The sequence below is a fragment of the Vulpes lagopus genome, chromosome 6 (genome assembly GCF_018345385.1).
Source record: "Vulpes lagopus strain Blue_001 chromosome 6, ASM1834538v1, whole genome shotgun sequence".
In the NCBI taxonomy this organism is placed as follows: Eukaryota; Metazoa; Chordata; class Mammalia; order Carnivora; family Canidae; genus Vulpes; species Vulpes lagopus.
Genome location: NC_054829.1, coordinates 52,010,934 through 52,083,022, shown reverse-complemented (window position 1 = coordinate 52,083,022; position 72,089 = coordinate 52,010,934). Strand labels below are relative to the sequence as shown.

The 72,089-nt window shown below is 33.7% G+C and overlaps 1 non-coding gene across 1 annotated transcript; it reads right to left on the bottom strand.

Annotated features, from left to right (window-relative positions):
* Positions 1-29,206: 29,206 nt before the first annotated feature.
* LOC121494000 lies at positions 29,207-29,310 on the bottom strand. The gene has a single exon (XR_005988648.1). It is a non-coding gene; the product is annotated as a U6 spliceosomal RNA (small nuclear RNA).
* Between the last annotated feature and the right edge of the window lie 42,779 nt (positions 29,311-72,089).

Genomic DNA, 72,089 nt, shown 5'->3' with positions numbered 1-72,089 from the left:
CAATTTTAAAGGATACTTATTGTATTTTCTATGTGCATTATATATACCAAAGAGAACAGTTTCATTTATCCAGCAGCAGGGAAATTTCCTATGAAAGAATTTTCTAGAAATATACACCTTAAGAACAAAGATGTTAGTTTACAACTTTAGTGGAAAAATTTTAATACATTGATTATATTTTAACATCCCTATTAGCTGATGCATAATAAAATATATATTTGATGTTTTAAGTCACCAACATGACCATCAGTTTCTGTAGGAGGTGGTAACATAGTCATGTATTAAATGATACTGGGATGCCTGGGTGGCTCAGCGGTTGAGCACCTGCCTTTGGCTCAGGGCCTGATCCTGGAGACCCGATATCGAGTCCCATGCCAGGCTCCCTGCATGGAACCTGCTTCTGTCTCTGCCTGTGTCTCTGCCTCTCTCTCTCTGTATCTCTCATGAATAAATAAAATCTTTTAAAAAATGATACTGAAGGTCTATTTATGCTCCAGTGGAACTTGAATTATTCTTGTTTAGAGTAACTTTTTTTGAAACTTTAATTATTGGGTGGCTCTATCAGTTTCTTCTGATTGTGAGTGTGCCTATTTTTTTTATAAATTTATTTTTTATTGGTGTTCAATTTGCCAACATATAGAATAACACCCAGTGCTCATCCCATCAAGTGCCCCCCTCAGTGCCCATCACCCAGTCACCCCCACCCCCCACCCACCTCCCCTTCCACCACCCCTATTTCGTTTCCCAGAGTTAAGAGTCTCTCATGTTCTGTCTCCCTTTCTGATATTTCCCACTCATTTTTTCTCCTTTCCCCTTTATGAGTGTGCCTATTTGTTGGAATGTTTCAGTTTCGTATGTCCAACAGGTTACTTGGAATTTGCAGTATGCAGATATAAAATTTCTGCCTGGCATTTTAAAATTTCATTTGAAGTATAGCAGCTAGCTCTGTGGGATGGACCAAACATACCTTACACAAAATGTTTCTATTTCAAAGTACACTCTTCGGTGCAAGATCATTTTCATAGTCACTATTGGTACAGTTATTCAGTCACAAATATTTCATGAGCTATTACTATGTGCTAGATACAGTTCTAAGTGCTAAAGAATCAGTAGAGAATAAAACAAGTAATGATCTATAGATTAATAATACAGAAAAATTATAGATTTCTTTTAAATAGTAGGATCTTATACTTTAAAATATTCTTGCTAAAGTATTCACAATGAGGAGTCATACATTTACTCCAAGTATTCTTGAGCTTGTCTTTTGTTGTATTCTTTAGGTCTCTGTTACAAATCCAGCTCATACTAAGATATTTGTGGTATCTAACAGAATCCTAGGACAGTACTACCAGTGCTTTAACAGAGTCAGGACTCATCTGAGTCTCCTGTCTCAGAGTCTCACCATGTATGTCTACTGCATGTTTCCTTCTCCCTGAAGACCAACTTTCTCCACATGGCAGAAAGTATATTCACCAACAACTCTGCATCTTAACACCTTATGGTTTCTAAGATTCAGAGAAAACACAGTTTTCAGAAAAATAAGAGGGAAAGTGCCAGGAGAAAAAAAAATGTATGTTCAGTACAGTTTTCAAAGCCAATTTAACAGTCTCTTAAGAAAATGTGTTTTTCATTCTTTTCATTCATTGCCTCATATATATTGAATATGAAGCTATTGGTATTTCTCCTTCAAAACATGTAAAGATAAAAATAATAGCATTATAGATCATTTTTATTTTATACATTTTTTATAATTTCTTGCATTTCAGCCAAGATCTCATAGAGTTAAGACTGATATAACAATTTATCTGCAGTGTATTTGATCAGTACACAATAAAGGTTAGCATTGGTGACATTTAAAAGACATGATAGCAGCTAGAAAACTACTCAAAAAAAGATTTTTTAGTTTAAATCCAACACTCCATGTCACATTTTAGGATTACTTAGATAACTGAAGTTAAAAAAATGATGTTGAAGCTATGAAGCATGCTGAACTTACCAGAGTACAATGTAAATAAATATTCAACATTGCATGTGAAGATAGGTCTACAAAACATAAAAAAGATACATTTCTGTCATTTGTTTATTCAACAGGCATTTATTGAGTTGTCTCTTACTTTTAAAAAATAGCATTCTGGTTCTAAAGAAAGAAAAAATAAAAAAGAAAAGTTAGATTTGTGTAACTACAAACATTACAAAGAAATGAAGTATTTTGAGTTTATTAATTAGGAATCCAGCCAATGTATCTAATCAATATTTCCAGAATTATTTCCACCATTGCTACAACATAATATAATTCACATCATCTATTCCACTGAACAATGCAGAAAACAGATACAGCTTTGATTCTTCTCTTGCTACACAGACCATCCTCCACACAAAACTCAGAGACATTCTTATAAAATAGGAAAGAGTTAAAGCCACTCTGTGTCAACACTTTGATGGTATCTTATTCCATAAAATCTTTGGTCTTTTGCTTGTCTTCAAGGACCAGATAAATAAGTGCATATGGATAATGTTTAAGATAAAATAGAGTTAAATTGTCAATAAGCTTTCCTTTTTATTATCAATGGCAGAATAAACTTAATAGAATTTACTTTCTGTGGACTTTGCCTTTGAGGAAGAAAGGTAAAAGATATGAGAGCGTGGTATCAGTGTATATCTAAAGATCAATGCATAGTCATTCAAATTTCTCACACATTTTCACAGAGTTCTCTGCAATAACTTATGTTCTAGTGATGGCTCTTTACACTATTTTGAAGCTCCTTTGACATATTACTGTATTATTCTATATGGATCAAATCACAATAGTTTCTTTTGAAACTAAGAAAAAATGTTCTTTTATTTTGCAATGAAAATAAGTAACACTTTAAATATTTATTCATATGGTCTTGCACTGAGCTGACAGTAATATTGGGAGAATTGATTTTGCTGAGGACCTATTTTCCTAGCACTCAGCTAAATGTTAAAATGGAACCCTATAAATACCATTAATATACTACGAAAAGATAGTAAAAACAGCATCCAAGTCATTAGTCAAATTAGTAAAAGTTTTGCCGGTATTGCTGATGGGAAAATACCTTCAACACTTAAAATTGTTTAAGTTTGGTAACATAGCTTAAGACCCAGTATCTATAGTATGCAGATTACCTGATAGTTTTATTGGTATTGGATTTGGATTTATTTCAAACGAATTTAATTAAGATGTGGACAAGAATCTTACAAAAGTTGACACAATCAAGGGAATGATTAATATTACAGGATAGAAGGAGATATTTACTATTCCTCCTATAATTGTTAGACATCTACCAAGAAGGCTGAAAAGGTTTTGTTACTTAATATGCACTTATTTAAGTAGAAACTAGTACTACTAAATATAAAAGTTACCTTTTTATTTTGTTATTTTACTATGTACCAATTAATAAAACAAACTAAGCATGCCTCTGTACTTGCCTTAATTATTTTAGCAACAGTGTTTATTTTTTAAAATTTTATTTATTTATTCATGAGACACAGAGAGAGAGAGAGAGAGAGAGAGAGAAAGAGAGAGAGAGAGGCAGAGACACAGGCAGAGGGAGAAGCAGGCTCCATGCAGGGAGCCTGAGGTGGGACTCGATCCCAGGTCTCCAGGATCACGCCCTGGGCTGAAGGCGATGCTAAACCACTGAGCCACCTGGGCTGCCAGCAACAGTGTTTAATACCTACATTAAAATTGTGGAAACTGAGGCTCATGGTATTTATTTTGTTTATGTGGTAATATGATTTGTAGTCAAGTTATCTGGCTCTGAGGCTCATAATTTTTATCACTTAATTACACTATCAAAATAGGGATCCCTGGGTGGCGCAGCGGTTTAGCGCCTGCCTTTGGCCCAGGGCGCGAAAATAGAATAGAATTTAAATGAATTTCCTTTATTTTCTTAATGAAAAATATTTTAAATAAAAACATTTATTCTAAACATTGTTTTACCTACCACTACTGGAACATAATTTACATCATAAGGAATTGTTATTTGCGAACTAACGAATATTTCTTTTTTGTAATTAAAGATCGGAGCCTTTTCATAAGAAGTTCAAGTAAAGTTGGACAGTATGGCAGGAACAAGTTGACAACTATGAAGGTATTATAAATTCAAGTGGCTTTGATAGAACCAGAACAATGAAATGCTCCATGGTAGATCTGTCCATTGTTAATTATTAAACTGTACAATTGAATAGTCAACAGAAGTGTATGACAAACCAGACAACTAATCTGAAAGTACAAAAATGGAATTAGCTGATATCATGAAACTCATCGGCATAACCGAAGCAGTTACACTTGTTGAAGTGCATAACAGCAAGTTATACACTGGGAAAAAGTGTGCTGAACTTGAAGTTGGAAATAAAAATAACCTTTTCTGAAGATTGTTTTGAAGGTAAAACTATCAAAGTGGACACACAAACTTTATGCTGTCTGTAGCATAAATTTCATAGGTTATATAAAAGAAGCCAAGAGGCGGTAGAAAAATACATATTACTGGATAATAAATTTCCCTTTCATTATTTTTGAATAACTTTTTTGTTGGTTATTATTTCACACAGTTAAGATTTTCAAATATCTGGACTTCTGAGAAGATGGTAAAGTAGAGGATCCTGACCTCAATTCATCTCATGGACAAACTGAGATAACAACCACATCAGTGAAACTAACTCTGAAAATGACCTGACAACTGGCAGAACAGACTTTCCACAGTTAATTGTATAGAGAAGACTGAATCCAAATCGGTAGGAGATATGGTTTAGAACCAAACCCTCCATGACAGTAACCACAAATGGGAGGGACACTAGAAGCAAAAGCACAGAGAAGTGAGAAGATCACTGTACTAGGTACCCTGCAGAGGGAACTGCACTAAGAAGGCAAGTCTCCATAACATTCTGGCTTTGAAAATCTGGCTTTGGTTTAACTTCATGAATCTTTACTAACAGCAGGGTTAGCTCCAGGAGAGCCTGAGGGCAATAGGAAACAGTCTCTGTCCTTAATGAGTCAGCATAACAAACAATCCAGCAGAGATACAACATAGAAGCAGCAGTCTGAAAAACACAGAAGGTATCAGAGATTTATTTACTAATCTCAGAATGTGTAAGGGAGGAGCAGGGATTTTTAGGAGACTTCTCCAAGAACAGAAGTGCTGGTGGGTGCCATTCACCCAACCCCTACCCCAACCTAAATAGATGGATACAGGCAAGAACCAGTGAGAACACTTTCCACAGATCTTGCTAGTACAATGTGCTCTTTCCCTCTGTTCTCTTACAGATCTGCCCCCATTCATCCCACTCCACACTGCTGGAATCCCTCCAAAGCAGCTCTTACCCCATCACACTCTGCAGGTGACCCCAGTGGGGACTGGCACCATTATAAAGTGACTCCTGCCCTGGGAAGAGGGGAAAATAACCACATACACACCAGCACACTCACAGTCTCAGTAGCTGAATCTAATAGCTGGCAGCACAGAGAGTGCCCTGCCAATCAGTGCAACTGTAGCTCTGGCAGGTTGGACTGGGGACAAGCATCTAGTCTGACTGCCAGCCCACCCCCCAATAAAGGCTCTCGAGGAGCAACATAGGGAGAGCACCTTGTACTTTGATGTGACTGCTAGCCCACAAAACAGGCTAAGGGCAGGCATCTGGTCTGACTGCTGATAATACCCACTAAAAGCTCTCTGCAGCCCCAGACTAGCCCCAACCCCTGCCAAGGGCACCCAGAGCAGGCAAAATGCACCATTGTAGGGAACTGGACTGAAGGCAAACCTGGTGTAACCACAACAGTAGGACATATAAAACACACATAGGAGATACCCCCTGAAGCTCCAGGTTCTGGTAAATAGGGAACATTGCATTATAGGGTACTACAGAACCTCTTCTTCAGAAAACCACTATTTTCAAGGCCAGGTGACATAGATGACTTTCCTAACACTTAGAAACAGACACAGAAAGTTAGACAAAATAAGGAAAGAAAGGAATATGCTCAAAATGAAAGAACAGGAAAAAATCACAACAGAGTTAACAAAACAGATAAAGAATTCAAAGTAATGGTCATAAAGACAATAGGGACTTGAGAAAAGAGTGGAGGATGTCAGTGAGATCTTCAACAAAAGTTGGAAAATTATAAAAAAAGAACCCATCCGAGACGAAGAACTCAGTAACTGAAATAAAAATACACTAGAGGGAATAAATAGTAGAATAGAGGAAGCAGAAGAGTGGGTAAGTGAGCTGAAAGAGTAATGGAAAGCAACCAAATTAATAGGAAAAAGAAAAAAAAGAATCATAAAAAATGAGATTAGGTGAAGGGAACTCCGCAACGCCATTAGGCACAATAACTTTTGCATTATAGGCATTCCAGAAGGAGAAGAGAAGGAAAAGAGGGCAGAAGTTGTATTTCCAGAGATAACAGCTGAAAACATCCCTCATCTGGGGAGGGAAACAGAAGTCTAGATCCAGGATGCAGAGAACTCCCAACAAAATCAATCGAAGGATGCCAAACTAAGACACATAATAATTAAAATTGCAAAAAGTAGTAATAAAAGAAGAATTTTAAAAGCAGCAAGAGAAAACAGTTGCATACAAGGAAAACTGCATAAAGATATGAGCTGATTTTCAGCGGAAACTTTACAGGCCTAAAAGGAGTAGCTTGATATATTCAAAGTGCTGGAAGGAAAAAAAAAAAACCTTGCAACCAAGAATACTATTCTGACAGGCTGAGGTTCCAATACTGTCTCTTACAGTTATATAGCCTTTGACACAATATTTATCTTAAGTTCTGTGTCCTTAGCATCTGTGTAATGTAGAGCTAATAGTATATACCTTTGAGATGTAGTTCAAGTGATATACTGTCTAAAATGTCCAGCTTTTTATAGTGTTAAAGATAAGAATCATCTTGCTTGTCCAGACCACAATGACAAATCATCTCCAAATTAGTACTCCTGTAATGGAGATGCAGATTTAACAAAACACCATTTCAAATTTTATTTAGTTGCTCCAATTTTCCTTAAAGTTGCAAAAGCAAGAGGACTTAAAATTTTCAATTATATGGTATCTCTTAATAAAAAGAATTTTAATTATCTTCTTGAAAAGGCAGTGAGTCTATAGCAAAATATCATAAATTATACCAAAGGATGATAAAAATCTAACATATTTCCTATATCTAATATATTCCATATAAATAATACTTAGTTTTCAATAAAATATGAAGTGGAAACTCTTTAGTATAGCAGAGATAATTTATCAAGTCAACCACATATTTTCCAAGTAAAAAATAATTTTAAATGAAATCAGAAACTATAGAGGGGTGTCTACTGCCACCATTAATCTTCAGTATTTCTTGGAGTCTCTAGAAAATTCTGTAAGATCAGAACATCAAAATCTGGCAGAAAAAAAATTAACAGAACTAAAGTTAGCTCCTATTGTTGATGACTGCATACAGACACTCAAAGAGATTCTAATAAAAAAATAGAAATTGGTAAAGGAATTGTTAAAATGGCCAGGTATAAGTTTCACCTATTCAAGAAAAATGTAAAATAGTAATTGGAAAAAATATTTTACTTAAAAATAATTATAAAACAAAATTCTTATGCATATATATTAAGATATAATTGATAAATAACTTATTTATATATAATTCTACTAGTTTTGACAAATGCATGTCTACCCTCTAAAATTTCCCCAGTGCCCCTCCACTCAACAATTTCACCAAACTAACCCCCTTACAAACTCTAATCTGATTCTTACCCTCTGATTTTGCGTTTTCTAGAATCCCATATAGATGCACAGAATATGTAGCCTTTGAGTCTGACTTTTACTAAGCATAATGCATTTGAGATTCATTGAATTGTTGTATGTATCAGTAGTTAATATTTTTATGGCTGAGTAGTATTTCTTTATAGATATGTAACACAGAATATGCATTCCTCATATAAGGGCATTTTAAAATGAGACACATTTTCTAAAGATATTAGTTATGATCATAATGAGTAAAGAAACTATAGGTACTGTGAACCATATAACCCAATGGCATTTAATCTGAAACATGAAGAATAAGTAAGAATCAGCTGAATATTGGGATAAAAGGAAGTCAGAAAGACATAACATTTTCCACCAACTTAGGCAAACCCAATAGAATGAAATTTTACTATCAAAAAAAATTAAATCCAGAAATAGACCCACATAAATAATTAATCTTTGACAAGGGAACAAAGACAATATAATGAAAACAAAGTCTTTTCAATAAATGACACTAGAACTGGATATTCAGAAAAGAAAAAGAAAAAGAATCTAGACACAGAGAAGGGGGCAGAGACATAAGCAGAGGGAGAAGCAGGTTCCATGCAGGGAGCCCAATGTGGAACTCGATCCATCATCCCAGCATCACACCCTGGGCCAAAGGCAGAAACCTAATGGCTGAGCCACCCAGGTGTCCCAATTCCTTAACTTTTTATCTGGCATTCTTGAGATGTTAATACGCTGTATCATTTCTTCTGTTTCACCTAAAATAACCAAATTTATAATCTGTGAGCATTTATTTCAGATTTGTTCCCATTTGTGTTTTGACATTTCATATTGAAAGCCAAAGGTGGGATGTTCCCGCATTCATAGTCCCCTAAGGATCTTTTGTTCTTGACTGTGCTTTGACAAAGTAACACTATGCTATTCAATCTAATTTCTTTTCTCCAAAAGTTTTTCTAAGTAGCTATAATATTAATTTAAAGTTTCTTCAACAGATTTTGTCCTAAATAAATCACCGAAAACTGCACGAGTTTTTACTACCAGCTGACCTCCTCCTGAGAAAAAGAAAAGTACCAGGACTCTATTCTCCATTTTTATTGCAACAGGCTGAGAAAGATTCATGTTTAAAATTCAAAGACTGTGATTGAATTAAAAATACATGTGTTTTAAAAAATTCCAGTGGTTGATGTATTAGTTCGATTTCTTTAGAGGCTTTTGTGTTTGTGTTTTTCACCATATACTTCTGCTTGGGGAAAAAGTCATTAAAAAATAATCTTCAAGAAACATTTTTCATCAAGGGTTACTTCAGTTACTGAAATATTAGGAACTCCAACAAATATCAACAAATGGCTATGCAAAAATGGGGCAAGAAATAAAATTCTTCCATATGCCTACAATTTTAATAACATTTTGGGGAAAAGGTAGGATGAGGAGTTGAGAAAGTTAGGATTTAATGATTTAAATCTAAGATTACTGGCCATTAATGACAATAAATAAAGGAATACATAATGAGATGAATGAATGAATGAATGAATGAATGAACATAAGATCTTTAAGACTATTACCCTTCTTGGCCAATCATTTCTTTATATTCCTCACAAATTCTTCAACTCATATAAATTCTTTATATTTCTTATAAATATTTTTATAACATGATTTACCATTCAAAGAAACACAGTAGAAAGAAAATATGAAAACCTATTTGTGTTTGAGTTTCTGTTTTATTACGTTTATGCCATTGAAAGTAAACTATACACTCTCTGATGAATATTAATAGCCCCTTTAACTTATCAATCTAAACATCCTTTCTCTACTTTCTCCCATGATGCTTCATAATCAAAGATGGGAAAAATGTAACTCAAAATGCCAACAACTGGTATAGAAAGGCAGTATGGATCATTTTAAAATGCAAAAGTAAAAACACAGCAAATAAAAAGTTTAACTTCCTGCTTTTATCTCCTCCATGACTAATACTGAGCTAATACAATACAGGAAAAAAGAACTCTCTTGGTGTCTTAATTAATTGAGCACTGACTAGCAGTTCTTTTCATAAGGCTTGTGAAAAATGTTCCCTCTGGTAAACATTAAATCCATTTTTATAATTAGCATTTAGTTGTGTTCTTGAAATGAAACCAGCTTCTTTTTGTCTGCCAACACCAATTTTCAACTCAGCAACTAAAAAACAAGTCCTGTGCATTAAAACCAGCAGGTCTGATGACAAGTTGTTATAACTTATGGAAATTCTGTCATCATTTTACTCATGGAAAATTAAATTAATTTCTTCTAGATCTGATATCTATTACGTATTCAAAATTCTATTTGTATTAACTTTTGACAAAATGTAGACCCATGCTAAATATTATTAATTGGAAACAATTATTTGAAATATAAAGGCTATCCTTTCTAAATCACTTTTCTAATATAGTTCTGAATACTTATTTACAAATTTCCTTCAAAAATCATAGGATATATAGTCATTAAAATTTATGTTATGTTCCTAGGCAAGATCTCCATCTTCAAAGGTTCAAATACATTCACCTTATTTTATTGCCATAATACTGTATTAATTGTGATTATCACGATAAGATAAAAAATAAGTATTTATCTTATAGGTATTGAGTCAAATTTTTAAAACTTACTGAATTAAGAGTATTTATCTTTAAAACTTGAGCTGTTTATCAAGTCATTCACCTTAAAATGTTATACTCAAGAGTACAAAAGTAATTGTATAATTTTCCAGGTAAATTTTCCATTTTTTAAGAACTTTCAAGATACCTAATCAATCAAATCATTAGGGTTCTGTTTTTGTACTCACCCTTCTGCTAGGTGATAGAGCTGCATAAAACAAACAAGATGAAACTGCTCTCAGAATCTATCATTTAGTTGACAAAATGAGAAAGATATTAAAAAATATGTAATTAAGATTATATAAATTAGAGGCAAAACGGAGTTTTAAAAAAGATATTAAATGGCTACAGAATTATCATGTTTCATTGATTGTTGGGCTAGAATCTTAGTCTGCCTAGGCTGTCATGACTGCTGGCATGCCCAACAGAAACAAAGTGCTGACCAAGTTTGTTTTATTCTGAGGCCTTTGCCTCTTGACTTTTCCCTCTTGGCTTCCCACAGCTCCATAGTATTGTGTGCTCATATAACCTCTTTTTTGTGGGAATGTGGAGGAAAAGAGAACACTCCCTGGTATCTGTTTCATTTCTCTAAGATTAGGGCCTTACCTTTATGACTTCAATTAACCTTAACCTTAACCATTTAACCTTTTAAGGGGCCCTAACTGTAAATACAGTGACATGAAGTTAGGACTTCAACATATAAATTTTGAAGGAACACATTTCAGTCCATAACAGTATCTAAATTTTAATTAGTGGGTAAAATCTACATAAGAGAAAGAAAAGAAGTATCACCACTAACGATTAAAAATTACAAAAAGGGCTATTTAATGATAAAAATATATTTTCTGGAATCAGATATACAGCCATATCTAGGATGCCTGGGTGGCTCAGTGGTTAAGTGTCTGCCTTTGGCTCAGGTTGTGATCCCAGGGTTCCGGGATCGAGTCCCACATCGGGCTCCCTGCGAGAAGCCGGATTCTTCCTCTGCCTGTGTCTCTACCTCTCTCTCTCTGTCTCTCATGAATAAATAAAATCTAAAAAAAAAAACCAAAAAAACAAATAAACAAAAAAACCCAGCCATACCTAAGGTAAAGGGTTGTTAACAATAGCAGAAAAATACTGCTTACTCAGAAGACAAGACCACATATTAAAGAATTACAAAACTTCAAAGCATATTTTAGAATCTCTCTCCCTCTTCCTCTCACATGTACCATTTTTCATAAGCTGTGTTATGTGTTAATATTCATAAAAAGTATAGGTTTTATATAATAATCTTCTGAGGAAACTACAGATATGAATGACTAAGTATTAGTAACTGTTAAATATAGCTGACAATGATAGAAAGGTAGAACTCTTGCTTCTACACAGGTTATTTTAATGTGTCATCTAATTATTTGCTGCTATAACAGTAGTTCACAAAGAATATAATTGGACATAAGAATCTTAGGTCTTACATAAAAGAGCATCTTGAGAAATGGAGCCATTTAGATACTATCAGATATTAAAATTAGCACCTAACCTGTTTATATCTATCCTATTCTCCTTTTAAGGACAAACGCTAAAGTTTTGGATATTCTTTCACTCCTAAAGATTGAAAACACAGCAAAGCAATAAAGCACTGTATGTTAACTAACTGGAATTAAAACATTTAGGCAAGTATTGGAAACAAATTTTCTTATTAATTTTTCAATCATGGCTCTTTTTTACATAATCTATTAGTCTGCTAGGGCTACCATTTAAAAAATTAACACTGAGTTACTTAAACAGACAATTTGTTTTTCTACAGTTCTGGAGTTTGGGAACTATAAATTCAAAGTGGTCTTTTTGGTGACAACCCTTTCCCTGACATGAAGACAGCCACCTTCTCATTGTGTCCTCAAATGGCCTTTTTAGGAGGAGGTCTGGTTTCTGTTTCTCTTCTTATAAGGACATCCATTTTATCACATTAGGGACCTAATGTATGACCACATTTAACCTTAATTACCTAAGGATCTGATCTCCAAATATAGTCACACTGGGGGTTAGGGCTTCAGCATATGAATTCTGGGGTCACGATTCAGTCTATACTTAATTTCAAAGAGAAAGTATTTAATTTTTTATACTTAGAACTATGTATGCCCCCAAAACAAGGCAGAGAAACCAACATGGAAATATAGAACCTATCTCTAATGAAATTAGAAAATCTCATAACTCCTACACAGAAAAATAAGGAAAAAACCGCCAAATGTAATAAAGATTAGTGAACCACAGGGATCCCATCAAGAGTGGACACTTTCAGTGGTCTGTCTCAGACAAAGCCTAGAGAGTATGCAGTACTCTCAAAGTAGAATATATGCCAAGAGACGAATAGGATGTCCTGACTGGTGAACAACCATATGTGAGTCAAATGCCTTACTTAAAAAAAAAAAAAAAAAAAGCAAGGAGAAATTTGTCAAAGACAACCAACATATTCTTCCAGAATTAAATAAACTCTCTACAAAAGCATTTGCAGGGGAATTCTAAAACAAAACAAAACAAAACAAACACAAACAAACAAAAACTTCCTTTAAGAATCTGACACATTTTTTAAAAAAAGAATCTTACACATTTAATGCTATATAAATGGTTTCAAAGTATTGAGGAATGAAAAGGGAAACTTTCATTAAAATTTAACATATCCTCACCCAAGAAATAATAATGGGGGGAAACAGAAAAAATATTCAAAAATTCTACAAATATTAGCCTACAGTATCCAGCAACCAAATAATAAGTACAATCAAAATTAGACTTTTCTCAGAAGTTTCGGTATGGCTCACTCTTTGAAATATTTTGACATATTATACTATGTTCCTAAGACAAAAAAATATATTTTAACATAGATATGTAATAAAAAAAATATTTTAAAATTTTAACAGTTAAAAGTGGGAAAGCAGTAAATGTCTATCAGAATGCAGAATGTCTATCAGGAATACATTAAACTTCTCCAATGGAGCTATTATAGCTAAATTATGGCACATTCATATCGTAAAGTACCGATTAGCTAATACAATAAAAAATTCATTTCTGTATGTACTTATGAAAGGCATATTTTTGAATAAAAAAGAAAGAACAGAATAGTATATGTGTATACACACATGCATAATATATTTATATAAAAAGAAAAAATTGAGTGTATATACTGGAAATGTATATTTGTAAAATAATAGAAAACTCACAGCAATTAAAAACAATAAATGAGAAAAATACACTTTTCAAAAATATAATTTTCATGTTATATTCCTTCTTAGCTTTTAATTTGTCTAGCCACTGCATGCACTACCTATTCAAAACTAAATCAAGTGATTTTTCAAAAATACACAAGCTTTCTTAGAGTGGCAAGAAATAAAAGGGTAAGGCAAGATGATTCACAGGCAAAATGAATGGTAAAAAGAAAAAAATGAATAAAGGGACCAGTAAGCATGAATGAGTATAATGAGATTGCCCACTCTTTAAGATACAGCGTGCAAACATGATTGCTTCTAAGGACTCTGACTTGGGCACTCTAAATTGAAATAATTTATAACCCATAACACTTTCTTTACTTTTCCTACACTTTATACCCTGTATTATAGTAATTAATTTGCATACTTTAATCTCTCATACTTTAGTACCTTTCCCATGGTTAACATTTCTTGAATAGGTAAGACAATATCTATCTTTTAGAAAGTTGTGGCTCATGCATTACTTCTTTTTGAAAGCCTTATTAGTCTAAGGGTGTAGTTTTCCAAGAACTCTCTCTTCATTCTTCTATGAATCCCAGCACATACTACATCCAAAATTACTTTTTGCAAGAACTTTTTCCTTTCTGGGCCATTAATTTTTGTGGAGTATGTTATGCATTTCACATCATTCACTCATGACCCCAACCCTATGAAGTAGAGACTACCCACATTCTGCTGATGAGAAACCTGAGGTCTCAGGTGATTAAGTAACTTGTCTAAGTCAAAAATAATCAAGACTGGATTTGACTCACACCCATTGGATTGTATGGCTGTACACTTAACCTCTATGCTGTGCCATTGCCCACAAGTTAATACTTTTATTAACTTCTGGGGGTTTTAGTCTAAAAAACTATTACTTCTACTATGAGGAAGGAATCCTTGGACCTGTCCTTGGGAGGAAAAGAGATGACACTACTTATCTAAGTCTAATCCATCATACCAGCTCACTTTGGGGAAAGAGGATTAGTATTTTTTTAATCTTACTCTAATTTTTGAGCACCTAAAAAGTTGCTTTGAACTAGTACAATTAGCCTCAAATTATTTTAGAGAATTGCCAGAAACAAAGTGATAAAAGGCAACAGCATTTCCAAAATTTTCTGCTCTAATAAATAAAAGGATAAGACTATAATACAATACAGTATGATGACTCAGTGTCTTAATTATGTCAATTAAAACAGTCTAATGTCTTGGTCTTACCTATTTTAATAATATTAATGTTAAGTTTATACTGAAATTAACTCAAAAGATATCCCATAATCTTCATTTTATGTCACTCATTACCAGAAGTTCAATAAACTTATCATTTAAAAATATCCCCAAATTATCCCTGATGCTTTTATCTATAATCTTAAAAAGTCATTGCTGAGAACAATTATTCTGTGTGTCCAAGAGAATGAAAAATTGTTATTTGTTTCTATTTACCTGAAAAAAATAAGGCACATTTTAAAATAATAAATTAAAAAATACATTTTAAAAATCAATCCTAGCTTGTTAAATTATTCCTACTTGAAGTCAAGAATCAGATTTAGGAACTATAATCCAAGAACCCAATTTAGATACTTAACTTATCAACTGGAGGAGTTAAGTCATTTCTAAAGGAAAAGCTCTTATTCTCATTTATCCAGATACATTTAGTTTATTAAGAAAAGTTCCAAAGAGTTTTATTTCTAGATGTGATTTCAGAAGGTGATGGAAAGCTTCAAAATGACGAGCATTTTGCCTACCTTGCTTCAATTAAATCAAGAGTAAAAGTTAAGTGGCTTATCAAGATTCATTAATTTGGGGCCATTCTTACCACTAAAATATATAAGCCACCAAATTTTAGTGTGTGACTAGTTTTATTTAAATCTATAATTTATATTAAGGATCTATTCTGGCTACAAAATAATTTTTAATGTATCAAGCACCAGTAGCAGTTCACCATTTATTGGTGTGCCACTAGGGCAACCCTCCAAAGGGAACTTTCAATCTGTTCTCACAGCACTCAACATGTGCAAGTAACTAATCTCAAGGCAAGAATGTTGTATGGATGTATGTTTCTAAAAGAGCAGCTGGTGTGCAATCTTAAAATGCAGTTCAGAATCAAAGGAATAAGATTAAAGTGAGCCTCAGTGGGGCTGCTAGCTTCTGTTGATTACCAGCTGTCATGGGACCAAACTCCAAGATTGTATACTGCTTCCCGTCTTTAAAAAGATTCACTAGTTTGGGAGAACATATGTTTTGTTTTGTTTTATTTTTATTTTGCTACAAAGAGCTTATTCTAACTGGTTTCTCCATTTACTAGTAATATTTTGAGTCCTTGGGAAACTAAAATTCTGAAATACAGTAAAAGGATTTTATATTATGACTACTTTAAGGTACCCTTTCCTGGGGCTGCTTATTTGGGTGATCTGTGTGCTATCCTCTTGGAAATTTAAATCAGACCTGCTTAATATTTTAAATTCCTTATAATCTTAGTTAGGAGTCTAAAATCATGCACTACAAAAATTGAAAAGGAAATGTGTCCTTTAAATAATTTATTTTCAATATATTTACCTTAATAATCAACTATTTTGAATATCATATTTTACATGGTTAGTGTAGAATATAAACAATTTAAGTAAAGTGTTAAACAAAACTGCATTCTAGTTTGATATTTTCTGTAGAAGTACACTTGGCCTTCTTGATGTTTCTAATAGCTTAATCTTTATTAACTTCACAGGTTAGTGTACACCAATATATAAAACAAAATGTAACCTAAAGTCATGCACTACATATTTCTAAATATGAAAAATACTTATCAATTATATCTTAGAAGTCATTTCAAAGTAAAATATCTCATACCTCCTATGATAATCTTCAGAATTTTTTAATGTCTAGTTATTACCTACATATTAGTGTAATAGTTGCCTCTTTTATAAAAGCATTTAAATTAATTTCACACTTCCAAGACTGCAATATTACAATAGTATGCCTAAGATCAGACAGAAAGACCTAATACCATATATTTGTGGGAGATTCACTGATCACATTAGCCCCATAATGTGTCTCAGGTTACTTCCTTCCTCTTCTGAGTTGTCTTTCATTTGGTTAACATCTAATGCTCTATAAAGATGCTCTCTTACAGCTACTGAATGACTATCTTTCTCAGTTAGGAAATTCAAGTTGGCTTGTCTCAAAACACACAGCAAACAAAGCTCAAGGTTGTATCCTTTTAGACCAGTATTTTTGTTTATGTTTGCTATGTCATTCACACGTTTCTATAAAAGCTCCTACAAAAGTACCTGGGGATTTCAAGTACTTCATTTACCAAAGAAGCATGATAGATTTTGCTTCATGTTGTGTTTCTTCTAATTTATAAAGGAAAACACACTAGAACTAGACAACCACAAACAATAAGTTTAAATTACAAAAAGTTAGGTCTTATTTTACATATACACACATATATATAAAGATATGTATAGTAATTTTATGGAATATGTAATTAATGTAATCATATGTGTTATTACTATTGGGAACATTAGATCCACATAGAAATTTCTCATCTATTAAGAAGCTTTTGCACAGCAAAGGATATAGTCAACAAAACTGAAAGACAACCTACAGAATGGGAGAAGATATTTGCAAATGGCGTATCAGATAAAGGGCTAGTTTCCAAGATCTATAAAGAATTTCTTAAACCAAACACCAAAGAAACAAACAATCCAATCATGAAATGGGCAAAAGACATGAACAGAAATCTCACAGAGGAAGACATAGACATGGCCAACAAGCACATGAGAAAATGCTCCGCATCACTTGCCATCAGGAAAATACAAATCAAAACCACAATGAGATACCACCTCACACCAGTGAGAATGGGGAAAATTAACAAGGCAGGAAACCACAAATGTTGGAGAGGATGTGGAGAAAGGGGAACCCTCTTGCACTGTTGGTGGGAATGTGAACTGGTGCAGCCACTCTGGAAAACTGTGTGGAGGTTCCTCAAAGAGTTCAAAATAGACCTGCCCTACGACCCAGCAATTGCACTGCTAGGGATTTACCCCAAAGATACAGATGCAGTGAAACACCAGGACACCTGCACCCCGATGTTTATAGCAGCAATGTCCACAATAGCCAAACTGTGGAAGGAGCCTCGGTGTCCACTGAAAGATGAATGGATAAAGAAGATGTGGTTTATGTATACAATGGAATATTACTCAGCCATCAGAAAGGACGAATACCCACCATTTGCTTCGACATAGATGGAACTGGAGGGTATTATGCTGAGTGAAGTAAGTCAGTCAGAGAAGGACAAACATGATATGGCCTCATTCATTTGGGGAATATAAAAAATAGTGAAAGGGAATAAAGGGGAAAGGAGAAAAAAATAAGTGGGAAATATCAGAAAGGGAGACAGAACATAAAGACTCCTAACTCTGGGAAACGAACTAGGGGTGTTGGAAGGGGAGGTGGGCGGGGGGTGGGGGTGACTGGGTGGCGGGCACTGAGGTGGGCACTTGACGGGATGAGCACTGGGTGTTATTCTATATGTTGGCAAATTGAACACCCATAAAAAATAAATTCATAAAAATAAAATAAAGTAACTTTGTAGATGTAAAAAAAATTCTCATCTTTGTTTATTAAAAAAATCTCATGTCTAAAAGCAGATTTTCATTGGTTTCATATTTCTAAAACCTGAAGTATGAAAATAGATCAAAATGTCACAGTAGACATCAGCTTTAAGAATAATTCTTTGGGGATCCCTGAGTGGCTCAGTCAGTTAAGCATCTGCCTTCACTTCAAGTCTTGATCTCAGGGTTCTGGGATGGAGCTCCGCATCAGGCTCCCTGCTAGCCAGGGGTCTGCTTGTCCTTCTCTCTCTGCCCTTCCCCTCCACTCATGCTTTCTCTCTAATAAATAAAATATTTTACGAAAAGTAATTATTTTAATAATAACAAAGATATGTTCTCTAGCCTTATCACTTACAGGATATCTTTTTTTAAAAAAAAATTATTTATTTATTCATTCATTCAGAGAGAGGAAGAGAGAGGCAGAGACACAGGCAGAGGGTGAAGCAGGCTCCATACAGGAAGCCCAATGTGGGACTCGATACCGGGACGCCAGGATCACACCCCAGACTGCAGGCAGCGCCAAACCGCTGCACCACCAGGGCTGCCCACTTACAGGATATCTTGATCCTTATCTTATGACTTCTACCTAGGCTACAACGTAACTCCTATATAACCAGCTTACCATTATAAAATTCAGTAAACTATGCAACACAAATAAACCAACTTTATGAATTTAGTATACTTTTTCTGTATCCCTTATGTAGCCTATCTTTAAGATTAATAAAAAGCTAAAAAAATTTTATGTTCTAATTCTAAACTTACTATTCATTGCTATAATTTGAAGGAGATAACATACATGAATATTAATTAATGCTATACATTTATAAGGCACTTTGGATTTTTTCCTGAATTCAAGACAGTCATCTTTATTCATTAATCTTGAAGAAGCTTTCATTATTCCTTCATAAAACCAATCATGTAAGAATCCCACTACATCTCACACTTATATAGACCACTATAATTAAACTATACCCTCTTCTGTAATTGCCAGTTTGCAAATAAATTGCATATACCAAACCAGAACAATAAATTTTATGTATACCAGAGAATAAAATGTTCTCATATCACTACAGCCAATTTAAATCTTAGAGCCCCAAAAAAGGATTTTGTTTAGGCTTTATTTTAACAGATCATCTCTCAACTTTCCCTTGCCATGTACTTCAAACACTCCATTCATGTTAGTTATTAAACCACTTTCTAAAATGCCTTAAAATAGGTCTCTAGGTCATGTTTAAAAAGATAGGTAAATAATGGAGCTTTGGAGGGATTTTTTTTTATTTTCTAGATTAAATGGTACTGATATATAAACTGCTTTTAAAAAATATTTTTTAGGGATCCCTGGGTGGCGCAGCGGTTTGGCGCCTGCCTTTGGCCCAGGGTGCGATCCTGGAGACCCGGGATCGAATCCCACGTCGGGCTCCCGGTGCATGGAGCCTGCTTCTCCCTCTGCCTGTGTCTCTGCCTCTCTCTCTCTCTCTGTGACTATCATAAATAAATAAAAAAATTAAAAAAAAATTATTAAAATAAAATAAAAAATATTTTTTAAACTCTTGCCTCAGTTCACACCATATGTATTTTACTAAATTTCTCTTCCAATAAGCCTAGCTGAGAATGGTCATAAACTCAACCTAAGTGAAATACACAAATGCATATATAATATATATAATACTTTAATAACTTCCAGTATACAGTTTAACAAATGGAATCAGCTGACTTTTATAGAATGATAAACTAGCAATCCTAGCAACAATTCAAAATCATCAAAGTAGATAGCCTGTTTGCAACTTTGTCATGGATGTCAAGTTTTGTAATTGAATTTCCACTCTGGATATAATTATCAGTATTTTATATAGTAATATCAGAAATAATAACTCCTTGTTCATGCTTAGTATTATACTGAAAATAAGGTCCAAAGTAATTAATTTTAAGCCCATAGAGTTTAATATTTTAAAGCTTTTTACTAGTTATATAAAAATTAATCATTAAATGCTTCGTAGATTATCAAAAACCTAAAGAGTTGGGTGGTTATAGTGGAAAATAATTAATGGTTTATTCTTAATTATGAAACAGAAGTACATACTTCGAAAAATTTATAATACAACAAAAATAGACAAGCGTAATGCAAATTAATAGAAGACACATTTATAATTCTACTTAATTTATGCATAGATTTAGTTAGGAAATACGCTTACACTTTCCAGAGATATGATAAACTGACAAGATCTTTAATATATCTTATAAATGTTAATTTTCCCCACAGGGGAACTAATGCTTCTGATTAGCTAAAGTAAACAGCAAGTGATATGCAATTAAAAGTGGTTCCTACGGACAGCACTTTCTCTTTTCAAACATAATAAAAATTTAAAACAAACATATTGCTCTATACACTCAGGAGAAACAATGAAATAGGATTCCAGAATTCAGGTTGTGTATTAACTTTGATATTAATTAGCCTTGTGCTATATAACTTAACTCTGATTCTATATTATATTTAAATGCATTATAATATCTGTCTTAGATATTTTAAAAGATATTTTAGAATTTCCAAAAAGGTAACTGTTGAAATAAAGTTTTTGTACCTAACACCTATTAATATAAGGACTGTTTATCTTGGAAATTCATCAAATATAATTTTTCAGCATTATAATTATATATCTTAATAATTCCAGGGATGAGAGGAAGAAACTAGATAGAGCCCAGTGAAAGAAAGAAGAAATCAACTAGTTGGCATTTTTGTTATACCTATACAGCCCAAGAGTATTTTACCAAAAAGAGAGAGAGAGATTATACATTAATTTCTCAAGGCTACTATCTAATTTCATGGTTATAACATCCCATAAGCAATATAGGTATATTCAAAATTATTTTTGTCTCCTAGATCAAGAAATTAGATTTCATTTCTTGTGCAAATATCACTCACACAATGTCAACAATTGTATCAGAATGAAAATTTCCTGATTCCCAGTTTATTCCTAATCTTTCTACTCAGCGATAACTAGCACATGGTTTCAATCAAAACTCTGCCACAGGGTAGCTCTATTTTTAACTTTTTGAGGAAACTCCATACTGTTTTCCAAAATGGCTTCACCAATTTGCATTCCTACTAACAATATAAGAGGGTTTCCCTCTCTCCACATCTGCAATCCAGCAATTGTATTACTAAGTATTGACCCAAAGGATACAAAAATACTAATTCAAAGAGATACATGCATCTCAGATATTTGTAGCAGTATTAAAGATAGCCAATTTACCGGAAGGCCCAAATGGCCATCCACTGATGAGTGGAAAAAGAAGATGTAGCATATACATACCACATGGAATATAGAATTTTTACTAGGCCATAAAAAAGAATGAAATCTTGCTATTTGTAACAATGTGGATAAAGAGTATTTTGCTAAGTGAAATAAGTCATTCAGAGAAAGATAAATACCATATGATTTCACTCATCTGTGGAATTTAAGAAACAAAATAGATGAACGTTAGGGGAAAAAGGGAGAGGGGGCAAACCAGAAAACACTCTCAACTATAAAGAACCAACTGAAGGGTACTGGAGGGAAGTGGGTGGAGGGATGGATTAAATGGCTAATGGATGTTAAAGAAGACACTTGTGATGAGCACTGGGTAGTGTATGTAAATGACAGATCACTAAACCCTATGCCTGAAACTAATATTACATAGTATGTTAACTGGAATTTGAATAAATCTTTAAAAAAGGAAAAAGAAAACTCTGCCACAAACATTTACTGCAGCAAAACAATATTTGCACCAGAGGATCAAAGTGAGGAGTTCAGTTCAACTTGTTTTAGACACAGAATCTGTTTCCTCCCCATTCTTTGCCTTATCAAGTTCCATTTTCTTCTTGTAATGCCTATCATAAGGTCTCATAAATGGAAAAGATTACTCCTTCTGAACCGTAGAATCTATTGAGCATGATACCAAGCTTGTACTTATTATATGGGGCTTTCTAACTTTCATATGTTTCTCATTTCACTAAATATAAAAAATGTGAAGGTTCAATGATTATGAGATCAGTCTCTGCAAACCATCTGCCTCTCTTCTTTGCTAAATAGCTTTCATAGAATTTCCCATAAGGGTTATTTCTGAATATGTCTGCCTCCTATAGACTGAGCTCCCAGAAGATTGGGATATCCAGTTGAAAATCACTATGACACCTACAGGGTCACAACTGCTATTTAGCACTCAACAAATAATTAATGACGACATAAATGTTCAACTAATGCTTTCTCTATATTTTATAATGGAATTAGCCAAGCATTTATTTAAGATTTTTAGAAAGAAAAAATGATTTTTCCAAGTGATATTAAAAAATAAGATTAAAATTAGGAATATAGGTGAAAAATACATTTTGTCCTTTAATTTTGGACGATTCTGTTGAAGTTTTGCTGGAAGGGGATGAATCAATGAGTATAACTTATTCAAAAAAAATAATAAAGTTAAACTACCCAGCTAAATAAAAATATTACATTAATGATGGTTGTAGATAATTGACAATCAACAAAGAATTTGTTCAAATGTGTTTTGGAGTTGGAGATTAAGGATTTTGTGATGAGTCATGGCCATTCTTTTTTTTTAAAGATTTATTTAAATATTTATTTGAGAGAGAAAGAGAGAGATATAGCACATTAATGTGGGGCGGGGGGGGGGGGTAGCGGACAGAGGCAAAGGGAGATGCAGGCTCCCTGCTGAGCAGAGAGACCAGACATTGGTCTCAGTCCCAGAACACTGAGATCATGACCTGAGCCAAAGACAGATATTTAACCAACTGAGCCAACCAGCCACCCTTCATGGGCACTCTTCTAAGATCATAGAGCATAGTTTCTTTATTGGAAGAGAAAGAAAAATCAAATTCAAGAAGAAATGACTATTTGGGTAGCATAATACCATGGTAAGTATTCCGTGAAGTTAGGAAGGGAGAAAGGAAGGCGGGAATGTGGAAGACTGGAAAGCTGGGGTAGGTGGGGCAGAAGGAAGCTTATCAGAAATTTTATTTGGTCAGAGCAAGTGAAAGGATTTGTTTGTATTTCCTTGTCCTTTGCCTTCATACACAGAAGATAGAACAAGACCATTTTCTAGAGGGGAGAAAAGAGTTCATTATCTAGACTAGGCACTATGTCACTGTTAACTAGATTTTAACAGTCATTTTATAAGTAAACGTGTGTTAATCAATCCAAAATAAAAAAAAGAGATTACTATTATTATGTATCTAAAGCTTTCATTTTAAAATCCATAAAATATTTGCAAATCTGCTAGCTACTTATTGTAGCCCTTAAATTTCACTTTGTCTCTTTCGTACCCTACATCTCAAATGTAGGTATAAATATTAACAATATTTATATCCTCTATTACTCTCTAGCAGTAATTTTCTAACAGATGTAACTATTTGAATTTTTCTAAGGCAGTCCAGAGAAGTGAAGGTTTTTTTTTCCTCATTTGAAAAACATCAGAATAGGTTTTATTTAACATTTATTTTTAAAATACATATATTAAGTTTATTATCTAAGAATATTAAAGGGCAGCAATCCTGCCTATTTGTGATAAAGTCACTTCATGTAAGATAATACTAGACACATATAGAAGCGCCTGGGTGGTGCATTTGGTTAAGCATCTAACTCTTGATTTTGGCTCAGGTCATGATCTCAGAGTCATGGGATCAAGCTCCACATCAGGCTCCATGAAGGGCATGGAGCCTGTTTAAGATTCTCTCTCTCTCTCTCTCTCTCTTTCTCTTCCCCTCTCTCCTTTTCTCCCTCTCTCCCTCTCTCTCTTTCTTTCTCCCCGTCCCTTGCTCTCTCTAAAATAAATAATAATTAAATAGTTGTTTTTAAAAAGCTATATGGCAGATAATAGTAGCAGCTTGTATTTAATGAGCATTTGCTAAGTTCCTTAAGGATCTTAAAACCCCTGCCTTAACTAACCTTTAAAAAATGTGACAGTAGTTTGATGCTGTCATTTTAAAATATTGATCCTAGGCTCATGTTTGGTCTTTTTTGGCAATGAACTTTTCCTTTGCCCTTTTGCAAACTCACTCTAATACACCTCCATTTACTGCTTTATATAATTTCCCTTGGTCTTTCCATACTATTTTATGTGATAACCTATACATTTTTATGCCTTCAAAGTATGCATTTGCATTTTCTTCAGCACTGTTCTTTGAATCTCCATTTTTCATCTATATCTTAGATGAGTAGCACTTAGTTTAAAAGAATAAAATAAATGCAAGAGAGAAAAAAGAGGGTGGAAACAACTAAATTGAACTTGCATTTAAAAAGCTGCTAAACTGAAGCCCACTACTGAACAAACTGCACAGATTAATTAATCTTTTGATTGGATTCAAGTTATTCCCAGTGAAGTGAAATTTCCAGTCCATGCACTCACAGTTACGGGAATCCAGCATGGCAAGAGTGACCAAAATGATCAGGCTGTTATTTATTTATATCCATCTATAAAACAAATATTAAATGTAACCACTTTCTTAGATAATGATTAGTGATATCATCACCATAACCTAATGCAGAGTTTCTTCCTATATAGTATGATTTCCACATACCCATGTGTCTAGATGCCTTGTATATATAAAAGCACAGGAGGTAGATGGGAGAATGGATGAAAACAGGTGAAGGAGATTAAGAACACACTTATCATGATGGGCCTTGAGTAATTCGTAGAATTCTCAAATTGCTGTATTGTGTGCCTGAAACTTACATGACACCCTAGGTTGATTATACCGGAATTAAAGGGGGGGAAAAGGTACAGTCAAGAAATATGCTCTAGTCTTAGATATTAAATCACTTCTCTCAAGGTAATTATAGACATCAACTATTGTTACATGTTTGCTGTGATTCATAGATATATTGCCTTTGAGGTTTACTAGCTTACTTCTAAAATTTTTACTAAAATCTAACTTAATATACAGAGGACATTAACAATATCCTTCCTTTGCCTCTCTGTGACAAGGCATATTCACTTGTAGAATAAAATGTAAACTATTTATACACTATTAACAATCCTACTTTTACTCAAAGGATAATTTTTTATATTTTGACTTTTGTAATGCTATGAGGATTTGACATTTTAAGGTTATATTAATTTTTTCTGCATGAATCTTTCTCCTATATTTTATATTTTTTTCTGTTAGCATATTACATACAAATTCCACTTATCTCTTACAGAGGAACCAGTTACCCATATTATCCAGTTATGGCAGTAAAAATAAATACCATATAATAGATATTTAGAAATACTAAATTGTTCCATAAAATATGTTACTTACTGCCTGATTCTGGTGGAAAGCAGCTGATAAGGAGCAGCTTAAAAAAATAACATTCTGGTGAGTTTTCAGAACTACTGTGTTCTAATAACAAGAAACAAGCCAGGGTTGATAAACATTTCAGTATCTACTTTGAGGCCAGGCATAGCACATTATAGGAACAATTACTTCATATATACACATCCACATATTATTTTGGTGACAGCCTGGAGAATTTATCACACGAAAATTCAGCTAATACAAAAGCACTATATTTAGATAGGAGATATCTAAAATATATCATTTACCTTATTAAAACATAGGTTTAGTGCACAGATACCTTTGCACTAAAATTAAAACAGCACAGCCTTTACCTAAGCATCTAGGAAATGTGATTAGCCCTGCAACAAAGATAAGGGCTTTACAATGCTGTTTCTCTTGCTAATGGAATGAAGACAGACATACTAACTGGAAATCATTTTTCTATTTTCTCTCACCATCTATTTTGCCTCCTTCTCTTTCTCTCTTTCAACTTATGTTCCTTTCTCTCTTTCTTTCTCTCCCAACACTCTTCTTCCAAAAATGCCTCACATATCCCAAGGCTTTAAATGGCTCACTTTTTTCTAGAAAAGTTATTAGAGATCACCATACTTGGGCAAGAAAAACTCAAGAGTAGGAGTAGGGTGGACTCTTACATAAGACTATAAGATGTGTGATATGAAAGAACAAAATAACAAAACAACTCAAAGAGATCTGGATAAACTCCTTAAGGATGCAGTAAAATGTAACATAAAGTTGAAAAATTATTGTTATCTACGAACATTATATAGAGAATAATACACTGTTTTTCAGGACAGTGTGGTCTTGATTTAGCAGAAATAATATGCAACCTTCAGGGCAAATAACCAAGCTAAAAATGACAATGGAATGCCCGGAAACAAAGTAAATCAAAACCAAGAAATCCAAAGCTTGCAAAATTATCTAGTGCAATGTGTCTGTCCTAAGGACACTGAAACCTAGCTTTGAATAATGTCATGATTTCTACATCTCTCTTTTGAACTTACACATACTAAGCTACTCCTCCAGTCATTATTTTTAAAATCACTTATTTTATGCTCACTGATAAAAAAAAAATTGAAAGAAAAGTGTAAAAAAATGTTGTTCTGAAAAACATCTAAAACAACTATTACTGTTAGTATTTTGGCATATTTTACATTTTCTTTTTAGTTTTACTGATTTTTGAGGAAGTTCTTGCTGCATTTATAACTTGAGTCTTCTATTTTATCCATGTATAATTTACTTTTATATTAAATGGTTTCATTTCACCGTATTACTGTATTGTTTAAACCATACTTATTAAATAAGCATCTTTAAATATTAGTTGGCTTGATAAATGGTCATTACCTTTTCATGACAACTAGAAGAGTATATTAAAGTCCTGAACATCACCAGGTTATATTGGGTTATTGATCAGTAGTAAATGCTAGGGTGTGCTGCTTATTTTCCATAACTTCAGATTAAAGCCCTCGTTTCCTCAGCTGCTACAAGTGTCACTTGCTGCCAGTTTGCAGTTGAATCTCTCCCCTAGAACTCCCACCAGCCCAAGGGAGCTTTTTCATACTGGCTTGAAAGCCTTTCCCAGTTCCCGATCTATATATGGACACTAAGCCCCAGCCCTTCTGTCTCAATTCCCAACTTCCAGGGCCTCCCACCTGCAGCACTCCCCATGGCATTGCAGTATGTGTACTGGATCCTGTTTCCTTCATTCCCTCCCTCACAGGATGTTTTATTCCATTTGGGCTATTATAACAAAATACCATAGATTGCGGTACTTATGAACAACAGGCTTATTTCCTACAGTTCTGAAGGCTGGGAAGTCCAAGATCAAGGCACTGGCAGATGTGGTGTCAGATAAGGACCCTCTTCTTTCCATAATCTCACTTGGCAGAAGGAGTGAGGGAACTCTCTGGAATTTCTTTTATAAGCATACTAATATCCCAAGCATGCATGTTCCACCCTCATAAACTAATCACCTCCAAAAATCCCACTTCCTAATATTATCACCGTCAGGGATAGTATTTCAGTGTATGATTTTGGGGGTCTCCACATTCACCCTGCAGTACAGATTTTGATATTGAGAGACCCCCCCACACACACACAATAAACTTACTGTTAACAAATCTCCATTTCAGAGTCTATGCCAAGGGAACTGGGTTAAAAACAGTTTATTGCAATTTTTACAAAGACCAAACAATATGTTGGAAATGGTATCTATATTGTTATTCAGTTGGAATCTGTAAATCATTCATTCATTTATGCCCTGTGATTCAATTAATGATTGCCTATCTTATATGATAATTTCCCTGAATTGCGACATACATTTATTATTATTTAGGAACATTAGACAGCACATATTCCTTTTATGTGTATTCATGATGGTGTTCATAACCTGAATCTTGGTTTTTACCTATTTAATATTTTTTGTTGTTTGACAATATGACACATACTATTTCCTATCTGTTATACAATCACTTTACAATCATGATAAAAAGCACTGTATATCTTCTCTATTCTATAAAGTTTTGTAATTGTATCTTAATTTATAATACTTAAAAGATTCAAAAGTGGATAAATCCTCTTTTAAAACAAATATATTGCAAAATATTAAAAAAAAATCTTAAGGATGTTAAGATGCAGAAGATCTGATCTGTTCTTTCTCTTTGAGAGAATGTGTCTAAAGAAATTAGCAGAACAAGCAGGATGTGCCTGGCAACATCAGTAACCTAATCATGCAGACAATCATAACCTGATATGACCCAGGGGGATAACACAAGAGTTACAATACTATGTATCTTCATTATAATTTTGACACATGAGGTGAAATGAAAGAATTAAAAAGAAACCCAGTTGTTTGAGAAGCATAACTTTGTTCTGACCATGAAAGAAATATAATCCACAGAGGAAATTCATATTGAATTAACATGTTGAGTAAGTCAAATCTGATACCTTATGCCATTATGACAAAGGGCAGTAAATGGTCACTAGAAAAGCGTTAAAACACAGTATTTTCTTATCTGATGCTTCTGATCCTCAGAAGTAATGATTATGTGAAAACGCATTTGATAGCAAATATTCATAATTAACATTGTAGTGTAATTAGGCACCCCTAGACTTTAAATTCCATTATCCCAATGATCAACAGATTTTTGTGTGATTTCTTGCTTAAAAGTAGGTCAAAAAATGTCTTAGAGGCCACCCTTTAGGCCAACATCTATAATAAATGTTTCTAACTGCATTCTTAAATCTTGCCAGTCACCTAAGAAAATGTATTATACTGCTTGCAAGTAGGGCTGGCCAAGTGAGTAAAAATAGCTTAAGCACTTAGCAGTCAAAACGTACACTCAAAATCCACATCTTACAGAATCTGTGCCACAAATGATGTTCTTAGAAAAAGCTCAGCCCAGGACATCAGACCTCAGTTGTAACAATATTCACTATCCCAAATCAATAGCATAGGAAAACAAAGAAAGAAAAAAAAAAAAGTAGAGATAAATGTTGCATTGGTCTCTAAAACAGGGCTCTTTGAGTATTATTCAATGGATACACAGAAAAAAATAAATATCCCTTAGGAGTTGATCATAAATCAGTTATTATCTGAATTGATTTTTCTCATGGCATAATGATTTTGAAACATTGAGATGCAGAAAATATTTCTTTTTTAAAATTCTTTTTAACATGGAACACTTCACAAATTTGTATGTCATCCTTGCATAGGAGCCATGCTAATCTCTGTATCATTCCAATTTTAGTATTTGTACTGCCAAAGTGAGCATAAGATTCTCTTTGTAATACAAATCTTGTTTTTTCTATATACTGTTGCAGAAATATTAAACACTTGTAGAAAATTTTTGACATACATTTAATGCTCCTAAGTAATTTTTATTTTGATCATGTTAGTAGAAGAAAAACTTGACCACCAAATGAGTAGAGCTTTAAATATCAGACTAGACATTTATTCCCTAAGTAAAATCTTTATGGTAACTTTCAGTTTGATATATTATTTTAAAGACTGAAGACTGGTATATAGAAGTATAAGACATATACACTTGATATACAGTAAGCTAAGAGATGTTAGCAGAAAGACTAATACAAGTCACTAATACACATATTAGTTATTAGATAGTTTATGAGTAGACAACATCATCTATTTTATGAGTACGTTTAAAAGTATACTCATTAGGTTTTCAAAAATATGGTTAGTAGGAATTGTACAGGATGTTTACTGAACAGAGCACATATAAAAATTCAAGTTATATTACTAAAAATTCAAGTTATATTACTGTATTAATGTTAAGCATCTTGAAATTAAGATGTTGCCCAATATTCTGAAATAGTAAAACATAAGAAAGTAAAAGTTATTATTCAACTGATAATAGTGATAAATTTTAGAATATAAAATTTATTAATGCTTTGGTGTCCTCATAAATAAAATGTATATTTGATACACTTTGTTCTACAAATATTTCCTAATGGACACAGAGATACCAAGCCTTTACTTCGCAAGAATTCTTCACAATAATTTCTAAAATGAGACATCCCAACTCATTTTTGAGCCAGTGAATGACAGGTTATATTTGGCTTAAAAAAAAAAAGTGTATGGAAGTGGGAGAAGCTGATATCAAAAAAGACAGCTTACTTGGAGCACTTGTATTATTTTAAATACTATTTAGTATGAGTAAACAATTCCTGTTTCCTAATACTATACATATTTTCCACAAGCCAAAAAATAACGTCTGTATCATAATTGATAAAATATACGTGGTTTTCTCATATATCTAATTCAATCCCCCACAAAAACCTCTTAATTGTACCAATAAATCTTCTCCTAAGTCAGTTCATTTCTCCAATTGTACCACCACAAATATATATCAAGTGGCCTAATTCAAGTCTCATCTGTACTACTGAATGACTTCATAAATGACCTCTACAGATTTACTTTTTCCTATTCAACTCTATCAAAAAAATTAAAATCTATTTTAAAAAATCAGCACTCTTAGAGTAAAAACGACTATTCTTTATATCATCTATAAGATCTACATTCTGTCCTGTTCATTTTTTTGTCACAGGAACATTTTACATGCCATTTTGGTGTAGGATTTCATCTGTTGTTTCATTACTCATTTCCAGGAGCTTGAAAGAGTATCAAGCATATGCCAAAACTCAATAAATGTTTTCGGAAAGAACAAAGATTAGGTGAACTTAGAACACAAATCAATGAAATTGAACATAGGAAATCAATAGAGACAAATAAATAAAACCAAAAGCTAATTATTTGAAAAGATCAGTAAAATCTGTAAGCCTCTAGCCAGGGTAACTCAGAAAAAAAACAGATAGTATACAAATTACTAATAACAGTAATGAAATAAGAGACCTCACTACAGATCCCATAGACATTAAAAGTCTAATAAAGAAATACTATGAACAACTCTATACCCATAAATTTAATAACTTAGATGAAATAGACCAATTTCTTGAAAGATACAATTAGCCAAAATTCACACAAGAAGAAACAGACAATCTGAATAGCCCTGAACAAATCTCTTTTACAAGCTCTTTTTAAACTATTAAATGAACTGAATAAATAGTAAGTAATTGTCTAAAGTAGAAAGTACCAGGCCCAGATGAGTTCACTGGTGAATCTGACCAGACATTTAAGTAAGAAATTATACCAATTCTCTACAATTTCTTCCAGAAATATAGAAGGAAAAGGAATATTGCCTAACTCATTTCTTGAGGCTGGAATTACTGAGACACCAAAACTAGACAAAGATATTACAAGAAAACTACAGATCAGTATCTCTCATATACCAAGAAACAAGTTTCTCAACAAAATATTATCAAATTAAATCCAACAATGTGTAAAGAATTCTATACAATGACTAAGTGGGATTTAAGTGAATCTAGACACAGATGTTGTATCTTCACAAAAACTAACTCAGAGTGGATCACAGACCTAAATATAACATGTGTAAGTATAAAGCTGTTGGAGGATAACACAGGAGAAAATCTAGATGACTTCAGGTATGGTATGCCTTTTTAGACAAAACACAAAAGGTATGAGCCAGAAAAATAACTGATACACTGGACTTCATTAAAATTAAAAAAATCTTCTGTAAAAAACAATAGAAAATGAAAAATCACAGACTAGAATATTTGAAAAAGATATCTGATAAAGCACTGTAATCCAAAATATACAAAGAACTCTTAAAACGTATCCAAGAGAAAACAACCCAATCATGTTCACTGTAGCATTATTCACAATAGCCAGGACATAAAAAAATTTAAGTCTACTGATGGATGAATAATAGATAAAGAAACCATAATTATACACACACATATACAAGCACTGAGATATTATTCAGCCTTAAAAATGAAAATTATCTTGTCATTGACAATAACATGGATGAACCTGGAGAATATTTTTCTAAGTGAAATAAGGCATATACATTAAGAAAAATACCACATGAAGCACTGGGTAAATGCTATATGTTGGCAAATTGAGCTCCAATAAAAAAGAAAAAAATAAATAGATAAATAAATAAATAAATAATAAAAATTTTTTAAAAAGAAAAATACTACATGAATTAAACTATATCCAGAATCTAACAAACTCAAAATCATAGAAACATAAAGTAAAACACTGGTTAGCAGGATAAGGAGGTGAAGTAACAGAGACACATTGGCCAAAAGGTACAAAGTTGCTCATGTACAATAAATAAGGTCTAGAGATCTAGTACACAGCAGGATAACTATAGTTAATAATACTGTATTGTATATTGGAAATTTGCTAGAAGTAGATTTCAGATGCTCTTACCACCAAAAAAGTAACTATGTGAGGAAAAGAATATGTTAATATAGTACTCATTTCACTATGTTTATAAAAACATTATATGCCTTAAGTTCTTTTTCAGTTACTTTTTAAAAATTCTTATTTATTTATTCATGAGACACACACACACACACACACACACACACGGGGAGAGAGAGAGAGAGAGAGAGAGAGAGAGGCAGAGACACAGGCAGAGGGAGAAGCAGGCTCTATGCAGGGAACCTGATGTGGGATCAGATCCCCAGTCTCCAGGATTGGCCCTTGGCTTCTGAGCCACCTGGGCTGCCCTTAAGTTCTTTGAAAAAAAAAAAAAAAGGAAATTACACATTTAGAAAATTACCCAAGGACCTTTACAGACACCTCATCAAAGAAAATATATAGATAGCAAATAAGTGCAAAAAATGACACTCTTGTCACCCTGGTAATACAAATTAAAACAAAGTTACCACCATGCTCATTACAATGACCAAAATCCAGAACACCAACAACCCAAATGCTGGTGATTATGTGTGGAGTAGCAGGAATTCTCTTATATTGCCGGTAGGAATGAAAAAAATGGTGAAGACAATTTGGCTGTTTCTTGTAAATTTATTTTTATCCTAAAATCCAACATTCGGTTTCTTAGTATTTACCAAAAGAGTCATCAACATAGGTCCCCACAAAAAACTGCACACAGATGTTTATAGTAGCCTTATTCATAATTCCCAAAGCACAGAAGCGACTAAAATGCCCTTTTGTATGTGTACGTAAGTTTATTTATTCTAAACTTTCATAACTTGAACAATGGAGTAGTATTTGGCCCTAAAAAATGAGCTATCAATTCATTGAAAGACATGGAGAAAGCTTAAAACACATATTATTAATTGAAAGAAGCCAATTATAAAATACTACATACTGTATTATTCTAATTATATGATATTCTGAAAAAAGACAAAACTATGTAGACTATAAAAGATGAGTAGTTTCCAGAGATTAAGAAATAGGAAGGCATCAATTAGTCAAGTAGAGGATTATTTAGGGCATTGACACTACTCTGTGTGATATTATAATGTGAATAGGTATTAATACATTTGTCCAAACTCATGGTATGTACAACAGGAACCCTAATATAAATTACAGATTGTGTGATAAAGATGTGTCAATGCATCAATTATAACAAATGTATCACTCAGATAGGGAATGTTAATAATGGGGGAGACTATGCATATGTGGGAGGCAGACGGCTTATGGAAAATCTCTGTACCTTCCATTCAATTTTGCTTTGAACTAAAACTGTTCTAAAAAATAGTCTATTAAAAAACGAACTTTAAGATCCTTCCTCATTCTAATATTAGATAACCATTGGAAAATGACATTGTTCTTTATTTTCTAGATTGAAGTAAAGAAAAAAAACTATATGAACAATGCTGCATTGGTAGCAACACCACACAGCAGTCAGTTTGTTAACAAGTGACAGGCAAAGGGAGGAGGACATGAGGAGTGGGACGGGACAACAGGTTCAGAAATAGAAAAAAGAGAAATTAAGTTAAAGCAATTTATAAACCTAAATACATGGCTTGACCAATTCAGGAATAGGCATTATTCTTAAATTCCTCTCCAAGAAAAGAAACACTAATGTTCAACTTCAATTTGAAAACTTCTGGTAATGAGCAACTAGCAACTGCTACAACACACGATAGAATTTTTATTTTTTAATGGAACTAATTCTTACAATTAGCTTCCCTCTCACCTCCATTCACCAGGCTTAATTCCACATTTTGAAGCTAAACAAAAATCAATCTAATTATACTCCTACATAGCAGTAGCTTCTCCTAATGATAACTATTACATCTCTACTAGGTCTTCTTTCTTTCTATATACTTAGAATTTTTCCTGGTGTTCCCAACAGGATTTGGTTTCTACTAATGTCTCCTTCCCATTTTCTATTTCCACTCTTTTGCCATTTGTCCATGAGCTCAAGTCCCATAATTTAATGATTTCCTTTCTTCGTAAAAAAATGTGTTTTTATTTGTTATTCTTGTGTGTGTGTGTGTGTGTGTGTGTGTGTGTGTGTGTTTAAATATGACGTGATTACCTTAGTTGGTTTGGCAGCTTTACCACACAACTAAATAGTATTGAGTTTATGATCTACTCAATTTCTTATATCTTTTCTATGTAAGCTTCTGATAAATATGAACCCTCCATACCCTATATATTGAGTTTTTTTTAATCAAGCCAGTTTTATTTGTGCCATTTAAAAGTACACCTTATTAAAAAGAAGAGAGAGAAAAAATAAAAATAAAAAAAATTAAATAAAGAAGAGAGAGAAGACTCAAATTAATAAAATCATGAATGAGAAAGGAAAGATCACTACCAACACCAAGGAAATACAAGCGATTTTAAAAACATATTATGAACAGCTATATGCCAATAAAATAGGCAATCTAGAAGAAATGCACACATTCCTGGAAAGCCACAAACTACCAAAACTGGAACAGGAAGAAATAGAAAACCTGAACAGGCCAATAACCAGGGAGGAAATTGAAGCAGTCATCAAAAACCTCCCAAGACACAAGAGTCCAGGGCCAGATGGCTTCCCAGGGGAATTCTATCAAACGTTTAAAGAAGAAATCATACATATTCTACTAAAGCTGTTTGGAAAGATAGAAAGAGATGGAGTACTTCCAAATTCGTTCTATGAGGCCAGCATCACCTTAATTCCGAAACCAGACAAAGACCCCACCAAAAAGGAGAATTACAGACCAATATCCCTGATGAACATGGATGCAAAAATTCTCAACAAGATACTAGCCAATCGGATCCAATAGTACATTAAGAAAATTATTCACCATGACCAAGTAGGATTTATCCCCGGGACACAAGCCTGGTTCAACACTCGTAAAACAATCAATGTGATTCATCATATCAGCAAGAGAAAAACCAAGAACCATATGATCCTCTCATTAGATGCAGAGAAAGCATTTGACAAAATACAGCATCCATTCCTGATCAAAACTCTTCAGAGTGTAGGGACAGAGGGAACATTCCTCAACATCTTAAAAGCCACCTATGAAAAGCCCACAGCAAATATCATTCTCAATGGGGAAGCATTGGGAGCCTTTCCCCTAAGATCAGGAACAAGACAGGGATGTCCACTCTCACCACTGCTATTCAACATAGTACTGGAAGTCCTAGCCTCAGTAATCAGACAACAAAAAGACATTAAAGGCATTCAAAATGGCAAAGAAGAAGTCAAACTCTCCCTCTTCACCGATGACATGATACTCTACATAGAAAACCCAAAAGCCTCCACCCCAAGATTGCTAGAACTCATACAGCAATTTGGTAGCATGGCAAGATACAAAACCAATGCCCAGAAATCAGTGGCATTTCTATACACTAACAATGAGACTGAAGAGAGAGAAATTAAGGAGTCAATCCCAGTTAGAATTGCACCCAAAAGCATAAGATCCCTAGGAATAAACCTAACCAAAGAGGTAAAGGATCTATACCCTAAAAACTATAGAACACTTCTGAAAGAAATTGAGGAAGACACAAAGAGATGGAAAAATATTCCATGCTCATGGATTGGCAGAATTAATATTGTGAAAATGTCAATGTTACCCAGGGCAATTTACATGTTTAATGCAATCCCTATCAAAATACATGGGCTTTCTTCAGAGAGTTAGAACAAATTATTTTAAGATTTGTGTGGAATCAGAAAAGACCCCGAATAGCCAGGGGAATTTTGAAAAAGAAAACCATATCTGGGGGCATCACAATGCCAGTTTTCAGGTTGTACTACAAAGCTGTGGTCATCAAGACAGTGTGGTACTGGCACAAAAACAGACACATAGATCAATGGAACAGAATAGAGAACCCAGAAGTGGACCCTGAACTTTATGGTCAACTAATATTCGATAAAGGAGGAAAGACTCTCCACTGGAAGAAAGACAGTCTCTTCAATAAATGATGCTGGGAAAATTGGACATCTGTAGTATTTACAATCACTTACAGAAGTTATTTGTTTGCTTGTTAGATTTCCTCAATAATTACAAATTTCATAAAGTCAAGACTTATGTCTATTTTGTTCACTATTTTATCCCAGCACCAGTACAGTGTCATGTATCTATTAGATACTAGGAAAACTAATCAAAATTTGGAAATAAGGCAGTAGGAGGAGAATATGACTTCCAGAATGATGTTTAACAAACTGGCCTGAGAATTACTCAAGTCTAGAAGACAATTTACCTCATTGATTGGCTTAGCTATTTATTGTACACCTGGAGCCCTGACACTGTGGAATTACATGTTAATTTAGATTTTTGTCATGTAAGAACGACAACTTCAAAGTTTGATATATGATTAACTTGTAAAACATTACCCAGATCTATATTTATCAATTTTACCTCAATATTTTAATGTCTATAATTACTTTTTCTCATTGTGTTTGAACCAGATTTACCATTTCACTATTTCCTCATTAATAAAGTTAACATAGCAGGACACCTGTGTGGCTTGGTGATTGAGTGCCTGCCTTTGTCAGGGCATGATTCTGGGTTCTGGCATCAAACCCCACTAGAGGGTCCCCTTAGGGAGCCTGCTTCTCCTTTGGCCTGTGTCTCTGCCCCTCTCTCTCTCACTCTCTCTCTCTCTCTCTGTCATGAATAAATAAATAAAATATTTTTAAAAATGGTTTCCTATATTTTTGTTTTTTTTCTTTCTGGTCTTTCAAATTTTCTATATGACTTCATAGAAATGGAGAAAATATGTCTGGACTCTTAGAAAGATTACTCTTTGAGATCCGAATTATGAATTTTTCCTACTTCTTTTGTCTTGACCCACTGCAGAGACTGAAGAACTAGAAAAGGATTTACCTAGTGTAAAATATTTTCCTATCTTTGAAAGATATGAACAAATAAGATTTAAAAGTCTCTTAAACAGCTCAGCTCTATTCTGGTTGGTTTGGAGAGATTAACACGTTAATAAATAAATAAATAAATAAATAAATAAATAAATAAATAATCCTCCTCAATAGTTACCAAGAACTCTTTTAAATTGAACTTCTAATAATATAAAAGTGATAGCCTTTTAAAAATTACTCTTACAGAACCTGCTACATTAGCAACATTTTTATATAAAAAGGCAAATCCAGTCAACCAAGATGAATACTTAGACCAACGAGATGGTCTAAAATTTTTAGAAACAAACCAACCAAATAGGCTTTTTCTGACCTTATCCATTTAAGATATAATATAATATCTAATGTTTTGGGTTTTGCTTTTCATAAAAGAACTAGGTATTCTGAAATTCCTAAACTTCTTACACTGATTACTAGCAGATGAACTAATGTAACTCTTACATCATGTTTAGGATTGAAAAAAATGCATAATTATAGCTTCTGCTAAATGAAGCCATATTTCTAAAAATACTTTTAATAATTTTGCTCAGTAGTATGTTAACTTCAAAATAATTCAAGATCCTTAATTTTAAAGCCTTGAATAATATCGAGTTCATTATTAAGTAATCTCTGCATATCTAATATTACCTGAGATAGACTACTGAAACACTGGTCACAAAGTACAGTTTGAGAACATAGAAAGCTATGTTTCTTAGTTTTATATGTTAGAGGGCTTAAATCTGGTGAAAAAGTGATGTGAGTGTGTAAAGTGGTCATTAGGTAGGAACATGAGCTTTGCTACTTTGCTAAAATGCTTGTATAACAAGAATTTTTAATTGCCAATATTCAGTATTTCAACTCCCAATGTTCTCTACGAGATAATAGTTAATCTGGTTCAGTTATAATTTATATGAGTGACTGAATGTACACTGGATATAATTGCAAAGAAATACAACTGTGTATACAAAATAATGGGATATCTTTTTGTTTTTCAAGAAAAAGAGTACTTTTGTTCAAAAGATAAGTGATTTTGGTAAAAATTCCTTTTATTCTGTCTCCTTACTTTTCATAATATTGTTATTCAACTTAAGTACAAGTCTTAACCTTTGTCTATACAAGAATATACTTGGTCAAATTGATTTCGCAACAATCAAGAGCACACCTGGAGTGTTATGTTTGGTAATAAGTCAATAACAATTCCACCATTAATGAAAAGGGACTGCACTTTATATGTAGGATCAACACCTTTAAATCTCTTCAAGGAAACAGGCTTTTCACTCAGTTTCCAGGGTCCCAGCTTCCCAGGTGGTAAGGAAGGTGACTCCCTGGAAAGCTAGGAAGATTAAAAAAAATCTGGTGGTCTCCAGATAACTGCTGGAGAAATCTGGTAAAGAAAGGCTCTTACACTTGGTTTTTCAAGCCTCAGGACAGAAGAAATTGTAGAGACCTTTAGTGACTTTTACATGAAAATTTCTTGAAAGAATTACCAGGTCTCCATAGTTATTTGACACTATATGAATAAAGAGACTTATATAGTCAATTAGCAACTCTTGTTAAACCTATGTTAGCAAGCAGAACTACACATAAAAAGAACCTTTTTGTCACCAATACTGTTTAGAAATTTATTATCAAAATGAGAGAGACTGTTAGTAAAAGTTATTTAAATATCATTTAAGTATCTAAGGCAAGGATAGGCAAATTTTTTCTTAGAGTATTTTAAGTTTTGCAGACCATACGGTCTATATATCACAACTACTCAACCCAGAAAAAAACAGGGCATAAATTAATGGATGTGGCTGTGCTCCATTAAAACCTTATTAAAACAGGAGATTGGGCAGCAGGCATAATTTGTTGGCCTTGATCAAGGGAAATACACTTGTGTTTATCTTTGTTGTTTTCTATAAAGCAAAGTTCTGTGAGTTTACGTGTTAATTTGCACATTTCTGTTCAGCATCAAGGATAATATCCAAAAGCTATTGTTCTATTGCCTTGTAGGATATTAACCATTATCTAGCCTAGCAATCTCAGTCTATACAAGAATATACTTGGTCAAATTGATTTTACAACAATCAAGAGCATACCTGGAGTGTTATGTTTGGTAATAAGTCAATAACAATTCCACCATTAATGAAAAGGGACTGCACTTCATATGTAATTTAAAGCCTTTTTGGGAAGACTCTTTAATCCTTATTTTGCTAATTCTCATTTGGGCTTGATTTACTGTTTTACTAGTTCTTTCAATAATGAGTTGACTAATTCTGACATTTTATTCTATGTCTCTAAGAGAATGTTTTGAATTTTTGAAAACTATGCATGGGCGATAAAAAAAAATATATGGATGCTTTTTGAATCCTCATTATACTATCTTAGATACTTTAGATTCTAAGTACCAACTTTCTCTTAGATTTGGGTCATCTTTAGTGGTAGAATCTGGGATTTCCAAATAGCACCGCCTCTCATCTTTGGAGGAAATTAAATGTGATTATTTAAGTGTATCAAGACCAAAATGTTTAAGACACAGTCAGTGACCAATTATATTGTTTCACAGTACCTACACCCTCTTAAATATACAGCTAAATATGTATATTTTACTTACATTTAGTCTTCTACCTTGAGGTTTTGTTTTTGTTTTTGTTTTTTCAACTCTATGAATAATACTAAATCTTAAATTGCAGTTGTTTCTCAGGTCACTTAGGGCAGTAAACAGACATCAGGCTTGTGCTTAGAGAAGAGACTTTGTAGGCTGGAAGGCAATGGTTACAAAGAGAAAGAAACTTCTTTAACTATTTTCCCTCAAGACAGAGAATCTGAGCCTTTGATCCATCCAATAAAATTTCTCTTAAGTCATTAAGGACACAGAGGCAAGATTCACTCACAGTTAAATTGCTGCAGAGCACAAGACTTCTGAGTAATAAGCATGCCTCTTGGTCTTTACCAGGCAAAGTTCTTTACGGTTCAGAAATCTATAGTTAGACCATAAATGCAAAGCTTCATGGACTAATAACCAAAACTAGAGGTTTAGTCCAGTGACAATTCTAGAATCAAGACATTAATTGGAAATTCTTTCTTTTATACAAGAGGCTTTGGTGCTCTGTCACCTCCTTAGAAATAGGTATGATGGCTTCCATCTTGGCCATTCTTCTGCAACAACAGAACTAATATAGTTTTTTCTTTAAGGTTGTTTTCCAATAGATGGTACTCTGCAATGGGAGCAATTTTTATACTTGTCAGACAGAAATTGAAAACTTACCTACATGAGGAAGGACAGTGTTTCCTCCAGGGTTTTTGTTGTTGTTGTTGTTGTTGTTGTTTTTGCTTTTTTTTTTAAGATTTTATTTATTCATGAGAGACACAGAGAGGCAGAGACACAGGCAGAGGGAGAAGCAGGCTCCATGCAGGGAGCCCGATGCAGGACTCAATCCCAGAAATCCAGGATCATGCCCTGGATTAGTTCCTGGAAGGCAGGAACTAAACCACTGAGCCACCCAGGGATCCCTCCTCCAGGGTTTTAACACTATCTCTTTTTTGCTTCTTACTTCCTTTGCTGTGTTTTCCACCATGAACTCTAGCTTGGGGCATGGTATTAAGATTTACAGTCCTGTCAAACTGAGGAATATCAGATTCTCAGCCACCAGATGTCAATAGTTGCAGGCACAAAGAACTTTTCTTCCGTAGGTTCTTCTGTTTTCAGAGAGGCTGTTGAGGAGAAGTTAATATCTTTCTTGGAGGAACTTACTGAAAGTCACCAAAAAACTAGTTGACACATTCTAAAATACTGCCATTTCTCTACAGAATTTCCAAAAGCCTAGCCTCAAAAAACTAAAAATCTGAGAACCAAGTGAATTTGCATGAACATGGCAATATAAGTAATTTTTCCACTTTATAATAATCATCACTAATTTTTCAACTAAAGTTTGGGAGAATTCTCATTCTGTGTTATTTAACAAATAAACTTAACCCACAAGTTAAGTATTCTAATTGTAATACTCCACTTCGCGGGACCAATTTCAGAATTAAAACTCTTTTAGTTCCAACTAACTCAAAGTGGCATAAGCAAAAACAATATTTCATTTACCTGAATATTCCAAATAATCAATCTTGTTGCTAGAATTCTGTCTCACTCAGTCTAGAAATTCTCTTTTGTTGGGGACATTCTCAGTTAAGTTTCAATCACGACACAAAATGGCCACTAGAAAAACACAAACTCACATTCCTCTAGTTTAGTGCCTGAGGAAGGGGCTTTTCTTTTTGCAGATGGTTGCAGAAACATCCCAGGTGTCTGTTCGTTGTCTAGCTTATTCAATCAGCTTGTCTAAGAGATGGAATTATCTGACAAAACCTAAACCATGCCTGACCAACACCAAGAACCTAAAGGAGACTGGGGATGGTTCCACAAAAGAAAATAAAGCTTCTTTCACAAAAGAAATGGGAAAAAATTGAAGTAGAAAGAAACAGCCATAAAGCATGTTGAAAATTTTAATAAATTTAACTTTATTTTTATTTTTTAAGATGTTATTTATTTATTCATAAGAGACAAAGAGAGAGAAGCAGAGGCCAGCCCCGGTGGCCCAGCAATTTAGTGCCACCTTCGGTCTGGGGTGTGATCCTGGAGACCCGGGATCAAGTCTGACGTCGGGCTCCCTGCATGGAGTCTGCTTGTGTCTCTCCCTCTCTCTCTCTCTCTGTGTCTGTCATGAATAAATAAATAAAATCTTAAAAAAAAAAAGTGAGAGAAGTAGAGGGAAAAGTAGGCTTTTCGCAGGGAGCCTGATGTAGGACTCGATCCCCAGACCTGGGATCAGGACCTGAGCCCAAGGCAGACTCTCAACCACTGAGCCACCCAGGAGTCCTTAAATTTAACTTTTGTTGAAATTTGTTGGCAGGCCTCTGGTGACTTTTAGTAAGCATCATTTTCTTTTATAAATGTTTATAAACATCTGAATAATCTTAGAGTTTTATTAGGTTTACCATTAATAGATTATACAATGTTCCTTTTTGTCTGAAGAAAAAAAAAGTTATGATTCTGTCCTCCAATGAGTTGTTGTATATCTTAAAGTTCTTTCAATAATTAGAAAAAAACTGGTCTCGTTAAAACAGCTATGTGGTCTTTTATGTGTTGGCTATCATTCTTCTTAAGACATTTTTTTTTCTTAAGCACATTTAGATTTGAGATTAAGTTCCTGTTTAAAGATATTATTCCATTTTTATTTTGTTCATATTAGATCTTCAAGTGATAGAGGTCTCTGCCTGTCTTCTTACACTTCACATAGTTAAAACACATACATTCTTTTTAAGAGTAATTTTCACAGGCTTTTGGCACAATCTATCATTTAGTATTCCTGACACTATAAATGTCACTTGTACATCTATATTCTATCTAAGACATTTGTTCCAACATTGATGCAATCTTGTAAAATCTGTGCTCCTTTAAAATCCTCACATATTTGATTTCTTTAATTGATCTTTTACATTTTCCTTCTTTATTCGGCAATTTGTAATAAAACTTAAGTTTGTCTAATTTTTAGAAATCCTCATTCTCAAAAAAAAAAATCTGCTTTCAAAAATCTAAAACTATGCCATCTTGAATGTGGTTTCTTAGCCCTTAAATTATGGAGCTTATGTCTGCCTATATCTAACAGCGTCTCTTTTAAGTATTATAAACTTAAGAATTACATGATCCCATTTTCTCATGGTGCTTGTCTGCTCTCAACAGTACTCCAGGGAGATATTATAATGCAACATGAAGAACACAGTTCAAGGATTTCTACTCTTCTTGCTGAAATGTTTAATAACTTGAGTATTAACTTATTTGATGACTTAATGTTTTTCTCTATAAAATGATTATATTATATGCATCTTGGAGCTGCTATAAAGATTAGATATAATAACTTGAATAGAGTACTTAGTGTGATATATGGTAGTGTTTAATATGTGGTTGTCTTTTATTATTGTTACTGTTACAGTATGTTAGATTTTTTCTTTAATGCCTCCATCAAGAATAATTTTAAGGTAAGAACTGGTTTTCCAATAGCAGCCTATTCCTAAGTTAACTTTCTTCCTATAGATATCTTCCCACCCACAGAGAACTACCAACTTACTTCCATTTTCCTTCTAAATTCTTTACATCTGCTCTTGTCTGAAAATGCTTTTGTTTTTTATAGGCTAAAACATGCCATTTTTTTTTAAAGATAGGAGTCTCTTCTATATCCTCCCTTTTGAAAAATAATATAGCTGATACAAAACTCCTATAAATCCCTTTTTCCTTTTGCTTTTCCATTCACCAATTTCTGGGTTCTGGTTTGCATCTCTGTTTCATTATACTTTTTTTTTTCTTGTTTTCACCCCTCAAAGCATTCTCCCAAATAGTAAAGTAACAAACACTCCCTCCTCTGTAACATTTCAGAATCAGAAAGACATTCTGTGAACATTTAAATTTGCCATCAATGTTAGGGATTGGTGCCTGTCATTTTGAATTATTTCTCTAGCCTGGATCACGACAATTGTCCCCCTGTTATCTATCTTGACTTACTTTTTTTTTCACCTATCCAGAAGAGTTATTTCTAGTATGATTATGAAACAAAGCTTTCAAAAATTAGAGCTTCTTCATTCCTTCCTCCCCCTACTGACCTTGCTCAAGGTCAGTACCGTAAAAAAGAAAGCCGTCCATTATCCTACTTTACTCCCAGGTACCAAATGCATATATATATATATATACCTGCCATACTGAGCCAATTACTATCCTATATTAGTACCCAGTACACTTAGTTAATGAATGCTTGTTTATAGACTTGACAATAGAATGGGTCATGCCCAACTCAGTTTCTGGTTATAGTGGAATATACTAAAGAACTTATGTGCTGTGGCATTAACAGATGGACTAGGCCAATCAGAATTCTCTGACAAGTTATAATTTGTACACTGAGGAATAAATATAGTAATCCATGGAGACCTCAGCTAGAAAGGCATGTACTTTTAAGCCAGAAAGCCATCAGCTATGAGTGTACAGAGAAAATAACAGAGCAGAAATTAGTCAGAAAAGAAAAACAGAGATTCAGGCTCAGAAATTTAGTCATTGAGGACACTCAAACAGAGGCAGACAGGGAGATATGGACAGACTGCCTTGATTCATCACACTTTCTGGATACTATTTCACTGAGATTTTTGTGCCTTTTAAAAATAAGCTTTCCCTTATTTCTTGAGCCAGCTTTAGTATGTTTTTGCTCTTTTCCACTGAAAAAGTCTTGACATGAACAGAACAGATGAGCTCTTCTTGGTCATCTTATATTTTTTTTCCCCTGGCAAATTTTTCTCCCTTTGTAAAATTCCTACTTTCATGTCAAAACTTAGCTCAAACATTGCCAACTCTATGAATTCATTTTCTACCTTCTTAGGCCAAAATGATTTCTGTCCCTAGCATGAATGAAGAATACTATTTATTTACTTACACTATACAGATCATATTTGATTTTAATTATTTAGCACTCAATTCACCTGGCCATGCCTCAATTTCTACATCTGGAAAAAGTAAATACTTACAGTATCCTTTTTCTTAAGAAATACATATTTTTTTGAGAAGAGATAGAGAATGAGCAAAAGCACAGGAGCAGGAGGGTGGGACAGAGGGAGAGAGAGAATCCTCAAGCAGACTCCCTAATAGTATGGACTCCAACCCAAGCCTCTGAGATCATGACCTGAGCCAAAACCAAGAGTTGCTGCTTAACCAACTGAGCTACCCAGGCACCTCACTAATAGTATTTCTTGTCAGAGAGTTGTAGTCATGATTAAATTATTTGGTACATGCAAAACACTTACAAATTAGCTATTATAGTAGTAGTAACTTTCCTATCTAGACAATCTTAATTCTGTTAGAATCCAATTTCTAGTATAATTTCCTTGCTCAGTAATTAAGATAAAACTACTAAATATTTTAAGTTACATCTGTTAAAAAATCTATTTCTATATAATTGTACAGGTAGATAGCAATACCTGTGGCCAAGTATAAAGTTACAACTAAAATTGATTTGATTTGAAAATAACAACTTTTTGTAAGATTTGTCATCATAAAGTTTTATCCTAAAATGATTACCAAGAACCGTGTTGGTTAAAACCTGTTTTATACATCACATACTTTATTTTTCATAGAGCAGATCCAAGGACAATGGAGAGTGGGACATCTATCTTTTAATATGTAAATGTAGAAGCACTTAGAAATATTTAATATGGAATAGTACCTCAGTCATTTATTTGAAAATTCAGTTTTTATAAAGTACCAAGCCAATTTGTCATAAACCCAAGTGCAACAGTGCTCAGAATGGCATTGTATGATAAATAGAAAAAAGAGTGCTATTCCTTAACTACTGAATGCATTCCCACTGTGCTTTAGGCTTTTGCTTATATTATTAGTGTATTCTGCTACTTTTTTGTTGCAAATTCAGAAATAAACATGTAACACTTCAATAGAAAAAAAATTAAAGGAAATAGATCAAACTGATTAACCTGCTTCTCTGATCATGATCAGTTGGGTTAGTTGTATTCTATTTGAAATGTCCTTGGAATAATAAAATGAACCCTGTTCCCCAGATCTTCTGTAGCTTCTAGAAACTGGCGAGAAATTATTTTATTTAGAGTTCAAAAAACATTAACGTTAAAGAACTGTAGCTATCAAAGCCAGAGAAATTCTGCTTCTTATAGTCCATAAACCTGTAGCTGTGCTGTGCATTAATTGCCATATTCATTAGCAATGATTTGACTCTTAGTAGACAAGGCTAGAAACTGCTTATAAAAGAAATATCTCTTTGCAAGTGGCTTTAAAATTAGGGCTTTTACTTAAATATTCCTCAGAAAATAAATAGAAATCTGCCAGTAGTCATAAAAAGAAAAAAAAATAGCTGAGAAAAAAATAGACCTCTGTTAAGAATCAGAATAGTTTTTGGAAACCTATGCCAGATAAAGTAATATTTATTCTTCAGTGAAAACTCATTTCTTTAAAACTTTACAGTAACAATTTTGTTGTGTAATTAAAAGGCCATAATAAAGTACTACCAGTTGAGGGGCATCGGCAAAAAGAAATTTGCTTTCTCAGCTTTGGAGGCTGGAAGTCCAAAATCAGTGTCAGCAGGGTTTGTTTCCTTCTGAAGGCTGTGACAGAGGGGCCTCTTCAAGGCCTCTCTCCTTGCCTTATAGATGGCCATCTTTTCCTTGTTTGTATCCTCTTCCTCCCACTCAAGTCTGTTTGTGTGTGCAAATTTTTTGATAAGCATACCAGACATATTGGATGAGGGGCCCATATTACTCCATGAACCCATGTCTAAATAAGGTCTTCCCTGAGGTGGGAGGGGTGTTGGGGCAGAACTTCAACACTTGAATTCTGGAGACACAATTCAATCCCAGCACCTTACTTCTTAATTTTACTATAGTCATCTCTTTGGCAATTGCCTTCCTCAGTATGGCCACATGTACTCTTCACTCAACAGATTCAAGCACATTCTTTAAATTTCCATTTTCAGTAACATGGATTGTGTAAAGGTAACAAAATTTGCCTGCCAGTCGACCATCTCTTAATAACATATCTATAGTGGCAAGAAGCTTGCCTTCACATTTTTGGCACTTTGTGTTTTTCTAATGCATATTGCAAAGAAAAACCCCAAAACTACCAATACCAATACCAAACTCAACCCTTAGGTCTTTTAGCTTCACTTTCTAACCTTTCCCACATCTATACCCCAGTTTCTCTCTTTCTAAATACTTTTAAATTCTGTCCTTTCAGGGAACATCAAGTGCCAATTTACCAACTTATTCTTTGGCAGTTCCTTTTCGTTTTATCTGTATTTTCTTTTGCAAATTTTTCATGAGGTGAGTTTCCTTCTTAATTCAGTAGTCTCGGAAGTGCTCTTGAAGTATCAGTTTTCAACATTTAAAACAGGGTTAAAGTGTATGGGTAGAGACACTGAAAAAAATTAACCTTTATATGGTTTCCATTGGTAATTTAAGTAGCTACTCTTTAGAAAGCATAGAAAAATACATATATCTATATGTTTTATATATATATGTGTGTGTGTGTGTATGTGTGTGTGTAATATATATATATAAACTTTAATTAGCCATTTGATTATCTTTCAAAGAATAAACAAAGACTCTTATTTTCTATGACAGACAGTTTATGGTTATGAAACACTATCACCACTTAGCTCCTAATCATTGATCTTTAAATTAGAATTTTTTCTTAGTTATTTATCAATGGACAAAGAACAATACTACTCGACTGGACTTCCAACTCTAATACAATCTGTACACCACTATTTAAGTTATTCTGTACAAAGTTCTAATCTAGAAAATCTACACTCATTCATTCAACAAATATTTATAGATCACTCTATGCCAGGTAGTATTTTAAGTGCAGAAAATACAGCAGTTCAATAAAATCTCTGTGCTCATGACTATGGGAGAAACATATAATAAGTAATTGTAATAAATTAATCATGTATTATAAAGTGATAGTTGCTATGGAGAATCACAACAGATAAAGTGTTGGAAACTATTTTAACAATTACCAAAAGTTGAAAATCCAAAATTGAGAAATTGAACTATAAGAAAATTGAGAACTCCCAAAGGAGAATAAAAATACTATAAACAATGTCGAAACACTAATAACAAACTGGTGAAAAGTATTTGTAGCATATAAGAATACATGATCTCACTTATACAAAATGAAATTCAAATCAAAACTAGAGAGTCTTAAAAAATACATTGAAAAACTATTAAAAATTGAATTCTTAGTTGAGAAGGTCTATAACAAATGTAGTTGTCAGGGCGGTGTGGAAAGTTTGGCCTCATGGATTAATGATGAAAATATAAAATGGTACATGCTCCTTGATTTTACCTGGATGTTCAATTACCAGAAATATATTCCACAGCTGTATCTCTTATGTAAGGTAACATATATGCAACATTATTTCTCGTAGAACTGTTGGCCTTAGAAATATAGATGATATCATTAAAAAATATCTATAAGGAACTTAAGATACATGGTGTGTCTCCAAGAAGATGAATAGTGTGCAAACAGTGGAAAATAATCTAAATCTGCACTTCCATAAAATGCAAAATTATATTAGTAATACAGGTAATAGGTAAATAGTAATTTAATGTTTACCTCACAATGCATTTTTATTTTGAATATATGAATATGAGAACTATTCAAAATTACTTTTCTTGTAAGAAAAAAAAGCATTTGTTATTTAATCTGCGGACTTTTCACAAAATAACGCACAGATTAAGCTGTTCTCACCTCTAGTTCTACTACTGAAGAAGATCCTAAATCTTTTCCCTTAAGCAGAAATCGGCATATTGGGAAACACCAATATAATAAATAGCTGATATCTCTTGCTTTAGCTTTATTTGGGAATAAGTGGATATATCCCTAAAAATACCCCCCGTTTTAAATATTTTATTTATTTATTCATGAGAGACAGAGAGGGACAGAGACATAAGCAGAGGGAGAACCAGGCTCCCTCCAGGGAGCCCGATGTATGAAGAAATTTTTAAGACAATTATATTACAAACAGGAGAGGATAAAGGGACTTAAAGTAAGTTTTCTACTCTTTACTGAAACATAGACACTAGTAGATTTTTGTGGAGATAGAATAGTTATGTACCTTGATGGCAGTGGTGGTTACATGAATTTATACATATAATAAAATTGACATCGAATTTTATGTATATATATATAGTACCAAGGTCAATTTCCTGGTTTTGATACTATACTATAGTTACATAATGTATAACCATTTAGGGCACTGGGTGAAGAACATATGACATCTTTCAACTTTGTTACTGCTTGTAAATGGGTAATTCATTGAAAATAAAAATTAATTATAATACAGATTTGCTAAAGAAGCTGATCATGTGTTCAGTCTTCTAATACATACAAAATTGGGGCAATGTTTGATATATCATTCTTCAAATTGTATTTTTTTCTGTGCTGTGCACAAATAGAAATCCGCTTCCTGTTTTTTATAGATACAGAATCGAAATAGATGGTCCTAGATTGTAAATGGCAATTCAGTATGTATGTTAAAAATTTGACTTTCAATCTTTATTAACCTTTAGTAATAAAGGTTAATAAATTTACATTTTATTTTTTTGTTTTTTTATATTTTTGTTAATATGTTTTTCAAGAAGAAATCATGTTATAGATTATTTATTCAGCTATGAAGGAAAAAGACTCTGGAAATAACTTTATACTAGGCTAAATACATAGAAAATACACATTAGCTTGTGTAAGAAATTTAGAAGCCTCTTGCATTCACTGATTTCTATGCCAACATTCCCAATTCTTCCAGTTATATATTTTTAAATCTTTTTTTTAAATTTTATTTTATTTATTTATGATAGGCACACAGTGAGAGAGAGAGGCAGAGACACAGGCAGAGGGAGAAGCAGGCTCCATGCACCTGGAGCCCGACGTGGGATTCGATCCCGGGTCTCCAGGATCGCGCCCTGGGCCAAAGGCAGGCGCCAAACCACTGCGCCACCCAGGGATCCCCTTAAATCTTTTTTCTAATCATGTGAAAACAGTTAGGGTAAAATGTGGTTTTTAAAATTATAATGTTAATTGTGAAGAAATTTGTTTTAGCCAAAAAACTCACTTTATTGCCTCACATCTCTTTATATGTCCATTTATTTAAATGGACAATTAGTTGATAAGGAACACTGCAGCTGAAATATCTTATAAAATTGTTATTTGATTGTTTCATATTGAATTATAGTTTCCTCTCTTCTACTTAGTCATTAGACCTTGGTATATTTAATCACATTTTGTTTCAATAATATATAGTACTGTTCTTAATTTACTTAAGCTTCTCTGCTTAATATAAAAATGTGTTAACTATAGAATTATATATATATAGTGATAGAAAAATATTGCTTTTTCTTTATAAATAACACTTTTTCTTTTGTTAACGGATTTCTTGTTATGTTAGGCTGCCAAATTGAAATAGCTTAATATTTTAAGATTTCAATACATGAAACACACAAATATACATAGGGATGAAAAAATTAGGAGAGGCTTGTGAAATCCATCTCTCAGTGTATTCAGCTGATAATTTCTCATCATATAGATACAATCTTATGTCATCTCTATCATAAATATCTAGAAAGCTAATTAATATAAGAATGTCAGTGATGTTTTATACACATAATGGAAAAGTAGTGAATTTTTAATTACTTTCATGATATAAAATTTGTATTTAATCTTAAATCTTATGCTAAATATGGAACAAACAGAGCCATTTAAGTCTCCCTGTGTTATATCTATATGAGTAAGAGGCAAGAAACTATCAAAGAAAATTGCCTATTAAGTTAAAAGAATTCCTCATTCAATCTCATTATTTTGTATGCCCTGATATAGTTAATATTTCAGTGAAACACAGAATTTACACACACACACACACACACACACACACACAAATAAATCTGCCAAGCAGATATCAGATATCTACTTCAAGGTAATGCTAAGATTTCTCTTATCAGTTATCATTTAGTTATCTGGAGCCAATCTTCTAAAATAATTTGGTCAAAGTAATCTCTTGAAAAATAAGGTTATCATCCAAGAATGTATGTCTATGGAGAGAAGGATTCATTATGGCACTAGGATTGAGATTCCCTGAGATAGTATAAGTTAACAGATATAGATACAACTAAATTGACAAAGACTAAAGAAAATTAAGTTGAGTAGACATTAAACAGAGGTGTATGCGTCTTAACAAAAGGAATAAAAGTGGTAAAATATAATTTTACTATTATTGAGGACCTACAACAAAAAGGTCTATAATTTGCAAGGCGAGTCATATTACACTTTTAATAGTAATAGCATGGCTGGTAAATCCCTATTTTTAGTAGAAAATTATATGTCTTGATAAAAAAGATACTAAACATTTTTTAATATTATTTTTAGGAAAAATACGATTTAGGACAATCAAATTCAGGATATTGCATTTAGATCCATTTCCCAACGCAACTCATCATCAGGAGAGGATCACCTGTCTTAAAAGATAATCCCATAGTGTCCATGGTATAAAGGAAAAGGAAATCATTAGATTTGGGGAATTTAAGTTTTATAGTTGAAGTTTCAATAACACTACCAGAGCTGAATAGATCCCAGGTGTCATATTGAAGAGTCAGTATAAATGACTAATTCTGTGTGGTGAGAAAGCCGATGGGCTTCTTATACCAAGCTATCTAAAGACAGGAGGGGGGCAGGAGACAGTCAACTCTAGAGGATTGCTTCATTGTACAAATTGGGAAAGTGGAACATCTGAAAATCTAACTAAGCTGAAACATTTTGCAAGGAATAATATTATGAGAAAAATTCAGCAGTATTAATCATTAATATCAGTGCCAATGTGCGGATTCCATGAATGAAATAAGGTTTGCAATTACAAAGGTCCTTAGGATACATTATAAATAATGTTAGATGTGGTAAATTAAACTTATAAGCACTGTCATTTCCATTTGAATCCCTACAGTGACTCAGGTCTGCTTATCACAGCCTCCTACCATCCTCTTGAAAATAAGAAACAGGGAAACCTCGTGATGGGCTAAGCAAAAAAAATTTGTACTCTTGCTGACTAGATCTTCCCTGGTTGACTCATGCTGTTTCTATTTTAATACATAGTCATGAAGTCATGATCAAACAGATATAGTAACTTCTCATTTAGAAATGAAAACAGCACCACCACCACCGCCACCACCACTACCACTACCACTACCACTACCACCGACATAGGAACAAAATCTTTGGTGAGGAGTGGAGGGATAGGGGGATGGGAATCTTTTTCCAACGCTTTCATTAGAGAAGGATATTGACGAGCACACATAGGAGAATAAACCTGAAGTTGTACCTTGATGGAGGACAAATGTTTGATACTTGTTCTGGGGAAGGTAAAAGGGGCTTCCAAAGTGATGTTTCCTGATCCTCCACTTTGCTTCCTTTGAGGAAAGCCTTAATGGCAGGTGAAGAACTGTTTGATTAACTGCTGAGTTAAGCCTGAGGGAGTATACTCAAGAGTCCCTCTTTGGCAGGCTCTCCTAACCTGTCTTTCTCCTATTATGTTTGCACATATTAGTTAATGTCCATTAATCACATAAATTGGAGACAATGGATTTTGGATAATTTCCCCTCTTTCTCATAAAAAGAAAAATCGTTCCAGACAACACACAAAAGCAATTCAGCTGAATTGTAACCTAGGGTGGACTTACTGCTGTCAAGGGGGAAGTTTGGGTTGATGGTTCTTCCGAGCTGCCCAGCTCAGTGGTTTTTCTGTTCACATTGTCAGCTTTTTCCTGTAGACTGTGTTGTAATAGAGACTTCAGCTATAGAAGGAATGTGGGGAACTATTTCTGTTGGGAAAAAAATGTTCAACCTCCTTAACTTTCAGCATTAACTTTCTGCATAATTTTCCCCTTCTGCTAGAATTTCTAGTTTGCCATTTGTAAAACTGAAATGAAAGGAGAAAGTATAATATTAGCAATCAGTTGTGACATTCAGAGAAAAGCATGTGAACCTTTTTTTTTTTTTTTCTTCAACCTACTAAATACTTTTCGAGCATAAAGTCTAATGGTCAACTACCACGGAGGAGCAATCAGGACCTTAGAGCTCAACTGTTTTGCAAATGACAATAAAGCAGTATTTGTGGTCAAATAAACACGGATATAAAGCCAAGGGCAGACAACCCAAGGCTTTCAGGAAGCATAATCCTGCCATCGTTTAATAGGAGTACAGGAAGAACATGGTCTAATCAGATTTCTCCAAAACAACTTCAAGCATACAAAATTTAGAGCCCCAGCAAGAAGCCTTAATAGGATACTTTCTCTGTACACACTGGTATTTCAGAAGCTATTTGAAAACTAACTCTTTAAAAATAAAAACTAGGGAAGCCCGGGTGGCTCAGCAGTTTAGTGCTGCCTTCAGCCCAGGGAGTGATCCTGGAGACCAGGGATCGAGTCCCTCCTTGGGCTCCCTGCATGGAGCCTGCTTCTCCATCTGCCTGTGTCTCTGCCACTCTCTCTCTCTGCCTCTGTCATGAATAAATAAATAAATAAATTCTTAAAAAATTAAATAAATAAATAAATAAATATAAAAACTAAACTACTTCTAAAATTATTGTCAAAAAATCTTTAAAACATGTTTTCATTGAAAGAGCATTTTAGTTGTTTTTATGTTAAATAGATATTTTATATCAAACAGTTAAAACCATGCTTCCAAATGCTCTACTATTTTTCCATAATTAAACTTGGAATTGAAGTACAATATTTATTACAATGAAAATGAAAGCTTCCATTTTTGATATAGCAGCAGGAACTCTTGTCCCTAGCAGATAGATATTATAGAAGTATCATACAATAGTGAAGGGAAACAGCAGATGCCTGCAGCAGAGTTTACTTTTTAAAATATTTTCTTGGGGATCCCTGGGTGGCGCAGCGGTTTGGCGCCTGCCTTTGGCCCAGGGCGCGATCCTGGAGACCCGGGATCGAATCCCACGTCAGGCTCCCGGTGCATGGAGCCTGCTTCTCCCTCTGCTTGTGTCTCTGCCTCTCTCTCTCTCTCTCTCTCTCTCTCTCTCTCTCTCTCTCTCTATCATGAATAAATAAATAAAATCTTAAAAAAAAAAATAAAATAAAATAAAATATTTTCTTGCTATAAAATTGAAGAGCAGTTTATAGTCCCATTATTAACAAGAAAAAATACATTGACATATAGAATATATACTTCCCTCTAATCTTGCTATTAATGCTACTGTTATACATTGTATTTAAACCTTCTGACAATAAGAAAAAAATACAAAGAATAGCATAATTAGCCATATTTTTCCATTAAAAATTAGATAAATGTATCCTTCGACTAAAATTTTACCTTTTGTTTCTATTTATACTTTAAGAATAATAAAGCATTAACAAACAACTATTCATGTAATAAGATAAAGCTCAAATTAAATACAGAAAAGATCATGATAAGGCTGTGTTGAATTTCTAGATGGTATTTTCAGATTATGGTCTCATCCAGATATTTTCCCTTAATATGCCAGTTTGGAATATTAAGGAACAAATATCCTAAAGTATTGGATAAACAGTTGAAACAGAAAAGTCTAAACAAAATTCAAGATTTCCCTCATTATGAATGTATATATGTATGTATTTGTTTACTTTTAAAGATTTAATTTGTTTATTCACGAGAAGACACAGAGAAAGAGGCAGAGGCATAGGTAGAAGGAGCAGCAGGCTCCCTGTGGGGAGCCCAATGCGGGGACTCAATCCCAGGACCCCAGTATCACGACCTGAGCCAAAGGCAGAGGCTCAGCCATTGAGCCAGTCAAGTGCCCTGATTTCCCTCAGTATTTAGAAATAGGACAGAAAATCAGTCCCTCAGTGGTTAATCCTGTGCAGATAAATTTAGAGAGATTCCCCCACCCCTAAAGAAATGGAGAAAACACTTGAGCAGGAGAAAAGGAAATATAGAATGCAAAGGCCAAGTGAAGAATGTAGGCTAGGAAAATAAAAATCCAAAGAATAGAAAGATATTTGCCACAGTGTTCTACACTAGAACATTTTTTTATGAAAGCAAATTTGATAAATAAGAATTCGTATAGGTGTTGATAAAGAAACTGAATTAAAGAGAAATAGGGAACTAAAATACATTAACGAACAAAGTCACAGTATTGAATAACATAGACTGGGATGCCTGGGTGGCTCAGCGGTTGAACTTCTGTCTTCTGCGCAGGGCGCTATCTTGGAGTCCTGGGATCGAGTCCCCATCGGGCTCCCTGCATGGAGCCTCCTTCTCCCTCTGCCTCTCTCTTTTTGTGTCTCTCATTAAAAAACAAATAAAATCTTTTATAAATAAATAAATAATTAATTAATTAAATAATTAATAATAAATAAATAAATAAATAAATAAATAAAATAGACTACAGCAAGGAATGAAATAGACATCATGGACAATTGAACAGCAAATTATTAACAATAAGTAAGGCTTAAGTTGATCATAGGAAATAGTGGATAAAGAAAGCTATCCTTAAAATGTAAGGAATCAATCTGTAAATTGACAGACCACACAGAGTTCCAGGTAAATTCAGTGCAAAGTGCTCAAAATCAAGACTTCCTCTCATATAATTATAGTATGGTAAAAAGAAAATTCCATATATTCAAGCAGACAATACCTATTATCTATAATAGCTCTGCATCTATAGTACTTAAAATTCTTGTGGGGGAAAAATAAGCTGCATTTAACAAAAAAACTATTTATTAAGAGACATCAAAATAAACATACAGAATGAAGAAGCCATTGTACAGTAGTGAACACCAAATCCATTTAAATATAATGCTTCTACTAAATAACTGTGTGAATTATGGTTATGTAACATACTATAACTATTAGAAGCTTGACCACATAAAACACTTAACCTGAAAGTGTAGCAATGGAAGAGAGTGTCAGAGTACAAATTGCTCTTATTCTCAAGCAGTGAGTTCATCAGTGATGCCTAAATTTTTTTTAAGTTTGAAAAATATATTAAGTTACAATGTCTTAATTTATTGCATAATCTCACTTTAGAGAGATTTTTAATGCTCAATTTTTGTAAAGATGAATAAGGAGATGAAAAATTACTAAAATGTCAGTCCTGTATTTGTTCTATTTAAAGAATAGCATGCAACCTTTTATTTAAATAGCACACATGAAAATCCTTTTTTAGATAGAAGGATGGATCTCTTGTCTCTAAGTAATAGTTATCTGATACTGATGAAATTATTTCTGCACATTAGAATCTGGAGTGGATTTAAGTTTATGTAGGTTTTTGTTAATAGTTTGAATATATCATGAACAGATATTACCTTGATAATGCCAAAAATAAGACTTCTTTTTAAAGTATCTTGTTTCTGGAAACATAAAGAATGCCAATTAGTTTGACTCATTCCACTAACCCAACTTTAAAAGTATCAAAAATTTTGTTTATGTAGATAGCTCCCTAAATTAAGCATTTCCACATCTTTTTTTTTTTTTTTTTCAAATTCCTACTATGTCAACTTTGTGGCTATTCAAATACCACTTTCAAGACACGGAGTTGAGAGTAAATATCAATTCTAAAATGTTTCATTTGAGAAAGCTGCAAAATAAACAGGAAGTATTTTGACTGGCCTGACATAAAAGATGAAATATGGTCTACAAACTAAACTCCTCTTGTTTACTCTTCTGTGTTCCTTTCTCAAGTGCCTTTGAAAAGCCTAGGATGATAGCTTGTGCTCTACAAACTTTGTTAACTTGTTATGTGTTTCAATTTCACACAAAAGCTATAAGAGCTTCTAAATGAGAATATTCAGCACCATCACCCTTAACTTCACTATCTCTAATAAGACAAATTTTATAATTTAAGTATAACTTAAAACAATTCAAAGTATGCATGCTTCACTATTTAATTTGATCTAAAGAAAAATAAAATGAAATCAGTCAAATTTATGGCTACTTTGGGTCTCAGAACATAATTAACATCTAAAAGAATAAATTGTCATGTGATTATTTTCTCATTTTCAAGATTTCACCCTTCTAAAGAAGTTTAATTACTTAATTTGTAGCATTTAGTTCCTATGCTATATGTTGCATGTTAGATGTGCAGGTCCAAGAGGTTAGGACTTTAGTTTTGTGAATCCAGGGTTCAGTCTGTGCCCTGGTGTACACTCTGATTTGTTATGAGAGGTAGCATATTTAATGTAAAAGAGACTATAGTCTCTTTAGTATGACAAGAATGCTTTAAATTTCAGCTATGTCCTTTATTAATACTATGAGTTCAGGCAAATTACTTAATATTACTGAACTTTAGTTTACCCCTATGTAAAGAAGAATAATGAGTGTATTTCATTGCCTTTATGCTATAAGGATTAAGCGATATAAAAATGTGTTTTTTCCACACCTAAGATACCATCTATTGTAAATGTCTCCATCTTGCTATACCACAGTAAATGCGGCTAATTAAGTTATGACACAATGCTTTCTAATCCCTTAAATTTTTATACTTGAACTCTTGAATAATTTAGTCAAAATAGTGTATTTACTTATGTATGTAAAAAAAGAGCTAAACAAATTAAATATGAAAATGCTTTTAGAATAACCAACGTTTATCTCTCTTGATTTTTTTTTTTTTTAGTTGGCATTGTCAACATTTTCTGTGATAAGGCATCCTGGAAAAGCAACATTTCAGATTGCTCCTCTATTAAGATTTCCTTCCAAGAGAGTGACCACCCCCAATCTCTTTATTTTTAAGCAACTCTAGATTTAGAAAAGAGTTACAAAGTAGTACCGAGCATTTCCATTTTCAGCAGGGCGCTTCTCAGTGTTATCGTGAATGCGATGATAGTATAATTCTGAAAATTTAGAGATTAATATTGGTAGAATACTATAAACCAAACTGCAGACTTCATTTCACATCAACAGTTCTCTCATGACCGTTACTCTTTGTTTCAGTTCAAATGAGTTGAAGACTCATATTGCACTGAGTTGCCATTGTCATTGTAATCCCTTCTATTTGTTACTATTCATTGTGTTCCAGGACTTTGACATCTTTGAAGAATACAGGTTGAGTATTTTGGATGCGTTTGATCTTTTCTCATGATAGAAGTTATTAATTTTTAGGAAGGACACTATATTCATTTTCTATTTTGGTCACATTACCACAAAATTAATCATCTCATTGTTCTATAGGTCAGAAATTCTAGTTGGCTTGGCTGGTTTTCTCTGTGATATCACAGGCCGATGTAGAGATTTGGCAAAGCTGCCTCCCTTACTCAAAGTTTTGGGGAAGACTCTACTTTTACCCTTATTTAGGTTATTATTATTTTTAAAAATTTAGTTCCCATTTCCTTGCTGGCTATCAGCCAAGGTTGATTTCAGCTTCTAGAGGCTGGCTACATTCCTTTTGTTGCCCTCTTTCATGTTTAAACCAGAATGGGGAGATCACATTCTTCTGATTTTTTAAGTCTGTCTGAAAATGTACTGGAGAGCTCATTTAAACTTTAGGGTTTTAACTAGGAGGCTAAATAAAATGTAATGTTAAGCAACACTGTAATCTAGTTGGTAAAATAGAGGAGAGTGGGTTAGCAATTCTGGAACTATTTTATATTACCCTAGTAATATAAAAGTAAATATACAAGTAAATAAGTGTATCATATAAAAATAGTGACACTATTAGCAATAAGCAACACTTAGGATCAGATCATAGTTTCTAAATACCATTTAAGTCTATACATTTTAAGGATTATTTATTTTACCATACTTTATCACTGGCAGGTTTTCAGGCAGCAACTGTACTCTTTTCTCAAATTATCTAAGTTATTTGACATTTAAATGTCAAATTCAACATTTACAGTAATACAATGCACATATTCAGTTGATGTGGAAATGTCTATAACCAAATCCCTGCATGCACAATAATAGAAACTACATAGCAACTGCTTTCTGGTCAACAATTGTAAAACATCGTCAATTGTATGTTGACCTCTGAAATCAGGATGTATCAATGAAAACTAAAAATATGCAACTTAGAATGAATGAAATACTGTAAATGTAAAATGTCTGAGGTATGGTCAGCAATTAAGTCAATAAAGTGTGGCTGGATCACAAATTTAATATTAATATTAATTTACTTTTAAATTACCCATCCAATGCAACTCCTTTACCTCTCTACACATTGCTGACAAAAACCATTATTATAAAATAACTGTTAGCCAGCATATGTGTATCCAAAGAAATGCCCCTTTTCCCAAATGAAACACTGATTAAAAAAAAAAAAAAAAAAAAAGAAAAAAAAAAAAGGCATCTCAGGGCAGACTAAAATAGAACTGTATGAATTGGTAATTCACTCTGATTAAGGTTACATATATGCACATACCCACACATGTGCACATGCACATATATGTGTAATTTGTATATATGACAATTACACCAGCTTTGATATATTAAAAGATGTCATCAGAAAAGACACTCAGAAAATTAAGCCTTGGGATGCCTGGGTGGCTTAGTGGTTGAGCTTCTGCCTTTGGCTCAGGGTGTGATCCCAGTTTAGGGATCGAGTCCCACATCAGGATCCCTGTGAGGAGCCTGCTTCTCCCTCTACCTATGTCTCTGCCTCTCTCTGTCTCTCATGAATAAACAACATCTTTAAAAGAAAAGAAAAAGAAAGTTAAGCCTTAAATCAATATAACCTAGATTCTAATTGAGTCCATTAACTTAAAATATTTCTACTTAAAAATCACTACCATTAAATTCCATCTCCATGAAATTGTTTTAGAATGCAAACACATATATTTTTATTTTTATTCATGTGTTATAAAGCTTTCATCATGGGCTCTTTTGGGGTCCAATTCATTGATTTTAGTACATAATGTTCTTACATTGGATGAGGAGTTAATTAGTAGCAGTTTGTGCCATATTTTCTCCACAAATAAATCCTGAGATTGATTCAAAATAGCAATTCATAACCTTATACAAAAGTACACAATAATTTCAACTAGAGTTAAACTTTACCACATATGGTTCCTTTCCATTATTAACAAATGACTACTGGATGAACAAATGATTACTTGGCAGTAATTCTGATTCTAGAAAAAGGAACAATTGAAAACATTTTAAAAACTATATAATTAATGCAAAAAATGGTGTCTTCTGCTTATGAATACACTTCTGAATTTTCACAATTTAACTACTGATCTGTTATTCCACTGTTCTACTTTTATAGCTTAGGTACTTGCTTAAAATCATTTGGAATGCTATTCTTTCCCTGGAAGAAGGTATTTCTAAAATCAAATTGTTCATCTTTGAGTAGCAAATCAGCCTCAGAGGTGTTTGTACCTGATAAAATATTGCTAGCATCTTTATAAGTTTATAAGTAGTTTATAACCAGGGTAAGAAAACTAGAGAATTTTTATCCAGACAATGGCAATAAAACACAGAAAAACAAACGTGTATTTGGCATCAAAAGTTCCTGGTTATATTTTCACAATGAATTTCTAGCCTGTGATCTCCATAATATTACCTAACTTATCCCTTAGTTTCCTGATTTATAAAATAGGAAAAATAATGATACACCATACCATTGTTCGGATCATTATGTTCATGCATATAAAGTTCCTGATATAAGAGTGCCCAATAAGTGATATTACATGCATTCAAATGATTCATAATCCATACATACAAAAGGTTTCGTTTTCACCTTTGCATATTACACATTTCAATGAAACATTAAAACATATTGATGTATTTGTAAGTTAGTTATGTACATACTATGCTTTTGCATTGAATTCTATTTTAATATTTAACTTTTCAGACATAATCTGTAGCCCCAGTGAATATCAGAGCTCCTCAATGACAGGGACATTCCTCTACACTTTAATGCTCTTGCCCACCCTGGCAACAGTGTTTCTGACAAAACTCCTAAGGAGCTTAAAAATAATTCAACAAAAACCAAAGCCAAAATAACAAAAAACCCTTAGGAGTGTTACAACCAGATCAGGCAAGCAGCATCCCATGGAGAACTTTTTCTTGTTTGGGTGCATCATATACTATACAAATATGTGATGTTACTTATAGAAAGTGATTACATTTTATCAAATTTAATAAGTATGCACATATACTTAACCAGTCACATAAAAATCATTTCCTTTTTCTTTCATTCTACATCAACCTATTCTGTTCATATTTTCTATCCATCTGCATAGATTATTTCTTTTTTTTTCTGTGTCTGAAAGGTCAGCAGAGAATCATCTGATCAGAATATAGATTATTTTTCTACACACTTTTCTCTAAATCCTGTGAATAATTATTGAAAACAAAATGCTAAAACTAAAAAATAAAATTTATAAGTGAAAAATATTTTAAAGGGCAGCCTGGGTGGCTCAGCTGTTTAGCACTGCCTTCAGCCCAGAATGTGATCCTGGAGACCCGGGATCGAGTCGAACGTCAGGCTCCATGCAGGGAGCCTGTGTCCTTCTGCCTGTGTCTCTGCCCGCACCCCCCCCCCCCGCCCCAGTGTGTGTCTCTCATGAATAAATAAATAAAATCTTTAAAAAAAATAAAATAAAAATATTTTAAAGGTATTTATATTAGTATATAAACATATATTAATTAACATGTATATAAGAAACTATAGGGGTACCCAAATGGCTCAGTGAGTTAAGTGAAGTGTCCAACTCTTGATTTCAGCTCAGGTCATGATCTCAGGGTCCTGAGATTGAGCCCCACATCCGTCTCTGTGTTCTTCAGGTAGTCTGCTTGAGATTCTCTCTCTCCCTTTACCCTTCTCACTGCTGTTTCATGCTCTCTCTCACACATAAATAAATAAATAATTTAATAGGCTTCATAACAAATGACAAATTTAATCCTGCTTGTCCAAAATGTTTTGAATTGTTGAAAGACAACTCTCATTCAAGAAGTGGGTCAAGTAAAAATTAGTTTCTGTCAGCAGAAAGTCAGTTTAGCGACTGTCAGTAAATCCTTAACAGGCACAGAAGGAGAAAACTACTTCAGTTAAATGAAAGAGCCTAAGTAGCTAAACTTCAGAGCCAGGAGCAAAGGCTAAAAGGCTCACATTTGAAAACAAAAACCAAAACAAAAACAAAATCCCCACCTATTTTCGTACGCAGCAAAAAGATGCCACAACTTTTCTGGTATAGAAATACTCTGAGAACTGAGCCTCACATTTTTAGTCTGTGATTTCATTTGACACATTAAGTCATGAAATGTTATAGCTAGATGGACCTTAGAGAGCCTGTCATCCAAACTCCTCGATCTACAGTAAAAAGTGCATTGGATTTGGAGACCAAATACCTGAGTTAATTTTCTGATCTGTATTTAATATGCCATTTGAACTTTGAACCTCCTTTTCATATCCACAAAACTAGGAAAATGATATCTATGTTACAGTTTTATAATGGTAATTATATTAGTTTCCTATTACTACTGTAAAAAAAAAAAAGTCATTACAAACTTGGTGAATTATAAAACATGAATTCATTATCTTACAATTCTGGAGGCCAGAGACCTGCAAGGGTCACACTAAGTTAAAACCAAGGTATTAGCAGGCCTGAATTCCTTTTGGAGGCTCTAAATGTTATCTTACCTTTTCTGGCTTTAGAGGCTGCCAGAATTCTTGGCTCCTGGTGCACTTCTTTCCACTCTGACATCAACTCTCCTACCTCTTCTATCTCTCCTGCTTCTCCTTCTCTCTTTCTCTTATAAAGACCTGTTAATAACATTAAGCATAGTTGGATAAACCAGGATACCCTCCCTATCTCAGGGCCAGCTGATTAACAACCTTAATTCTTTGAGTAATCTTAATTCTTATTCCATTTTTTAAAGATTTATTTATTTACTTATTTGAGAGAGAGAGAGAGAGAGAGAGAGAGAGACTGAGACATAGGCAGAGGGAGAAGCAAACTCCATGCAGGAAGCCAGATGTGAGACTCGACCCCGGGTCTCCAGAATCACACCCTGGGCTGAAGGCGGCGTTAAACCACTGAGCCAGCTGGGCTTCCCAATTCCTCTTCCCTTTTAACAACATATTCACAGGTTCTAGGGATTTGGATGTAGATATTTGGAAGTGGAGAGTGCATTATTTTGCCTGCCATTACAACTACTTAAATAATACATCATAAAGTGCCTGTGACACAAACAATTTCTGTTAGAAGTAAGAAACAATGGTCAAAGTCTCATTGTTAGTCAGTGGCTGAGCTCACCTTGGCCTTAGGTCTCCTAAGGCCTGACCAGAATATTAGACACAATATAAGGGATCTGTAGGAAGCATATATAGGCATGACCAAAAACTTAGCTTAGATTCAAGGTAAACTTCTGACATCAAATTGCCTAGATTGACTATAGTTCCATAATTGTTTAATGCTGAGAACTTTAGCAAGTTTCTTAATATTTCTGAGCCATATGTAAAATAAGTATAGTAGTACTTACTTCAGAGCTTTATTGAAAAAAGTAAAATTCATGGAAAGTGCTTAGCAAACTGACACACACAGCAGGTACTCAATGGATGTTAATTATCTTTAATACCTTAGATCACTACATCCACCTACCAGTCACAAAATAGTTACACTCAGCACCCTGGAATATAAAAATTTAATTCAGACTCATGTTATGTTCTTAAGAAGTTTATAGTCCAATAGTGAAATAAGTTAAATATATTTATTTAGCTAATTAAGGTATTTTCATATGTAAAGTCGCCTTCTTCACACCATTCTATAACACTTTAATCTACAAAGCTGCCAAGTCACAGGGAAAACCTATAAAAGTCCGTTGTTGAGCATGATCATCAAATCCAAAAGCTTCTGACAATGAAAATTAAATTACCACATCAAGAAAAATATAAACTGCTAAAAATAAGATCTGTGGAAATTATATAAGATCATATATTAAAATATATATTTCTATATGTGTGTATGCATATATATATATACACACACACACTCATATAGAGAGACACATATATAAAACCAAGGTTAATTTACATAGATTCAAGAGCTGTGTATTTTTAGAAATTGATTTGAGAATGTACTTTGTGTTCAGTGAGGACTTATTTAAGATAAACTTGTAGTCTTTTTGAAGGGTATAAACTAGACAGTGAGTTTATAGTGAATTCTTTAAGAGAAATCTAGCAGAAGATTCTGAAGGGCAAGGGCACAACAGGATTTTAAGGTGAGTCAGTGACCTAGTAATTATAGTAGGTGAGCTAAGAATGTGATATTTTATACAGTTAGAAGGACTTGATTCTAAAAGTCAAGAGAACTTAAATAGTAATGCCAAATATCTCTCCATTGAACAAGTTATCCTATCCTATCCGGTTCTCATCAAGGTAGATACCATGTTCTTAGATGAAGCTCAATATCTTAGTAGTTAGTGTTCCACAAATTCAATTTAATTTTAAAGAAAATCACAATAAGAAGTTTTAAGTACCTTAAAAAACTGATTCTTAAGTTAAGCTAGAAGAAATTTTGCCTGAAAATATAAAATTATTTTCTAAAAAATATAATTAGGAGATTTAATCTATAAAATATGCTATAAAATACATTAACTAAAAATATTGTGGAGACTGCCAGTTTTCATTTCCCCATGTAAAAAGCTTTAAAGTCTGACCTCACAACAAATAAAAAACTGAATAGACTGAAAAATCAACTCTTATTGGGTCCATATATGAAGGGAGGACACAGAACACACTTCTGCTCTCAAGATTGGAGAGACAGATTGATGAATGTAGGGAGTCATGACTTCTTGGAGCAGAGACTTTTTAGCAGAAATTGCCAGGGGAACCAGTGCTGGAGTAGGAAAATTTGACCTAAATTGACAAATTGCTGGAGGCTAAGTGCTGACAACTCTGAGTTGAAAGTTCCAAGAGGCCTCCACAATATTGTGGAATTTACCTAGAGATCTTGACTAGATTCCCATAGTAAATTTCAGAAAAAAAAAAAAAAAAATTCCCTCTTGCTTCCTGAAGGGAAATGCCCAACTCCAGCTGGCTCTAGCATTTCACCTGGAAAAAGAAAAATACTCAAATCCAGCCCAACTGGATTTAACTATTTATGGATCTTGGCTGAAATACCTGACAAAATTCAAGGGGCCACTGCAGAGGTCAAGACAGAGTACATATAGAGGGAGAGATGGGTCATGGAGTAAATACATTTTTTAAGATACGTGGACAGAGTACTAAAAGGATCTCAGACTAAGTCTAGATTGGTCAATGCAAACCAAAACAATAAGATTTTAGTTAGTTCCAGAGTTCTTATCTAAGGAGCACATAAGAGGAAAGGTTTTGGGAGGCAGGGAAGACTGTTGATCACACAGCTTCTGGGGAAGTCATATCAAGAATTTAACATTTACTTGTGATCCTGTAGGCTTCTAACTAGGACATGTACTTACATGAGAGGCTAGAGTTAGTCACTGCAGGCTTCTTGGTCAAACAAAATGGAGACAGAGGTAGCAATACCTCAGCAGCTTAGTTAAACTCTCAACATTAAGGAAGGAGAAAAAAAAAATGGAATCACACAAAATGTTCAATTAAAATCACAAAAGGCAGAAAAAGAGTAAAGACAAAAATAGGAACAAAAACAAGGGCAACAAATAGAATACAGTAATGAATATGGTAGATACTAATCCAACTATATCAATAATCATGTGATATGTCAATGGTCTAAATGCACCAATCAAAAGACAGAGATTGTCAGTGGATCAAAAAAAGAGACCAAACTATATGTTGCTATGAGAAATTCATTATAAATATTAAGACACATATAGATTAAAAGTAGGAGAAAAATATGCCATAATAACATTAATCAAAAGAAAGAAGTAGCTATTTTCATTTCACACCCAGAATTTAAAGTAAGGAAAGTTATTAGGGATAAGGGAAGGCATTGCTTAATAGTGAAAGAGTCAGTTGCCCAGGAATATACAACAGTTCTTAATAAGTATGCACGTAACAACAGAATTTCAGACTACATAAGGCAAAAATTTATAGATCTGCAAAAAAAAAAATAGATGAATATACTATCATAACTATTTTCAACATCCCTCTGTCAGAAATGGCCAGATCTAGAAGACTGAAACTTAGTAAAGCACGTGGTTGAACTCAACAACACCATCAATCAACTGGATATAATTGACATCTATAGACTACTTTATCCAATAGTGCCAGGATATGCATTTTTCTCAAGCTCACATGGAACAGCTGCCAAGACAGACCACATTCTGGGTCATAAAACATTCCATAATAAATTTAAAAGAATAAAAATTATGCATTATCTCCTCTCGGATTATAGTAGACTGAACTAGAAATCAATAATAGAAACATAACTAGATAAAGCTAAAATAAAGAGAATCAATACCATACTTCTAAATAAAATGAAAGAAGAAATCTCAAGAGCAATTTTGAAATATTCTGAACCAAATTAAAACAAAAACAAAAATTATCAAAATTTGTGTGATGCAGTGAAAGCAGTGCTTTGAGGGAAATTTATAGCATTGAATGCACATCACATATTAGAAAACAAGAGAGGTCTAAAACTAATCATCTAAGTTCCTACCTTAGGAAACTAGAAAAAGAAAAGCAAATTAAATTCAAAATAAATAGAATAAAAGAAGTACTAATAATTAGAGTAGAGATCAATAAAATTGAAATAATAAATAAAGAAAATCAACAACAAGCCAAAAGCTGGTTCTCTGAAAAGTTCAACAGAATCTTTAAGTCTCTAGCCAGGCTAACAAAGAAAAAAAGAGAGGACACAAAATAGCCTAAATGAAATGGACTAATTTTTTTGAAAGACACAATCTGTTAAAACTCACACAAGAAGTAATATATAATATAAATAGACCTATATCTATTATAGAAATTGAATCAATAATTAATAACCTTCTACCTCCCAAAGCAGACCTAGATGGATTCATCGGAAAAAATTATGCCAATTCTTCTCAATCTCTTCCAGAGAATAGAAGCAGAAGTAACACTATCCAACTCATTCTACAAGGCCAGCATTTCCCTAACACCAAACCCAATAAAGAAACTACAAGAAAACTGTAGACCGATACTCTTCTGAAAAAATCCTCAACAAACTATTAACAAATCATTCTCCACATGAGTGTTTAGCAGCCTTATTCACAAACGCCAAAACTTGGAAGCAACTGTGCCCTTCAGTGGGTGGATGGATTAATAAACAGTAGTACATCCAGGCAACATAATATTATTCAGCACTAAAAAGAAATAAACTGTCAAGCCATAAAAATACATAGAAGATCTTTCTTTTTTAAGACATGGAGGATTCTTAAATCTATATTACTAAGTGAAATAAGCCAATCTGAAAAGGTCACATACTGATTATTTCAAATATATGACATAACTGGAAAAGACAAAACTATGAAGACAATAAAAGGATAAGTGGTTGGTAGGCATGAACCAAAGAGATGCACAGGCAGGCATAGAGAATTTTTTGGCAGTGAAAATACTATGTATATCATACTAATGGATGTATGCCATGATACATTATATGAAAGAATAAAATATAAAATACCAAGAGTGATCTCTAAGATTAACTATAGAATTTGGGTGACTATGATGTGTCAATGTTGGTTCATCCTTTCGGTAAAATTGTATGATTCTGGTGCATGATGTTGATAATGGGGGAAGCTATACATGTATAAGGGCAGTAGGTATATGGGAAATCTATTACCTTTCTCTCAACTTTGCTGTAAATCTGAAACTGCTTCTAAGAATTTGCCCTTATACTGAAAAATAATTGTGGTGTTGGCACAGGATTAATACACAAATCAATCCCTGAAATAGAATTCAGAAACAGTACTGCAATATTCAGCTGATATTACTGGTATGTTGCAGTTTATGTCCTGCCAAGGTGCCCACATGTCTTATTCCAATCCCAGTCATTTCTAGGAACCACTAAAGAAATTCCACAGCCCAGAATCCAGTAGCAGTAGGCTTAATGCTAGCAAAGCAGGTTTCTGGGACCTCCTTCAGCACAAAAGTCTGTCAGTTCTGATTGATCAGTTCATTTATCAATATGATTACTAAACATATTGAATATCACCTTATATATTTATAGGTATAAATATCTGATAAGATTAGAGTATGGGGAAGCTAAGAAGGTTCGTAGATGACATGATCCTGTACATAGAAAACCCAAAAGACTCCACCTCAAGATCGCCAGAACTCATAACAGCAATTCAGCAATGTGGCAGGATACAAAATCAATGTTCAGAAATCTGTGGCATTTCTAGACACTAGCAATGAGACTGAAGAAAGAGAAATTAAGGACTCAATCCCATTTACAATTGCACCCAAAAGCATAAGATACCTAGGAATAAACCTGGCCAAAGAGGTAAAGGACCTATACCCTAAAAACTACAGAACACTTCTGAAAGAAATTGAGGAAGACACAAAGAGATGGAAAAATATTCCATGTTCATGGATCGGTAGAATTAATATTGTGAAAATGTCCATGCTACCCAGGGCAATTTACACGTTCAATGCAATCCCTATCAAAATACCATGGGCTTTCTTCAGAGATTTGGAACAAATAATCTTAAGATTTGTGTGGGAGATGTGGTGTATATATACAATGGAATATTACTCAGCCATTAGAAACAACGAATACCCACCATTTGCTTCAACATGGATGGAACTGGAGGGTATTATGCTGAATGAAGTAAGTCAATCGGAGAAGTACAATCATTATATGGTTTCATTCATTCAGGGAATATAAAAAGTAGTGAAAAGGATTATAGGGGAAAAGAGAGAAAATGAGTGGGAAAAATCAGAGAGGGTGACAAAACATAATAGACTCTTAACTCTGGGAAACGAACAAGGGGTGGTGGGCGGGGGGATGGGGTGACTGGGTGACGGGCACTGAGGGGGGTACTTGACAAGATGAGCACTGCATGTTATACTATATGTTGGCAAATCAAACTCCAATAAAAATATACATATGTAAGTTTTATAGTTACAAGAACTTGATTGCCAAAAATAAGACATCAATTTTTGTGTATAGTGTTTCCAGTAATTTTTCTATACTTGTGGGGTTTCAACATATATACAGTATACATATAGACAAAATGTTATGGACTACATATTTGTGTCCCCCAAACTCATACGTTGAAACTCAAATTCTCAACTTGATGGAATGTGGAGATGGGGTCTTTGGGTGCTAATTAGGATATGAGAATGGAGCCCTCACAACAGAATTAGTATCCTTTTAAGAAGAGACAGGAGAGGGGCACCTGGGTAACTCAGTTCATTGAGTGTCTGATTCTTGATTTCAGCTCAGGTCATGATCTCATGGGTCATGGGATCAAGCCACGGATTGGGCTTCATGCTCCGCAAGGAATCAGCTGGAAGGTTTTCTCCCCCTGCCCCTCCCCCCACTCATGTGCTCTCTCTCCTCCCTCCCTCTCTCTCAGTTTCACAGCTAGAGAGGAATTTTGCCTCAGGATAACTAGTACCTCAAGTCTCAACCATATCTGATTTAGATGATATTGAGATAAGACTTTGGACGTTAGATTTAGAATTGATGCTGGAGTGAGTTCAGACATTTGAGGGTATTGGGATGAAATAGATGCATTTGTCACGAGGGAAAGATGAATTCTGGGTGTCCAGGGATGGAATGTTATAGACTGCATGTTTGCACCCCACCTCAAATTCATATGTTGAAACCATAATTCCCAATGTAATAGTATTTGGAGATGGGGCCTTTGGGGGTTAATTAGGTCATGAGAGTGGGACCATTATGATGGGATTAGTTCTCTTACAATTAGAGACATCGGAGAGCTTCCTCTCTCTTCTACCTCTCTCTCTTTCTCCCGTCCTCTCCCAATCCCCCATTTCCCTGTCAGTGAGTATATAGCAAAAAGGCAGCTTTCTACTAGCCAGAAGCCTAACCTCAGCAGACACCAGGTCAGCCAAGACCTTGATCCTGGACTTCACACCCTCCAGGACTGTGAGAAATAAATGTTTGCTGTTTAAACGACCTAGTCTATGGTATTTTTATTGTAGCAGTCCAAAATGACAAAGAAAGTAATATCATATCTTTCCAATTCTGAGAGGTTGTATAAAGTCAAATATTTGAATTGTTATAGTCATTATAAATTGGGACACTCAACACAGATTCCAATCTCTTTCTGTTTTTCTTACCTACTCCAATGGCTGGAAAACTAAAATACTAAATTTACCTGTGCTGCTAGATGGTGCAGCATGACAGGAATATAAAAGTACACGTGTTATATTTTCTCATGCTATCCTTCCTACTGCCTGGAATATGTTATATTTGTAATATTGTCACTAGGGGTGATAGAGCAAAAAGGGAAAAAGCTTTTGGTTCCTTCATGAAAGTTTTGGATTGCTATAATCTCCATGGACTACCCACTTCTAGATGACTTTCATGCGAGAAAATTAAATCTTTTATTTGCCTAAGCCTCTATAGTAGAGTTTCTGTAACCCATTTAAAAAAATCAATTCTAACTGATATACAGACCCAGGAAAAATTTTACTTCTAGTCTACTTTTTTTCTCCAGAGGACTTCGTGGATTCCTCTATATGCAATTAAAGTATGGCTACCTTTCTTCCTTTGTATTGTGTAACTCTAGAGTAATGGTAAATCAGTTGGCTTTATGTTTCATTTACCTGAAGAGATTCTCACAGAACTCTGTGCCTTTGAAGAACAAAGACAGCCTTCACAATATTCACATTCCCTATGGTGTTTAGGACAGTACCTTTCTTTTAGCAGATGCACAAAACTATTTTATTTAACTTGAAGAATAAAGTAGAAAGTCACAGTGAAAGAATAGAGCAGATATGAAAAAATCATATAGGAAAATAACTTTATAGGACAAGGAATAAAAATCTTTGGACCACATTATTTTGTTTTTGTTTTATCTCAGAAATACAATAATGATTTAAAAATCCATAATTTTTTTAAGATTTTATTTATTTATTCAGGAAAGACACACAGAGAGAAGCAAAGACATAGGCAGAGGAAGAGTTAGGCTCCCTGGCAGGAGCCTGATACGGGACTCAATCCCAGGACCCCAGGATCATGACCTGAGAAAAAGGCAGACACTCAACCAACCTCTGAGCCACCCAGCAGTCCCCTAAAACTCTGTTTTACTAAGAAATCAGTAGCTATCAGCTTACCCAAGGTATCAGCACTTCCTAACACCTATTAATTCTCAGGTAATGTCTTATATCTCAACCATTTTTGCCTAATTGAAATAATATAGTATTTCAAATTTGTCTTCAGAACAAAGGTGACAGAAATACCAAAATTCTTTTGAGCTTAAAATATTTTTCTATTTTTTTAACAGAGAAAATGAGCAATTGGGACAAAATGAGGAAAAGGCAAATTTAACTTTGTAACTCACAGCTGAATTTAGTGTAGGAAATCAGAAGAAGACCAACACAATGAATAAAACTTTTAAAATTAATCCTCCAGCTTTCATTTAGTTTTCAGTCTAAAATGTGGGTCATGGAGAATTTTGCAACCATTTGGGCCTGACTCAAGCAACCTTCTCAGCAACATGCATTAACTTTTTTATATCATCACCACCATTTATTAAAGAACTATTATCAAAATTCAGCAGGAAAGTTAATTGAATTCTTGATCTCCAACTTCTACCAGCTTTTAGTCGGTTAGCCATGCAAATGAGGAAAACTGAAAGATGATTCATTATAGTTGATAAGCAGTATAAATATTTACTATTGCCTTCTTTTTCACTCACCAAGATTTAGACTGGCATAATTATCTCCATCTCCAGAGTAAAAAGGACACTACAACACTTGTAGACCCAAATCCTATGTAGCCTCCATAGGTGCAAAGGGTTTAAATCTTCTGTTCTCCAACTGAAAAAGAAGTAAAAGAAATATCCTCTTAATCATAGTGAAAAATAAGCTCCTAAATAATAGCAGAGCACTACAGTATATTCTATGCTTCATCCTTTCAACTGTGTTAATTTTAAATCAGTTGATCATTTGTTTGATAGACATGAGTATGATTTAAGTAGGGAATCTTCTAGTAGCTATATAGTATGGAATTTTTTTGAAAGATGAGAAAATTATATGGAGAAAGTACTTTTTTGTCATCAATTATTTTAATTTCCTGAAACTATTAGTTAAACTAGAGACCGCATGGTTCGTAGAATTACACTGACACAAAGACAGAATATTCATGAAAATAAAATTCCATAATTCTGATTTTCATTTTATTTTAATTACATCATTAGATCAAAGAGGACCTAAAGAAAACTATTTATAAAATTC